This window comes from Silene latifolia, chromosome 4, assembly GCF_048544455.1.
Source record: "Silene latifolia isolate original U9 population chromosome 4, ASM4854445v1, whole genome shotgun sequence".
NCBI classification, from domain to species: domain Eukaryota; kingdom Viridiplantae; phylum Streptophyta; class Magnoliopsida; order Caryophyllales; family Caryophyllaceae; genus Silene; species Silene latifolia.
In genome coordinates this window covers 110,970,431-111,042,519 of record NC_133529.1, presented here as the reverse complement: position 1 = coordinate 111,042,519, position 72,089 = coordinate 110,970,431, and the positions used below count along the sequence as shown (strand labels likewise).

Genomic DNA, 72,089 nt, shown 5'->3' with positions numbered 1-72,089 from the left:
TAAACTCCAAGAGAAGGTTCCTCAAATATTCCACAAGGTTCTCATTTCAAAACAAGGTAGTAACATACCAACCCCAAGATCTGAAAAATCAATAGGATCTTAAGTTTCTCTATCCTTTTACTTATTAAGGATTCCCAAAAGCGGAACTACACTCAGCTACAACATCATCCCATCATCTCAAGTACTCAATGCGACCTCAAGGTCTATAAAACTATAGGGTTAACAGATTCTTCTCAATACTAAGTCTCCCTCAACTCAAGAACTCTCAAGAGCCAACTAACACCAAATCACATCACCAATCCATTATGGTCATCAACATCCCAAGGAGTATTCTTTCAAATTTGACATCCTAAAACTTATTTACCATCAAATTCCCAAGTAACAAGGTCTTAATTGTAACAACACTTTATCACCTCAAAGTTCCTAAAACCATAAATTGAAACTATGTTCTTTAACCTAACAATGGGTGTCAACCATACCTTTACCCTTTATAGTTATTAAAACAAGTGCTAAAACTTCCCAATAATGTAGCTTTCCCTCACTCTCATACCATACCTCAAGTAGTAATCAATATCACTCACTAAAACCAACTAATAATCCCACATTTAACATTTCTCACACGGTAACATATACATTATCAAACTCTCATGTCCAAAGTGATTATGGAAGCCAATCACAACTCGACTTACTTAGTCAATCCCACATCCCCAAATCCACCATTCAATTTCATCCATTCCTAGTCAAGTACTAAGCACTAGTATCCCAGACATAAACAACAAGGCCAAGTTCTATAACTTTAATCACATAGGCAACTCATTCCTAACACAAAGAATCCACCAATCGATTATACTCACTTTGTCAAGGAACTAGGTATAAAAATCCTTAAGTATGTCTCATCACCTTACCTAAGTCTTTCTAACATCACGACTTCTCAAAGCCAGGGTTAAGGGTTAGACATAAACAATCTCCTCAAAAGTCGAACTTTCCAACCAAGGTCAACATTCCTCAAAAGAAAGAGTACTATCAAAAAGGCGTTAAGTAAGGATAAGCAAGGAACAAAGGACAAGTTAGGAAATAGAAGAGTGACTCACAAGGAGAAAGAAAAGAGGATTTAGAAGAAGGAATATGCAATAAGAAGTAAAGAACAGGGCAAGGTACACAGAATGAGAAACATCTTCGAGGAAGTAGAAACATTCTTCAAAGTTGAACAAATCTTCAATTTCTGGCAATATGCATCATGTCTTGATCTTCACGTTGGTAAGTTCACGGTTATTGATCCAAGAACGCAACAAATATTAAATGACAATCAACAAACAGGTTAGTACCTAACAAAGAGCAAACACAAAGAGACTACAACATAAGGTCCTAAGTCTACCCATCTTACCCATCTCTCAAGTTTATTATTTAAAGGTCAAGTGATTTTAAGTGGGGTGCACAAACGTGCGTCGGGAGCAACAAGCTCTGATACCAACTGTGACACCCTCATTTTAGCGTTAAATAAACACGTAAATTCTACAGAAAAACTGACAGGATATGTTTGTAATTGGTTCAACTAGATAAAACCTGTAATTTTAAAAACTTTTCTAAACCATTCACAAACATTCCCAAATGAAGAGTGCCAAAACCTGCAAATACTAACAAACTAATTTACATAACAATACTAAGTCGAGAGAATAAAGTGATACAAACCAAAGTAAAAGAGGGAGACATATGTCCCTCCAAAATATAAACACAACCATATGTTTAAAGGTTTACTACAAAATATAACCAAACTAAGTCCAAGGTTCTTTTGCTCACTAGCTCGTCCGTGTACCCCATCTAATCATCATCAACCTGTCAATCGCATTTTATACAAACACGAAAGCCACAATTCAGTGGGGAGTAACTTCGAGTCCTCCTGTGACACCCTCATTTTAGCGTTAAATAAACACGTAAATTCTACAGAAAAACTGACAGGATATATAAACACAACCATATGTTTAAAGGTTTACTACAAAATATAACCAAACTAAGTCCAAGGTTCTTTTGCTCACTAGCTCGTCCGTGTACCCCATCTAATCATCATCAACCTGTCAATCGCATTTTATACAAACACGAAAGCCACAATTCAGTGGGGAGTCACTTCGAGTCCTCCCAGCCACGAAATGTCATATTTAATGTAACATGTAATGTAACATGTAAACAATATCATAAATCAATTAATTATCGAATTTTCTAACATATGAACACTAAACTGACCAAATTAAACTATTATGTGAAGCATATAACAAGCAGTAATCCAAACTTTATCAATTGTAACCAGCTTGCATCTCACCTATTACAATTCATAAAATCACCATACAAGAAAGGGCAATATATCAAAGACAGGCATAAGTTCTTAGCACCGTCAATAGTCACTCTGTAACTCGAGTCTATACCACGAGGTAGGGAAGGTAATCGAACCGGTATCTTGGCTCAGAGGTTCTATCAAAACATGGCCAAGACACAACACAACCCTAGTACTAAATCTGCGCAGACCTAGACATGCGGATACACACCACCGCACCCAAGACCCACAATTTTTTTTAAAAAACAAAGTGAGTACCCTAAGGAGTCCACCAAAGGGTTGGCTAGTACTTAAGCTGACCACTTACCCTCAAAATAAGTAACGAGGTCATGCCCCAACTTGGATATAAACCCACCAAGTCAGGAACACAAAGGCTATTAAGCAGTGAACATATACTCGTCAAAGACTATAAAGACCTATCTATGACAAACACAACAACCTGCAAGAAGTATTCAATCCCAATTCTATTTCAAGCAATATTAACAATATTAAAGGTTTCAGGGAATCTAAGGCCATTTCTACAATATAAGAAACCATTCAATTCAACCAACATCACATGTGAACTAAAAACATAATAAATGGCCTAAAACAAGAATAAGGCCAATTATCCATTTTCCACAACGATTTTCATCCAACCGAATTTTTACCCGCAACCCCACCCTGCGCGAGTAGTGCGGGTTAAATCGCATGGTGACCAATCACACAATTGATCGACATCGATTCGATCAAAGGGACTAAGGCTCAGTTTTCGGCATAATCATCCAAACATTACAATTATCGCTATAAAATTCATTTTAAGCCTATTCATTACAATTTCATATTATAACCTATCCTAACATGTGCAACTACCAATATAAACATAATTTTACCATCAACCTTATTTTTACTACTAACATGGTTCATTTCAAATGATTACCCATATGTTACTTATACTAAATATAACATTAATAAACCCGAAACGACGAACAACGCATGAAAAACCGCGAAACAAGCAACGGGCCGACCCGGGCCAACCCGTATTCTGCCGGGCCTGGGCCGCCACCCCAACCCTCCATTTCTCCATTTTTGTTCGCTTTAACATCGTCTGAAGCATCAATTAATCATTCTCATTTAATTTCCATACTAATATGTGAACATAAACTTACAAAAGACATGAATTTAACACATATTTTCATGTGAAATAAACCACTCAATTAACATACACAAAATCATACAAAAAGCAAAGAATGTGACATTAATTCGTCGAAGTAACTCAAATATGTTATCTTAAGCTAGAAAAAGGCAAATAACGCTTGAGAAAACCCTAAAAACAGTAGCTACCCATCATCCTCTACTATATAGGAGTCCCCTATATCATCCTCATAATCTTCACCTATTAAAAACAACAAAAACACAACAATAATCACTAAAACCGAAATTATGCCCCAAAATCATCTTAAATCAACATAATGAAAACTGAAATTAAAACATACTAGGATGTAGATCTTGAAGAGAGGATTCCGAAAATATAAATTTTGCGAAAATCGGACTAGAAACGAAGAAGTTATGATGAAATTACGATTGTAAGATGATTTTTTTTTTTTTTTTTTGTGGATTTCGGTCAAGAGGCACAAAAGAAGAACAAAGGAAGTTCTAGGAAGGAATGGGAAGGAGGAAGAGGAGGTGTGCCGAGAAAGGAGAAAGAGGAGCGGAATTTGGCGGAATTTCATTAGTCGGTTTTGGCTCGTTTCGACGATAATTAGAACCGTTTGTCAAACGCAAATTCCGACAACGCCAAAGTTCTTAAACACGAGATTACAAGAAGATTGAGTACTCATACGACCCATTTCCAAAATCGTTTGCCCAATTTTCAAAAGAATTGCCATTTTTCCCGATATGCCCTTATTCCGAAATAAAAGGTTTTTACATGGTTTAAACTATTTTTAAACATTTCGAAACTATCAAATTAAATAATTTACTTCAAAATATAATAGAATTACATTTCGTTGAATTATTATTACTTCAAATACATTAATATTAAATTCAACTTGATTAATAAATTACTTTCGCAAAATAATAACGGTCCGAAATTACGGGGTGTTACAGCAGAGCTTAAGTGAGACGGTGTAGAGGGAGGACAGGTGGGTGGCAGCTCCACGGGATTCGGTTAAGGTGAATGTTGATGCGGGGGTCAAGGAAGGGGATGGTGTGGGAGTGGGTGTGGTGTGTCGAGATGAAACGGGGAAGGTGATGTGGGGCATGGCGCGGGCTTGGAAGGAGGAGTGGGAGCCGTGTGTTGCGGAAGCGGTGGTTGTTCTTGAAGGTCTTGAAGAGGCGAAGCATCGTGGGCACGAAAAGGTGATTATTGAGAGCGATTGCGCACAAGTTATTGAGGCCGTCAACAGGAAGAAGCTTGGACGAAGTATTTTCTTTTTAGTTATTAATGATATATTATCTTTAGCTAGTTTATTTACGTCTGTCTTGTGGATGTATACGCGTCGAGCAAACAATAGTGTAGCTCATGCTTTAGCTCATTTGTTTCCTAGAGTAGTTGGTAAATGTGTGTGGTCGGATGTCTTACCTCCGATTGCGAACGCTGCTGTTTTGGCTGATCGTTTATTAATTTAGTGTACCCTTGGGGTGCTTTTCCAAAAAAAAAAAAAATATGATTTAAAAGTTAAGTGAAATTTAAAATGTGATTTCACCTTGTTTTGATGTTTATTGGTTTTAGTGGTTAAAAACCGATAAATATCGATCTTTTTCTTCATAATTTTTATCCGAAATTTTTGGGAATTGTTTATGACATTTGGTGTTCTTGGGAGTGTCCCAGAATACTCAAAATTTTTTGTTTCAATTTTTGGTAATATTTTCAATTATTTTGGATTTATTACTTAAAAGTTATGATTTTACCAATTAAATTAGCAAATTATCATCAAATCAAACTAATTATTCATCATCAAATTAGTGCAGACTAATTTTTTAGGTTCAAAACAGTTTGGAAAATAAGTTTGGACTTAAATGAGACTTAAGAGTTGATTATTGATTTTTACATGCTAAAAATCGATTAAATCCACAAAACCGAGATGGATACGTACGATTGTTAGATAGGGCAATTTTGGCATCATTTTACAGCATTTTAAGCATATTTATTTAAGTTGAATTAATGATTGTTATTTATTTAAAGTATTTATTTTATTGTACCTAGTATGGCCTAGTTATTTTTAATCGTTATTACCCGAAATGAATGAGAATAGCGATTTGTTTGTAATTTAAATATGATCTCGTATCGTCGGTTTGTAATTAATTAATAGTTTTATTTATTTTATTAATTAATGTATAATAGGAATAGCTATGTAATTTAATTGTAATAGTTAATCTTACCGGCGTTTCCAAAAGACGAATTTACATCGAGACGGAGTCTATTTTTGGAAAGGTGTTCCAAATCCCACTTGATGAAGCCCCTTTTGGAAGATGTTCCTATGAAGAGGCAAGGGACCAAGGAGTTGGTTTCCGAAATGTAATAGACTAGTTTTTACTAACTAGGAGGCCATACTAGGATTTTTAATATGCTTGCTTGCTTTTATTTTTCCGTGCATGCCAAAATCGCCATTCACATGCATTTTATTTTCGCGGTTGTCAATTCACGTCATTTACATTCACCGACTTAGTTCACTTATAGGGAATTTATGACTAAATTGACAAGATCTCTCACATAACTAAAATTGAGATTAGCCTTACCAATTAGTAACACCTATGAATCCCTTGTTCATTAGAGTCACGCTTGCCCAAGCGGGGTGTTTTCTTTTTACCTCGGGTAAGTAGGGTGGTAAACGGTTATCACGCGCCAAAATTGGTTGGACTCAACGGGATCTAAGACGGTCTTGTGTTCCGGGGCTAGTAGATGGATTTAAGAAAATTCGTCAACCAAGAGTTCTAGAGGTAGAATTAGTCAACCGTTGACTCACCGAATTTACACGATTATGGGATGTTTCGCCCAAGCGATGCTCATTTTTGTTTAAAATTTGGGTCTTGGAATCATTTATATAATTTAGTGGGAGATCATTATATAAATGTTAAAACTTGTTAAACATGTTTTCACAAGTAATTTTAAAACAATGAATGTTAATTTTTCCTTATTTTGTTGTAGCATTTTAATTCGCAATGGCAACTTCATCAACTCCATCGACTACTTCACTAGGCAAAGATTCATGGCTAAGGTCCTTAATGGACAAATGTATCCTAAAAGATGACGGTAGTAACTTTCTTGAATGGGAATCCAACATCAAAAGTGCCGCGTTGTCCGACAATGTGCTCACTTACTTGACAGATGCCCCTCCTATCGAGCCCGGTCCAAGGGCCTCATCGGCGGTGCGGATTGCCTATGATGACCATGTGAGGATGTCGAATGATATCAAAAATGTGTTGATATGGTCGATGTCCCCAAAGCTCAAGCTTTCATGCATTTCTTTAAATGCGTACGAGATATTCACTCCTATGACTACTATGTTTTCACAAACACCTAAAGTTCGTCAATACAATGCGGCGGCACGCTTCTTTGAAGCAAAGCTTGAGAGGGGCCAAAAGGTTGGTCCCCATGTGCTAAAAATGGTCGAATATGTTGACATCCTAGAGCATCTAGGGTGTAACATTCCTAAGACTCTTGTGGTGGATCGAATCCTCCACTCACTTCCCACTAAGTTTGCCCACTTTAGGGTAAACTACAACATGAATGGCATGGATAAGAGTTATCATGAAATTCATGCACTCCTCACCCAAGCGGAGAGGGATATGGAAGCTAGTGGGAGTGAAAAAGGGGATGTTCTAACCATGAAGTTAAAGAACATATCCCTTGGAGTTAAGAAGGAAAAGGGGAAGGAAAAGTCCCAATTCAAGAAATCGTCAAAGAAACAAGACAAGGGAAAGGGGAAAGCCATTGAGAATGGCAATCCCAAGGCAAAAAGTGTCAAACTCTCCGAGGCCGAATGTTTCCATTGTAATGGGAAGGGGCATTATAGGAGGAGTTATCCCAAATACTTGGAGGACCTCAAGGAAGGGTGTGTGACGCCTATTGGTATGATTTCATCTCTCTATGTGATAGAAGTTAATTATGCTTGCACTTCCACTTGGGTACTTGATACCGGATGTGGCTCTCACCTTTGTAATTATTTGCAGGGTTTAAGGGACGTGCAAGCACTAGCAAAAGGTGATGTGGATCTATGCATGGGCAATGGAGCTAGAGTAGCGGCCGTTTCCGTGGGGACTTATGTGCTCACTTTAGCTAGTGGTTTAGAGTTGTTTTTAAATAAGTGTTATTTTGTACCAACTTTAACCAAGAACATCATCTCCATTTCCGCGTTAGATGCGGAAGGCTTTTGTTTTATGATCAAGGACAATAGTTGTTCTTTTTCATTGAATGATGTGGTTTATGGTAAGGCCATTTCAATTGGAGGCATTTATGTTTTAAATGATGTTAATGACGTTTATCATGTGGAAACTAAAAAGCTCAAAACGGGTGATCCAAATGAATCCTACCTTTGGCATTGTCGTTTAGGTCACATAAACGAAAGACACATTAAGAGACTTGCTTCGTCAAACGTGGTCAAACCATTTGATTTCGAATCTTATGGTATATACGAGTCTTGCCTTTTAGGCAAGATGACTCGTGCACCTTTTGCGGGAAAAGGGATACGAGCTAGTGAGGTTTTGGCTCTCATACATACGGATGTGTGTGGACCATTAACCATCACCGCTAGAGGAGGTTTTCACTACTTCATTACTTTTACTGATGACTTAATTAGATATGGGTATGTCTACTTAATGAAGAACAAGAGTGAAGCTTTTGACAAGTTCAAAGAGTTTCAAAATGAAGTAGATAACCAATTGGATAAAAGGATTAAAACCCTACGATCCGATCGTGGTGGTGAATACCTAAATTCTGAATTTGATTCACACCTAAAAGATTGTGGTATAATATCACAATGGACTCCTCCTGGCACACCACAATTAAATGGTGTAGCTGAAATAAGAAACCGAACTTTACTAGATATGGTTCGGTCTATGATGAGTTTAACCGAGCTTCCTAGTTCGTTTTGGGGTTTTTCCCTCTTGTCTGCAATATTTTCACTAAATCGAAGCCCGACTAAAGCAGCCGATAAGACTCCATATGAGATATGGACAGGGAAAGTCCCCCATTTGTCATTCATGCGTATTTGGGGTTGCGAAGCGTACGTCAAGATCAAGTCTGACAATAAGCTTGCACCCAGATCTGACAAATGTTTATTTGTAGGATATCCAAGGGAAACACATGGCTATTACTTCTACAATAAAAACGAGAACAAAGTGTTTATGGCTCGTGATGTTGTCTTCCTAGAAAGAGAGTTTATTTCTAGAAGACAGAGTGGGAGAAAATTTGAACTTGAAGAAGTTCGAGAGCCACAAACCGAGAATGAGGTAGAGGAGAACGTGGAGGATAGCATTACCTCTTCCTCTGAAATGGTAATTGTTCCTAGAAAGTCAAGTAGGATTTCTAATCCACCTGACCGCTACCTTGGTAACATCAAAGAGGATGGTGTTTTGTTACTTTTGGAAAGTGATGAACCTACTACCTACAAATCGGCCATGTCTAGTCCCGACTCCTCGCATTGGATAGAAGCCATGCGGTCCGAAATGGATTCCATGTACAAGAACCAAGTATGGGACTTGGTGGATTTACCTGAGGGAGTGCGACCCCTTCAGTGTAAATGGATATATAAAATAAAGCTCGGCGTGGATAAACATATAGATGTTTACAAAGCTAGATTGGTGGCAAAAGGTTTCACCCAAGTTCATGGTTTACACTATGACGAAACCTTCGCTCCAGTCGCTATGCTTCGGTCCATTAGGATAATCTTAGCGGTTGCCGCATTTCATGATTATGAGATTTGGCAAATGGATGTCAAAACCGCATTCTTGAATGGGATTCTAGAAGAGGAAGTGTACATGATACAACCTGAAGGTTTTATGGATACATCTAACCCTAAGAAGGTGTGTAAGCTCAAGAAGTCCATCTATGGTCTTAAGCAAGCATCTCGGAGTTGGAATCATCGCTTTGATCATGTTATTAAACAATACGGTTTCACTCGAAGTGTAGAAGAACCATGTTTATACATGAAGTTTAGTGGGAGTAAGGTTGCATTCCTTGTCCTATATGTGTATGACATATTGCTCATCGGGAATGATATTTCATCGCTCACTTCCGTTAAGGAGTGGCTATGGAAACACTTCCAGATGAAGGACTTGGGAGAGGCACAACGAATGTTGGGTATCCGGATCTATAGGGATAGGTCCAAAAGGATACTAGCATTGAGTCAAGAAGCTTATATTGACAAAGTTCTTAACCGGTTCAATATGAAAGACTCCAAGAGAGAATTTCTACCTATGGGCCAAGGGATTACTTTGAGTAAGTCACAGTCTCCCTCTACCTCTAAGGATATTGAACACATGAAGACCGTCCCTTATGCTTCCGTTGTTGGGTCTATCATGTATGATATATTTGCACTCGTCCCGACGTTGTGTATGCCTTGAGCAGGACAATTCGTTATCAAGCCAAGCCTGGTGAGAGTCACTGGATAGCCGTAAATAACATCCTTAAGTACTTGAGAAGGATTAAGGATTCGTTCTTAGTGTTTGGAGGATAAACTGAGTTGCGTGTAACAGGTTACACGGACGCAAGTTTCTAAACCGATCGGGATGATATGAAATCCCCATACGACTATGTATTTATGCTAAATGGAGGAGCAGTTTGCTGGAAGAGCTTCAAGCAAAGCGTTACCGCGGATTCTACAACATAGGCTGAGTACCTTGCAGCGTCTGAGGCTGCAAAGGAAGCTGTTTGGATTCGGCAATTCATAGAGGGACTAGGAGTAGTCCATTCCGCCAAAGATCCGATCACTCTATATTGTGATAACAGTGGGGCTATTTTTCAAGCCAAAGAGCCGAAGTCTAGTAACAAATCTAGACACATTGAAAGGAAATACCATGTAATTAGAGATTATGTGGAAAGGAAGGAAACTGACATTTGTAAGGTTGGGACAGACGATAGTGTAGCTGATCCTTTAACCAAGCCTTTATCAAAGGGTAAGCATGATGGTCATGTCGTCGCAATGGGATTGAGACGAGTACCAGATTTTCTTTAGATTATGGATATGTACTAATTGGATAGTGTATCTCTTTTTATATATATGATAATCGCATTCATTGTTTAAGCATTCATTTATGAATTCTTTTATTTAGTGTAACTAAATTTTAATACCTTGTTTATCTGAATAAGTTGTGGAGATAATGTTGAACACTACTCAAGTGAATAAGATGAACATTGTATTTTGTCCCTAGTCACTTAATGAGGTGACGTCTCGGAGTGACTAGATTGTAAGTCGATTGATGGTTGTTCAACACCATAAGGTCATACGTGATGACTAGTCGATTAAATAGGCAAAGTGTGTGACACTTTGCCGGACAGTGACCATTTAGAGAGTCCCTAAGTTCTATTATAGACGCCTGGTCATGGCAGGGATCTCTAAGATGTTCCTATGAGTCGATTCTTTTGACTGGAGACTATTATCCAAGTCAATGCAGTTTCTGAGTGACTTTGGTTTTTGTCCTAGGTCGCGCCGGGAAAGAAGGCCAAAGGACATCTTCTGAGTCATGATGATCTGTATTGGGCAAAGATAGATAGGGCATACAGGAATTGTCCACCCACGTTGGGTAACTATATCTCAAGGCCACTCGAGGAGTTGTGACTATAAATGTGTGGCCACGCTCGGAAGTAATCTGTGGGAGATTTTTCCGGTCTGGTAGTCACACTCCCGATCGAGAAACCCACTCGCGATATGTTCATGTGCAAGTGCGACCTGAAAGACACCTTGCATTGAGTGGGAGATTAAAACGGACAAGATAATTGGTAGCGCACACCTTGTGTCGGACAAGTGGGAGATTGTTGGAGTTAGTGTCCTCCACAATAGTGCGTTTACATAATAAATCTCATTAAAGGAATATCATCAGCATATTTCATTTTTTGATCCTCGTCAGTTGATTAACGTAAATCGATAACGGTTGGCTGACTAAAGTTTGACGTTATTGTCGTGAGACGGCGGTGATCAACTGACCCCTTTCGGTCACACCTAAAGGAACGAACTCAACTAATTAATTGTATGAGATACAATTTATTTAGTCCCTTGACTTATAGACTAAAAAGTTAGTCGATTATTTTTAGAGAGATTTCGAGTTGCGAACTCGAGGCGCGATTGTTATTATTTAATTATGCGATAATTGAATAATAAATTTTATGAGACAGGTTTTAGTTAATTAATTGTTAATTCACTAAAATTATACTAATTGATTAATGTGATTAATATTAGTACGCAAATAATATGTGTAGCGGTACACGTATATTTACGGAGTGATTTGGACAAAATTTATTGGGAAGCATTTAAACATAAATCGATGTTTAAAGTTAAATTTATACATATTTGTGCGACAAATATAAGAACCAAAATGGACCCGTAAATGGGACATTGAACCGTGTAAATGGAGTGTAGTGGATGATTATAAACATAATCATTACATTTTGCTTTATATACTCACATAAGTTATCTTATGTTTATTTTGCATGTGATGAAAGATTGGACAAAAATAAAGCAAGTCCACTCCCTCACTCCACCTACTCCAACCGGTTTTCCTCCTCCATATAGACCAATTTTTGTTCAATTTTTCATATGCTTGCTCACTTGTGTTTTTGCATGTGAATAAAATTGTCTCTCTCTCTCTAAAAATAATAACAACACTTACTAAGCTTGTTATTAATCAAAATAAATATTCACTAAGCTTGTTAGTAATATTATAAATATTACCAAGGGTTAAATTTTACAAGTATCTAGTTAATACTTGTAAGATTATTTGGGTGTTGTTCTCGGGTGCTACTTGAAGGAGACTTTCTCTTTGAAGGTTTTACTAGGAGGATCATCCATTATTATTTAGCACAAGAACATATTAGATAGGTGATCTAGTTTGTGCCCATTATACCATCAATATCAATGTAAGGAAATTGTTTTTCCTTATCTTTTTATACATGCTTTTATATTTGCATGCATGTTACATAGATCACTAAAATTACATATTATGAGATAATTTGTTTTTAATTAGAGAGTCTAATTAGGATCTATGATCTTTCAGTATTTCCGTGGACTTTGTGCATAGCATTTCACTAGACACTACTCATTACCTTCTTCGGACCTTTGGTTAAGGTATGTGTGCCATGTTTCCGATTTAGGAACTTTTCTTGGACCTTTGGTTACGGTATGTGTGCCATGTTTCCGAGTTAGGGGTCACTCGACCTTTGGTTACGGTATGTGTGCCATGTTTCGAGTTGACTTATTATGCCGCCCTCCTTACGGACCTTTGGTTACGGTATGTGTGCCATGTTTCCGGATTGAGGATTACTCTTCCGCCTTCTTCGGACCTTTGGTTACGGACTGTGTGTCATGTTTCCGATTAGGGTTACCCGACCTTTGGTTACGGCTATGTGTGGCATGTTTCGAGTCTTGGAGGCGATTGGTATATCGCTTGTCGAATCGGGTGACGTCCATCCCGAGAGTCTGGATCCAGATTTAGACTAGGACCGTATATATTATCATCGTCCTACTAAGAGGAATGAGTCGGGTGTTATCGTGTCTTGTTAGTGAATGTTTTGCATATGTCACACACTTCTTGAATCTAAGAGTAGTAAAGGTCTTGTATAATTTGGATAGTTGTATATCATATGTCACTGGAATTCGTGCTCGCGATTAATTATTTGTGTCTATGCTCTTTCCTTTACTTCACTTATTTCAATATGCCCATGACATGCTCATTTTCTATTCTATCTTGTTTCTCTTATTATTTAAACATGATTGATCCCATGCTTATTAGTCAAGTGAATTATATTCCGTATTTATTATGCTTGCCTTATTTGAGTTTGTTATGTTCATTTTGATATAATGTGGCTGGGAGAACCTTGAGTTACTCCCCACTGACTGTGGCATTCATGTTTATATGAATGACAGGTATTAGTAGGTGCATTTATGGGGTGAAGACATGTGTGAGCTAGCGAGTACCGTGACCCTTGGACTTTATTTATCTCTTTTGCTAAACTCACCTTTTAAGCTTGTTATTCATGGGATATCTTTTCCCCTTATTGGCTAGACTTGGTTTGTAATAACCTAAGTTGCTTATTGTTGCACTCGTTTCATTTTTAATAGTGACTCCCGCATGTTACTTTAACTAGTAATAAAAAGTTTTTAAAATTTCATAACTTCCGCTTAAATTTATTAGTTATATTTTCCGCATTATCGCGGGGTGTCACAACGGGTGGGGTTGGGTGTTTTTCTAATGAAATTATTTAAACTTCCTAACACGTAATCTCACACGAATCTGAAATCTCTAAAATTGATTTCTAAATTCCATTTAAAAATTTAGTGGCGACTCTTTGCAAAATGTAAAAAATGTTTTTTTTTAAAGAAACATTGCATGGATGAATTTCCCTTGTCCACAATTTGGCGACTCCGTTGGGGATTGTGAAACTCGAAAAGGAAAATAATGGCTATTAGGATTATCTAGCACATGTTTTTTTATTTCGTTTGACATGCATAAACCAACAAGACTTTAGGAGGGCCATTTTGTCTCTTGGGTCGATCTTAAGGTAGGAAAATGACGTCCACTATTCCCGACTTAAAGGTTAGGGTGGTTCCGCCGAGGTTAGCAACTGCTTACTTGCCATATTACACAGTGTGTATGGTAGGTTTGTCGTTCCCTAACGGAGTGGGATCATTGGCATAGACCCATTTTAGAAGACCGACCGAGACTTTGAAGAGTCTAGGCTCATGCATAGCATGCATAATATACGAATGACTAATTGTGTTTTCTGAGTCGGTTTTTGCTTTAAACCATTTCGAAAATTTTTAGTCAAAACGGTTGTTTTTTTTTTGAAAAAATCCAAGTAGTTTTTAAACCCGCCTATTTCGAAATTTTGGTCCGATTTTAGCCCATCATTTTCGAAAATTCTATGCAAATATGTATGATATTATTGTCATATATATTTCATAATAACCTAGTGTATATTTCTGATATGTATTTTATCTTGTGTATCGGTAGTTGCCTTGTTTATAGGATCTATTTGACTAGGGTTTTAGAAGAGTAGTTGTGTATATATGTCGATGTGTTGTATACATTTTGATTTATTAAGAAATAATACTATTAATATTCTATCATCTTGATACTCATATTTTATCATGGTATCATCGGAGGAGGTTTGATACTCGCATCCAATATTTTTACTCACATCACAAATTACAAAATTTAATATGACAAAGATCAGAGATGCAGGAAAGGAGGCAGGAGTCGATGGTGGTCACGACAAGATGATTATACCACCGTCATCACCGTTATTCCTTCATCCCTATGATAGTCCGAGTCTCAAATTGACTCAGACGATGTTCAATGGTGAGAACTATGATCTATGGGCTGATGCCGTTCGTAATGGGCTTGACGCAAAGAATAAATTAGGCTTTGTCGATGGCACTGTCACAAAACCCACAGACGCAAATACTTATGAAGCTGTAGCGTGGCGTCAGTATGAAGCCATGGTTAAAGCATGGTTACGTAGAGTGATTGATGAAAAAGTACACCCAGTATCACTTTCTCGGGCGCTACTCTTGTTGAAATCTAGAAGGAGTTGAAGGAGCACTACTCGGCTGGAAACGCGCCTCGCGTCCATCAACTTACGTGTGAATTGACTGAGTGTAAACAAGGGACTCGGTCAGTAGTAGAATACTATACACACCTTAAATCCATTTGGGATGAATTAGCCAAGTATAGCCGCGTTCCTGACTATACTTGCGGTGCCAAGGCTGCTTTCGTAAAGGATAAAGAGGAAGAAAAAGTCCATCAATTCATCATGGGGCTTACCACTGCGTTTTATGATCAATTCCGCTCAAATTTATTGATGGATGACAGTCTTAAATCTCTAAGCCGTGCTTATGCTCTGGTTTTGAGAGAGGAACGTCACAAACAGTGACTAGAATTCGAGAGGAGCAGACAGAAGTTGCCATGGCCGCTCGTGCTGGTAGAGGTTGTGGTTGTGGAGGATCCATGGGTAGCGATCAGAAGGAGTATGAACCACCACGATGCACTCACTGCACTAAGTGGTATTATACGGAAGAGAATTGCTGGGAAAAACTTGGCATCAATGGCAGAGGACGTGGCCGTGGATGGCGAGGTAGCCGTGGTGGTGGTCGAGGCAGTCGAGGAGAAGTAGCTAATGCAGCCACCACAAGTGATGCTGGCGAATCATCAAAGAAATATTTCACAATGGAAGAAATCAAGCAAATTCGATCACTGCTCAGCGCTAAGTCCGAAGGTAACGAAAAAATGACAGGTACGACTTCTCTAAAAATGTGTGATTGGATGCTCGATAGTGGTGCTTCCGGGTTTTAAAATCATATAATCGCCAGCCTTTTTGGTGTTTGGGATAACCTATAAAAATACATCGAGTCCCTCGTTCTTTGAATTTATCCTTTGGTCTCGACTTATTATGGGCATAGGCAAGACACCCGAAAACACTTAAATTTTCAAGACTATGTGGGTGACCGTGTAGGAGTTCATAAGGTGTTCGTCCTTATAAAATTTTCGTAGGGGTTCGGTTTATAAGGTAGGCTTCTGTTAGCACACATTTTCTCCAAAATTGAATAGGTAAATTCGCTTGGAAACGAAGGGCCCTAACTTTTTCCAAAATATGTCTATGCTTCCGTTCCACCCGTGCATTTTGTTGAGGGGTGTCAATCATGTTTATTTGGAGAATCATACCATTTTCACTATAGAAATGTTTCAATGGTCCCGAAAGAAACTCGGTGCCATTGTCACTTTGCACAATTTTTATCTGTTTTCCAAATTGGGTGTGTACCATTTTACAAAAATATTTCATCAAATCTCCTACTTCTCTTCTATCTTTCATTAGATAAACCCAAACACTCCTACTATGGTCGTCAACTATTGTCAAAAAATAATGTGCCCCGGATAAACTGTTGGCCTTGTACGGCCCCCAAATATCGCAATGAATCAAATTAAATAAAATGGCATATCGTTTAACATTAAGTTTAAAACTAGAACGAGTTTATTTGGCTTTACAACAAGGATCACAAACATAATCGGAATTATTGGATAAAGTTTTCCGATTTAAAGTACTTAAAAAAGGTAAAACATTACTAGAGGGATGGCCTAGTCTTCGATGCCATACTCGTCCTTCATCGATTCCCGTCCTTGCCACCACTTCATTCACCCGTGTCATATAGTAAACACCGTCTCGCTGCTCACCCCGTCCAATCTCCGTCTTTGTAGATTGGTCATGTATTATACAACAATTGGAATTAAAAGTCACAATGCAATTGTTTTCGCGAATGAGTTGTTGTATTGAAATAAGGTGGCAAGTTAACGATGGAACAAAAAGAACATCCTTTAATTCAAAATTTTTATTTAAAAGAATTTTTCCATGTTCTCGTGCCACAATTGTCGACCCATCTGGAAGCCCGATAGTAGACGGTTCACCCTGCCAACGGTTATTAAGCAAATCTTGACATCCCGTCATGTGATGCGAAGCACCACCATCGAGCATCCAATCACACATTTTTAGAGAAGTCGTACCTGTCAATTTTTTGTTACCTTCGGACTTAGCGCTGAGCAGTGATCGAATTTGCTCGATTTCTTCCTTTGTGAAATCTTTCTTTGATGATTCGGCAGCATGATTATATGATTTAAAAACCCGGAAGCAATTTGAATCACGCGACGTTACGTTTTATGAGCATGTTTTTCCTTATGCCGATTTGAATCCTTCAAGTGAGGTTGGAGACCATATTGATGCCCATAATTCTGAACCACCTTTGATCATCACTGAATTGGTCAGAGCCAAGTGATGAAGTGTTGAGTGGTAAGCGTGACTAAAACCAAGAAGTAGAAGCCAATGTCGATAGCAATAGCAAATTGGTTGAAGGGGAGAGCGTGTCTATGGAGGACGAGGAAGGCCCTGACCCTCATATCGAGGGGGAGAGAGAGGATGTTGAGGAAGAAGCGAAGCTTGGTAGGGGAGTGTGACAGAAATTTGAGCCCGCATGGAAAAAGGATTACATTTTCAAATCCACCCGTGTCATACCTACAAGCACTGCTCACACATCTTTAGCTCCGTCCTCTGTGAAAGGTACTCGTTATCCAATAATTAATTATGTCACAAGTAGTTGTTTTTCGGTGTGTCACAGGAACTTCATAGCTGCCATTGATGCTATCAAAGAACCAAGGACCTATTTCGAGGTCGTGAAGAAAGAAGAGTGGCGAGAGGCAATGGCAAATGAAATTGAAGCACTCGAAAGAAATGGTAATTGGAGAATTGTCGACTTACCCAATGGAAAGAGGCCAATAGGTTGTAAATGGGTTTATAAGATCAAGCATAAGGCGGATGGGACTATAAAACGGTACAAGGCACGATTAGTGGCTCAAGGTACCCAAGTTGAAGAAGTGGACTATCACGAAACTTTTGCGCCAGTTGCTAAAATGACCAGTGTTCGATGTCTATTGGTCGTCGCGGTAGCAAAAAAATGGAACATAACGCAATTAGACGTGAACAATGCTTTTCTTCACGGAGATTTAAGCGAAGAAGTATACATGAAATTGCCACCAGGGTTCACGGCAACCGGGGAAAACAAGGTATATCGACTACAAAAATCTTTGTATGGGTTGAAACAAGCGTCGAGAAATTGGTTTGCTAACCTAACAAATGCATTAAAAGGGTATGGCTTTACACAATCAATGGCGGACTACTCTTTATTTACAAAGAGTAAGGAGGGTGTTTTTCTTGGCATTCTAGTTTATATTGATGATATGGTGGTGGTTAGTAATAATGTTAAAGCTTGTGACGATTTGAAGCATTTTCTTGACACACGGTTTCGAATAAAAGATCTCGGCCGTCTTAAATACTTCTTGGGTATTGAAGTAGCGCATGGAACAACGAGTCTATTTTTAAGCCAACGTAAATATGCAATGGAAATTATTCGAGAAGCAAAGATGGAAGGAGCAAAACCCGTCAATACTCCCATTCAGCAGAATCACCAATTAGCATTAGCCGAGGGATATTTTTTGGAGGATCCCTTGTTGTATCGACGATTGGTAGGTCGGTTAGTTTATTTAACCATCACTCGGCCCGATTTAGTTTATGTGGTGCACATTTTATCACAATTTGTTCATAAGTCGAGAAAAGGAACATTGGGATGCAACATTACGTGTCATTCGGTACATTAAGGGAAATCCAGGGAAAGGAATCGTGATGAGCAAAGATACGGTCTTCCAACACAATGGGTACTCGGCGACTGGGGACGATGTCCTTTGACAAGAAGATCTTTAACTGGGTACTTTGTTTCTTTGGGAAATACTCCTATTTATTGGAAGGCGAAGAAGCAGCAAACAGTGGCGAAATCATCTGCGAAAGCAGAATATCGAGCTATAGCGGCAGTCATGAGTGAACTACTTTGGCTCAAGAGTATCCTAAATTCACTCGGGATTAGTCATACGGAGCCAATGCGCGTTTTTTGTGATAATGAAGCGGCGATGCATATTGCTAAGAACCCCGTCTTCCATGATCGTACTAAGCACATCGAGATAGATTGTCATTTTATTCGAGAACATTTGGTAAACAAAAACATCTCGACTAGCCATGTTCGGAGTAAGGAGCAAATAGCGGACATTTTTACTAAAGCTCTTGGTGGAGACGCCTTTAGCTATTTACAGCGTAAGTTGGGCATTCGGTTACTCGATGCTCCAACTTAAGGGGGAGTATGGAAATATGTATGATATTATTGTCATATATATTTCATAATATCCTAGTGTATATTTTTGATATGTATTTTATCTTGTGTATCGGTAGTTGCCTTGTTTATAGGATCTGTTTGACTAGGGTTTTTGATAGGCTATCGCACACCTATGCAAAAATAAATACCCTGGACATAAATGAATGTAGTACGTAGGGGTCAAACCCACAGAGAGACGGTAGTTGTAAATTAGTTGTTATGGAGTGAATTTTATCAAGGTCGGTTATCGTATGATTGGTTGGATGGATAATGGAAAAAAACAATAATGATAAAGAAATAGTCTAGGGAGGTCGGTCACACATGCAAATTACGTAAATGCTCAAATTAAACATAGGAGTTGATAAATCGTTAATTGTTTAGGCTTAGAGACATCCATCTCGCGATATTAGAGTCAACCATAGACCGGGTCCTAGAGAAACTCTCGTTTATAACTAGGTCGTCCTACTACACATGCTTAGTCTAATCCGATTCCGTGCCTCTCGACTTATAGAACGAATTAACAAATTTAATCAAAGATTGTGATCAAGAACCAAAGATTAACAATAACGTACAAGCATGTTATAGAAACTATTATGTGATCACTAAGCATCCTATTATCATTTTACAAATACTTTTTATGCATGGCTCCCTTTATCCCTTAGACAAGATATACTACTCTTGCATTATTTAAATTAAGCTAATGATGAACAAAATGATAAACATATTGATAAAGAAATAATACTAGAAATAAATTACCTCAACAATGGAAATGTAATTGGAATTGAATAACAATGCAAAAGGAAATAACTTGGAAATGAAATTGTAATTTGTAATACTTAAAGGAAATGATAACAAACTAGTAAAAACTAAACTACACTAAGCTAATCTAACTACTGAAGTTCAGAGAAAATTCTATTTGGAAAAATGTGTCTGAGAGAGATGTCTAAGAAGTGTTGAAGTCTACACCCTTTATATAGGAAATGAAGGGTGAAACTTAGAGTAAATACAAGGGGTCAACCCCAAATATTTTCTCTTAATTGCTCGATTAATTACCAAAGGAATCCTAAGTGAGCTATTAACTCAACTTCAATCCTCCGGTTAAATGCTTAGTGAGCATCCTAAGAGCATTCAATGAACATCCCAAAGCTTGCTTTAAATATCTTCACTTCTTGATTAAATACCAAGGGGGTCCAATGTGAGTCACTAATTCCATCTTAATTCACCCGGTTAAATGTGATATTAGCATCCAAAGCTTCACTAAGCAACCAAAGTTTCCACCTTAGTTGGGCTTCAAATCTTGGGCTTGACTTTGCATAAGACCTTATTTTGCATTTCTCATTTTAATCCATATCTTTATGCATGCAAATCCATGTAACACTTCAAGGTTGGTCCAATGTTTACTTCTTTACTTAGCCTTAATTCTAGTTACTTGCACAAGTGATGGAATAAGCTTCTAAAAGCTCAACTTCCTACAAAATGTGACAAAACATGCAAAGACAACTAGAATACAATATTAGCTCATAAAATTACTAAGGTTAGTGCAATAATCATATATATTAGAGCCAAAATAAGGAGAAAAAGTCTATATAAAATGGACTTATCAGTTTTAGAAGAGTAGTTGTGTATATATGTCGATGTGTTGTACGCAGTTTGATTTATTAAGAAATAATACTATTAATCTTGTATCATCTTGATACTCATATTTTATCAAATTCCCAACTCCATTTTCAATCTCGAACTTTTGAACTTGCTATCTTTTGAAAAAAGAACATTTTCGAAGCGAGCTCTATCAAAATAAGTTTAGAATTTTGGCCCAAAATGATGTTTTTTTAAGCTGACATGCTTTTAAAATATACATTTTCAAATCAATCCTATTCTATTCCTGAACCATAACAGAGCATGAGATGTATCGAGTCTTGAGTGGTGTCTTGGCCACGTAAGGTCAACCGTTGTCACGCCAAAAGAGTCCAGGACACGATCCATTCGGGTCATCCAAGCTCACGTTTTGGGTTCGAGTCATGTTTGTCAAAGTCAAACCACGAGAAAGGTCTTAGCTAGGCCACTTTATCCCCCCGAACTTTTTTGTCAATTTATGTACTATTGATTATGATTCTGTGTCAATTGCGGCACTCTCCCCTGACCCGCCCGCGTGATGTAACTAAAACTTACTCTCTTTCATTTATGTTACTGTTCATCTTGGCAAAAAAAAAAAGAGTACTTAGGATTTTGGGAAATATAGCAAATCACCCCTATAAGTTTGATACTATGTGCAATCAAGCCCCTTAACTTATAAATGTAGCAAATCAACCCCATAAATTTCTCTTAATGTGCAATTAACCACATATTTTATTTTTAAGAATAAAATTTGCTAATTAAATATTTTACTATTATTGAAAATCAAAATTATTATTCGATTTCAATCCTAAAATTCTTATTTATTAAAAACCATGTTCAAATATTTTTTTTTAAATTTATTTTGGCGAAAATTTTTCCTGATATGAGAATTGTTAATGATGTTACAGTGAAAACTTACATGACCAAATTTTTGTTTATATTAAAATTAGTTCGTTTTTTCGTTGAATACGTAAATACTATATTTATTTATTTAAGAAATATATTTATAATACTCCGTAGTTTTTATAATAGAAAAAATAGGTTTTAGTTAAAAAAAATGGTAAAAAACTTGATTTGTGCTTAATTGCACATTTTTGAAAAGTTATGAGGCTAATTTGCTACAAGTGTAACTTAAGGCGTTGATTTGCACATAGTTCATAAGTTATGGGGTTAATTTGCTACATCCCGGATATATTTCAAGTTGAAAAATGATGATTGATCATGATTATAATGGCAGCTATGAACTCAAATAATGGGAGGGGGTACTCTCCAAACACTACCGAAAACCCACAATAGTAACTTAGAAAACAAAAATGATGATTCATGATTATAATGATGAAAGTGAAACACGTATGTCGTATGAAATCAAGAACTACAATTACAATGGAGAAGGAAAGAACATTGGAGGAGGGTTGTCAAATAAAAAGAAACTGTTAAAATGGACTCGACTCAACCCGAATGACATGTCCGAAGAACCGATCTATAATGACTCGCTCCCGCACAAAAGAGCCGAATTTGATCATTTTAGCCGACCTTATTTGTTCCGGCCGAATGTTTATAATCGCATATTGACCACTGTCTCTAAATAACTTCATAACAACAAATCCGAAATTAACCCGAATCCGAATTCCTGCAAATTTGAAATTAAAGATCCTTATTCGACCTGATTGACTGGTTTGCCATATCTAAATGAAACCGTGAAAATGACAAATTGGGACAGTATCGATAAATTATAGGGCAGAAAAGAGAGGAATGGAATACCAAGTTGCATAAAATTGAGAAAGGACTGTGAAGAGTGAAGTAGGGAGACCATCCTATTGTTGGATGAGACAAACAACCCTGCAATTTTGGGCTTCTTTCCCTCCTTTGTTTTTTCCATCTTTAGCCTATTTCAACTGCCGTGCCTTTAGGGCACTACTGACAATTTGTAGCAAAATATATACGGAAAATACAGCAGAGAATAGGGTAATGACTAATGCATGACCGGACTTTAAAATCGACCAATTTTATAAAAAAAAAATTACTATTTGGAGTAAATAAAGTAATAAATATACGAGTAGATTAAATATGCTTCTCTTATATAAGCAAATTTTATGAAATGGGATACACTAGAGACTAAAAAAAAAAAACAAAAAAAAACTTGGATTTTGGACCACAATAATGTTAAATTCTTTTTCATTGTAGATACCTAAAGTTAACTACAATCTTGTATCATGGTCAAGGACACTCATTAGTCGTAGTTGACTCGGCTACTGTAACGTTGTCCCCTAACCCGCCCCCTAGCTAATGTACTCATCGAACTTGGGTTTTGATTTTTAATTTATCGCTCCCCTTTCGCCAAAAAAAAAGGTATAGGACATAGATTATCATGTTAAAACTCAATCAGTTCTAATCAGCCACCCACAAAGAATAAAAAAAAAAATTAAACAAATAATTAAGACGGATGAAGTACCCATTACTAGACATTTAGAATGCTTGGAAATTGGAAAAAACCAAACATAAGAATTTACCAAAATACCTAATTTTTATGGGGAAAAAAGGTTAGGAGTCACTGAAATAATGCACATTCATAGGCAAAACACAATATTATCTTGAAAATATTAGGGTTTGAATTTCAATTCATAAATGTTTGTATCAACAACTATCCTTATCCCATATTCCCTAGTGAAAGCTTTTAGTACGACTCTTGTCTTTGTTACATGTGAAATATTATCATCTTGCAGAGATTTCAATTTCATGGATTATTGCCACTATCTTCAACCTACTTTTATTACATACTACATACCCCATTTGCAATCCCCTTTATTTATTCCACTACTACAACACAAGCAAGACATACACTACTCATCCACAAAACAAAAAAACCCTAATTTCAGATCTTAACCTAAATAGCATAAATAATATGAAAAATTTTGTTGAGGAAGAAGGTACATGTCAGCTGGTGGAGGCGTTCGCGGAGGACACAAAGGCGGTCGCAACATGGCCACCAAGGTCATATACCTGCTCCTTCTGTAAGAGGGATTTCAGATCAGCTCAAGCCCTTGGTGGTCACATGAATGTGCACCGCCGTGATAGAGCTCACCTTCACCACCAAGCCCAAGCCCAACCCCAAACCCAAGCCCAAACCCTAACCCTAGCTCCCCATCAGCCTAATGTATTGGGTTCGGCATCCTCTGTTGACCCTTTTATTAATTGGGCTAATGATGTTGGTGTTGGAGTGGTTAGTAATAAAGAGATGTCACTCTTTTATCAGTTTGCTAATAATCATAATAATGGTATTGTTAATAATTTTGAATTAATGTCTTCTTTTGTTAATGACGATGAGACGATGCAAGTGAATGAGATGTCAACTGAAGTTATTTGTGATACAATTGAGGTGAATAATGAACCTATTGAAGAGCTTGATTTAGAGCTTAGGTTGGGGCATTTCTATAGTAAAATCAGATAGTTGGAGGGTTTTTTTTGGGCGTGTTGACCAGGAGTATTGCCTACCGTCAATTAGGGCAATCCCCTTTGGGGTATCGCCTATCGGTAGTTGGAGATGAGATTTGATGATGAATGAAGAAGAAGAATTAAGGATTTAATGTTGTTGTTTATTTAATTTCACTTGATTGAAGCTAAGGTGGGATTTTAAATTGAAGAAGAGATTAAATAGTATTTTGTTTTGAGTTGTAAACATTGTTATGTTCTATGGTTGTATACTTATATAGACAATGATTTTGAGTTAAGGTTGATTAATAATGGAGAATATTCAAAGAAGACCACATATCTAAGATCTAAATCAGCTTGTAGTTATATATTAACTTAGTTTAGTTGGTAAAGTTATTACTGAGTATTATTGAATGGTAATTTGAAACTTGTCGACATTATTAGAGATGCCCTTGTACAAGTTTAGTAGTTAAGCAATCTTCTCTATGCAGTATTGTAAGACTTTTATTTGTTAGTGGTATTACTGAAATATGAAAAGCTGGTTTGTAGAAGTCATAAGAGCAACACAAATGTTGACTCCGATCCATATGCACCTAGATAAACGACGTCAACGACTGTTTTTAATCGATGTTATTGAGTGTTTTCTTACTAAAGTTAGCATTAATTGTAATTGAATTCGGTGGTCGTTTAAGTGAAAAGAATGGTTAGGTCATAGGTGTGAAGAAGTCAGTTCAATTTACATTTGAGTGTCTCCCATCGAAAAAGAACAAGAAAATTTACTAGTTTAAAAACCAATGGGTTGCTCCTAGAGGCATAGATAGAGAGGTTGATGAGACTTGATATTATTGCATCTTCTAGGGTTCAGACTTCATACTATTGCAGACACAATTGCACACTTTTTTATTTAGTGAAAACTTTTTGGGAAAATCTTTGACACATTCCTAAATTATGCATTATTGTTCTCTGTTCATTATGTAATCATCGATCTTGCTTCAATCATTAATAATTTAACTATAGTATATTACTCTCTCCGTCTCGGTCATTTGTTGTCCTTTAGTTTTGGCACAAAGACCAAGGAAAGGGAAATATGTCAATTACTAAATGACAAGTGGAATAAATTGAGTGTGAATGATCAAATTACTCATCAAGTTCATTCTTAAAATAGAAAGGACAATAAATGACTGAGACACCCCAAAATGGAAAAGGACAACAAATGATCGGGACAGAGGGAGTAGTATGGTACTAATCCGAGGTGTTGTGCGGAAGCGTGAATATCATTCATGTTGGGCCTCTGCTGCATCGGTGTCCACAACCCATAATAGTACGATATTGTCCGCTTTGGGCCAAGCTCTCACGGATTTACTCTTGGGCTCCTTCCCAAAAGGCCTCTTACTATTATATTTTGTAGACACTTATAAAGATGATCTTCCATCTTTATTCTATCGATGTGGGACAAGGGTTTGACCATCGCCGTGAGACAATGTCGCTTCTCGCAAACATATTAGCTCTCCCTCGAGCTATAGGAGTTCCACGTCTTATAGTGTACGTCCACCTTCAAGTCTTGGCCTGATAAATCTCTGTGTCTAGCCCAAGTCGAACTTTGGGTTCTGATACCACTTGTTGTGCGGAAACGTGAATATCATTCGCGTTGGGCCTCTGCTGCATCGGTGTCCACAACTCATAATAGTACGATATTGTCCGCTTTGGGCCAAGCCCTCACGGATTTACTCTTTGGCTCCTTCCCAAAAGGCCTCTTACTATTATATTTTATAGACACTTATAAAGATGATCTTCCATCTTTATTCTACCGATGTGGGACAAGGGTTTGCACCGTAACACGAGGTTGAGGACTTATTACTTAATTACGTAAATATAAAACAAATATTTATATTTCTTTCATTCCAGTTATCTGTTTACCTTTTTTTTATTCTTTCTGAAGAATATTTTAACTAAAGATCAACAAATGACGATTGGAAGGGAGGGATGAGGAGTAAGAGACTAATAAGACCATGTTCTTTTTGGTTAAAAAGAGTTGTACTGAACTGAACTGAATTGAACTAAACTGAATGAAGCTGAAGTAAGGCCATATTCTTTTGAACTTAATTTCAGCTCATTTCAGTTCAGTTTAACTCTCTTCGGTTCAGTTCAGTTCAGCTATTCTCTTCCCAAATTAACTCTTACTTCAGTTCAGTTCAACTCCATTAAATTCAATTCACTTCAGACAATTTCAGTCCAAAAAAACAGGGTCTAAGAGTTAATTTGTGAAGAAAAAAGCTGAATTGAGCTGAACTAAACTGAATAAAACAAAACTGAACTAAATAGAGTTGAGCTGAACTTAAATAAGCTAAAATTAAAAAAAAAAACGGGTTCTAAAAGTGGAAGAAGGGCAAATTAAAATGGAGGCACATCATAGGTATTAGGTAGTGTATATATGAAGATAGGTGATGACATTAATAACCCACAAAATCCCAACAGTACAGTGCACTGTCATTTTCTGTTTACCTTGGCTGATGAGTGTGGTTTATGTAATGTCACCATTTGCATTTATCTCCCTTTTTACACCCTTCAATTCGCACTATGTCTTATATCCCGTGGGTATCATTTGGTGCATGTATCTTATATATGATCACACATTCACATCTACACTGCCTACCTTTCATTCTTCATAAATATTTCCTTAGAAAATTTAATTTAATTTACTATTTTACTGACTTTGTGCCGCATCTTAAATTTCCTAGTAAAAAAGAAAAAAAAAAACATACTTGTATGTTTACTCTCTCTGTCTAATCATTTGGTTATCTTACATAATTCTGACAAAGACTAAAAAATGTAAGCAAATTATTGGGACGAATTATGTATAAGATGTCTTTTTTATTCACTATTAAAGGTAAGACATACATGTTTTGAACATGCAATGGGGTACAGATATCATCCTCAACTTCACTCTCTGGAATTTGGCTTTAAAGAGTAAAGACTAATCAACAAATCTGCATTGTATTTGATTCTAGATTTGTCAGGAAAATTTAAATACAATTTTGGACCACAAACTAAGAGAGCTTGAATATCAGATATGGACAATTCAAAGAGAACTAGATAGTTGAGAAGTAATGGAAGATAAATATATGAGTTCTATTGTATGTGCTTTTTGGATTTGGATCTTCTCCATTTCCTTTCTCTCCATTTCCTATCACAAGCTATTTTAATAATAATTATTCCTTTCACTCCCATTTTTTCTTTATTTTTATACGTAAATTGAGAACCGTTAGATTTTGCCAAGATGCGATCCGAGCCATTAATAGAAACTTGCTTTTCCATTTCTTTTTAGAAAATGGAGAAGAATTGGGCTCGTGCTCTTTCAGATAATCATTTTAATTTTTTTGCTCACTTACGTACATGCATAGACTACATAGCTGTACATTATGCTTCATTCCCCTTGATTTCACCTATTTTTTAGAAAATAATAATTGAATGAATTGATAGCTTCAATATTATTAATGACAAAGGTTGCTTATATAACAACGAATTTTCTAACATGTGCCCTAAGGGCACATGATAAGAAGTTAAGTATGGAAGTTGAGAATATATCATGAGAAATAAAATGTACTAAATGTGCACATCCCCCTTGGAGTAGGAAGCTCCAAGGGGTGACTCGAGTCCTCTGTCAGACATCGTGTCTCAACCACACGAGTCCCTCCAAAACTCAAGTACTAAATGTGGACATCCCCCTTAGAGTGGGAAGCTCCAAGAGGTGACTCAAGCGGAAGACGGTCTCCCAACCGCCTTCCATCTCCACAACAACAACAAAGTATACTTCACAATCCTCCAGCACCAATTATCACAACAACAATATAATTAATTACCAACAAGAATAATCATTTAACCACACAAGTTATAATATGTCACAAATGCTCAATCCCTCCTTAATTCACCCTTTTCTCATGTAATTGCTCCCTAAACATATTATAATGCATTCTAACCATTTGTATAACATTTAACCATGCTTACTCCCTTCACCACATACATAATTAACACAAGACAATATCATGTCACAAACCCTAATTACCAATAATCATGTTATAATACAACTACCATGAGATAAATGTAATTAATGACAATAAATGCATAATTAAACATCCATATTATTAAACCTAAGTAGGAAAAACCCTACCTCAAGCTTATCTTCACAAAGCCTTAAGTTATGGCTTAGAAATGCTCCTCACTGAAGCTTCCTACACAAATTAATTACTACATTCATTACCATAATTGATGTGAACATTATTTGCGCACATTTAGTCCCCTAATTGAGCCTATTTTGCATACTATTATAACATTCCTTAGCCATTATATCCGTCAAAACCTTCCTATTTGCTTTTCTAGCGCATTTCATATGTTTTGTAGAAAACGAGATAATAAGGCGGAATTTCCCGTCTTTCGTGCATATTTGGAAGGTTATTGATGATATTGGATGGACTAGTATAAAGAGCAGGCAAGAATGATGACCAATGATGTAGGAATAAAGAGTATATAGAAGGGTCATAAGGTTTAAAAGTAAGAATGACGAGAGGGAAGGCATTACAAGAAGAAATTGCTCGGAACTCAAATCAAGAGTTGCTCCTTTGGCTCTGAAAATATGGTAGATGGAACGGCGTCGAAAAATCAAGTGATCTAGGCTTTTGAATCACTCCGATAGGAGTCCGGATGAGAAAATGACGTCCGTTTTACAATCCGAGCTCAAGTGAAGCAGGATACAGCTCAACCCGCTCGGGTCAAATTCAACCCGCTCGGGTTGAATCCCAGGACGCCCATATTTCGCTCGGGACGAGCGTATTCCTGGACAGAAAGTCTTCCCTTGCTACGTGAACCACAAGACGCCCGTCTTCCCTTGAAGACGCCCGGGCAGCAGCTCCTGAAGACGCCGTCTTCACCCCAAGACGCCCGGGCAGAGACCACAGAATCCGCCCGTCCCATGCTGAAGACGCCCGGATTCCAAGGCAGACCAATTTCGTTTCTTCAAGCTTCAAGAAAGATGTCCATCCTTCCAAAAAGACCGGCGTTTCCTTAAGTAGGGACTTAATCGTAAGCCCTTAGTAAACCCTAATTTGTGCACCTAATCCCCACTATATATATATACCCCATTTGTAATAATCAAATTATCAAGTTTCCTTATATTAAATCAAGCTTTATTAGATTAGATTAGGAGTAGATTAGAATAGATTAATCTCAATCTTTCCACAAATCTCACATTAATCTCTCCTTAATTATTGTTCAAGTTTATTATTTCAAGTTCATCACTTTTGGGTAATTGAAGATTATTGGGTTATTATTGGAGGATTGACAACCTTCCATCAATCATCAAGTTTCTTCTATTATTCTTTGCTTTATTATTTGGATCATCTCAAGTTTGGTATAATTCCTTTACTTTTTAATCGTTATTATTCATTTCTTCATTCTATTATCATGTTTATACTTGTTGTGATGATTGACACCATTAATGACATGTTTCTCATGATAATGAGTGAGTAGTTTCTTTAGCTAGGATTAATGGGTAATTAGGGAAAACTAACATGGGATTGATTCATGTTTAATCTAATATGTTTTCATAATCAAATTGCTTGCTTGTTGTGATGTCAACTTTATGCACATGTTATGTTTGATGAAATGCTAAGCCTATGAATCCTTGCATTTTTACCATCTCTTATCTACTCAACTTGACTTGTAAGATATAAACCAACTCGAGTCTTGTTAAACCATGCATAGAAGTTGAATAGGGGGAAAGTAAGTCAACTTGTAGGTGTTGTACAATCTAATCGATTCGGCTCCGGGACCCAACTCTTCCTATGAACCGTAAGACATAAACCAACTCGGTTCCTCCACAACATTAATTGCTTGCAACTTTATAAACATGTTTGTATGATCAACACCATGAATCCCCTATGAACCCATGATATCCTAGCATTTTTAATCATTTGTTTACATCTTTCTTTTATTGCTTGTTTTACTTTATTGCTTTTTTTTAGTCTATAACACAACTACAAACCCCATCAATTGTGACACTAGCATAAATTGAGATAGATAGACTTACAACCCAAAGCACACCGTCCCATGGATCGACCTCGACTTAACCACTAACTAGTTGTTTGTTGAGAATATAAATGTGTTTGATTGGGGGACCCGACGACATCACCCACATCAAAATGGCGCCGTTGCCGGGGATGGTGATATGTGATTAAGTTCTTGCTTGTTTGTCTATTTTGATTTTGCTTTAACCTTGAGGAACTTGTTCCTCAAAGATTGTTTTTACCGTTTTCTTGTAGTTTCCTTGTTTGTAGTTATATCTTTGTCCTAGTTATGATGATGACCGAAGTCTTGGCACATGGAGTATGTGGTGATTCTTTTGAGTATGACTACCATGGGTATGGGGAGTTTGTGGAGCAAGTTAAAACAAACCTACTTTACAACTCATACAATGAAAGTCCTAACCACTACCCCAACTTTTCTTACCAAAGCCCCCACATCCAACATCCACAACAACCACCCTCCCAAAACCCACTTACAATCAATGCCAAATGTCATCCTACAATGAACACCCATACCACCAAATTCCCATGTACCCACAACAAGATAATGAGCATAATCTTGACATGCAAAGTGTGGTTCTCCAAATGTTAAGGGACCAACAAAATATCTTCATGCAAATGCTAGAAGAGAGCCAAGCTAGGGACAATGTTCTCAAAAACATTGTTACTAATGGTGAGAAGTTGGCAAATCAAATTGCCCAAATGGAAGCCACCCAAATGCTAAATGAAGAAGAAGGGGAAGATAATGAGGGTGAAGAAGAATTTGGATGGCATTATGAAGCTACTCTTGTGAATCCCCCACCACCTCCTAAATTTATAAGTATTGACCATCCCATATTCCAACTTGTACCCAACTTTACAAACATTCATGATAGATGTGAATATGAAGATGTTAGTTTTGAGGAAGGGGGAGTGCTTGATTGATTATGGACCAAGAGTGGATGATGAATTGAAGCATGATGAAGTTGGAGAGGAGAGCAATGGTGAATATGAATTGGAGGCCAATTATGAGACAAGCACTTTGTCTAAATTGCCTCATGTATCTAGCTCCCACACTAGCCTTGCTTCTCCAATTTGGGACACCTATGATGATGATGAGGAAGTCCTCCCACCACAATTTCCCTCTATGACCCATGTAGAGGAAGAGTGTTCCCTTAACACTTATGGGAGTGGAGGTAAAACTTTGAAAGAAGAGGTTGATGAATTTGAACTTGCAATCTTTGGGGAATTGAGAGGCCAAGAGGAAAACTATGATGTTGGCATCTTTGATCATAGTTTGGAAGAAATTGAAGCTCTCTTCTTTGGAAATGGTTCAAGTTCTAAGGAGGGTCAAGAAGAAAGTGAAGATAATGAAAGCATGAATGACCTCAATGGTGAGAAGTTGACTCCTCCACATCTTATCCTTCAACTATCCCTTCATCAAAGAAATGAGAACTCTCCTTCTACGATTGAAGGATTGATGAATCAATGCTCTATCATCATAGAATTTGAAAGAGATGGTAAAGAGTGGAAGCCTCCGGATGAATATGGGCAATACTTCATACATTGTATTGACAAGAATCATGTGCTTATTAGTTTGAAGCATTGTAAGAAGCCAAGTGCCAAGGGCAAAACAAATGGGAGAGTGTTTGGCAAGTTCTATTCCAAGCAAAGATGGGTAAACTACGTTTTGAAATCACCAATCTCCTATTTATGATTACATGAAGCCCATTCAAAAGCCTTTGACCGGTTGTTGAGAGCATTAAGCAACATGGACAACATTAATAACCATGGCAACAAGGAATGAGTTTGGTGGAGTCCTCCCTCAAACCACCATTTGTAAGATATCCTTTCCTTTCACTTTGCATTACATTTCCACTTGCATTTAGTTATATACATTTAGCTTGCATTTGTATTATATTTCATATTGCATTTACATTAGTGAGTTCATATAGTATAGTTGCATTTTAATATATCTCACATACTCATATAGATAGTTGCATATAGACTAGAATTCATGCATAGTCACTAATGACCAATCCTATTCTTTTCTACACTAGAGATAGTGTTTAAATCGGTTTGGGGAGGTTTGATCATAAGTGACCATAGTTTAAAACACGCATCATATAATATAGTTTAGATTGCATTCATTTGTTATATATGTCATATAGAATTGCATTTAGTTAGAGCATGCATTCATTCATATCATATCATTGCATTTGTACTTTATTTCAAAAAAAAATCAAAAAAATAAAAAACATGTATTTCCTTTTTATTCCTACTCCTACATGTACATCGAGGACAATGTCCAAAATAAAGTGGGGGATGGGAATTTATATTCCAAAATGCATAAAAATTGAAAAATTTCGAAAAATCACAAAACTATGTCTTTTAATTTCATAAAACAAAAATCCATAAAAATTTGAAAATTTGAAAAATCAAAAACATGTTCTTTAATTTAGTAGTGTAGAATTGTATATACTTATACTTTTGTTCTCTTCTCACATAGATACAACACTATATTTGAGGCATTAGCAAGGGAAAATAAAGACCGTTTGGTATGATCGCTCTAATCTCTATTTCCCTTCCATTTCTTTTTCATTATTCATATGAGGAGGATGGGCTTACATGTCAAGGAGGATGTGGTGTATTTTGTTGTTGCGGTTTGTGTATCTATATGTTGTTAGGAATTGCATTTAGTTTATATGACATATTAGTTGGTAGAATCATATGCATTAGGATGTATACATGATAGTTGCATCATGACATGTAGTTTGCATGTTAGAAAATTTTGTGAAACCGTCTACTTTGGAAACATGACAAGTGTATATAGGCCATAGTAGATGTTTTTTCTTCTTAAGACTTTGCTTGTTAGAATACTTGTAAAACACCCTAGGATGTGTCATGCTAGTATCCTTTGACCCATGGATTAAGGCCTAGTCAAGAGTACCTTGTGGTGTGATAACTCCTTGGCTACCGCTTATTCCAAGGTGACCCTTGAAACCATGCAACCATCATTCATCCATGTTCTACCATACATTTTATCATCAAAGAGAATGGGCACAAAAAGAAATTGTTCAAATTTGAGTTCCAGAAATGAAAAGAAAAGAAAAGAAAAAGTTTGCAATTGCATCAAATGAAAAGAGGAGCAAAAATAGAACTCCTAAAGCTTCAAATATAAGGCACCCTCACCACATATGGGGTGACCTTGAAAATGTTCAAAAGAAATGCAAAGAAAAGTGAAAAGTTGTCAAGTGTTGAAAAGCCAAAAATCAAAAGAAATGGCAAAATAAAGTGTTCTCAAATGTTATATGCCAAAAGAAATTGGGGGGAAAACAAAAACAAAAGCAAACTCCCAAAATGAAACTCAAATATCTATTGATCCCTTTATCCATCGCATCCATTTTTGTGCATGGTAGAGAGGGGACGACCCTTCTTCTTGTCTAGGCAAGAGGGGGAATTCCGCGATCCTCCAGTGTTTCTAACACCATAGGGAGTCTACTCTTGACAAAGGCATTTAACGATTGAGGACAAAAGTACCCTAGCTTGACACAACTTGGAGGTGATTTATTGGTATCCTTCTAGGCTTAGTAGTTTAAAGAAATTGCATCTATGAAAGAGTGTGTACCCTTAAATTGCTTCCCTTGTAGATAATTTCCGTCACTTAGATGAGGAAAGTGGTTATTCTTTTGTAGATGCATCCATTACTTGTTTTGTGTGCTTTAATGCTTGGATGTGTCGCCATTTTGGCAAGACCCACATTACCTTGCAAGAAGTAATTCTACCTCATGGTTGTCTTGTTGTGATTTGAAGGGGCGGAGTGAGACCCGCTAATTGTCTCACATCGGTTATATTAGTAGGATAGTTTAAATAAAGGTCTAGTTTTAGTCACCTCTTTACTCGGGACGAGTAAAGGTTCGGTTTGGGGATGTTTGATTTGAACATTATTTGCGCACATTTAGTCCCCTAATTGAGCCTATTTTGCATACTATTATAACATTCCTAAGCCATTTTATCCGTCAAAACCTTCCTATTTGCTTTTCTAGCGCATTTCATATGTTTTGTAGAAAACGAGATAATAAGGCGGAATTTCCCGTCTTTCGTGCATATTTGGAAGGTTATTGATGATATTGGATGGACTAGTATAAAGAGGAGGCAATAATTATGACCAATGATGTAGGAATAAAGAGTATATAGAAGGGTCATAAGGTTTAAAAGTAAGAATGACGAGAGGGAAGGTATTACAAGAAGAAATTGCTCGGAACCCAAATCAAGAGTTGCTCCTTTGGCTCTGAAAATATGCTAGATGGAACGGCGTCGAAAAATCAAGTGATCTAGGCTTTTGAATCACTCCGATAGGAGTCCGGATGAGAAAATGACGTCCGTTTTACAATCCGAGCTCAAGTGAAGCAGGATACAGCTCAACCAGCTCGGGTCAAATTCAACCCGCTCGGGTTGAAGCCCAGGACGCCCATATTTCGCTCGGGACGAGCGTATTCCTGGACAGAAAGTCTTCCCTTGCTACGTGAACCACAAGACGCCCGTCTTCCCTTGAAGACGCCCGGGCAGCAGCTCCTGAAGACGCCGTCTTCACCCCAAGACGCCCGGGCAGAGACCACAGAATCCGCCCGTCCCGTGCTGAAGACGCCTGGATTCCAAGGCAGACCAATTTCGTTTCTTCAAGCTTCAAGAAAGATGTCCATCCTTCCAAAAAGACCGGCGTTTCCTTAAGTAGGGACTTATTCGTCATTTAAGCCCTTAGTAAACCCTAATTTGTGCACCTAATCCCCACTATATATACCCCATTTGTAATAATCAAACTATCAAATTTCCTTAGATTAAATCAAGCTTTATTAGATTAGATTAGGAGTAGATTAGAATAGATTAATCTCAATCTTTCCACAAATCTCACATTAATCTCTCCTTAATTATTGTTCAAGTTTATTATTTCAAGTTCATCACTTTTGGGTAATTGAAGATTATTGGATTATTATTGGAGGATTGACAACCTTCCATCAATCATCAAGTTTCTTCTATTATTCTTTGCTTTATTATTTGGATCATCTCAAGTTTGGTATAATTCCTTTACTCTTTAATCTTTATTATTCATTTCTTCATTCTATTATCATGTTTATACTTGTTGTGATGATTGACACCATTAATGACATGTTTCCCATGATAATGAGTGAGTAGTTTCTTTAGCTAGGATTAATGGGTAATTAGGGAAAACTAACATGGGATTGATTCATGCTTAATCTAATATGTTTTCATAATCAAATTGCTTGCTTGTTGTGATGTCAACTTTATGCACATGTTATGTTTGATGAAATGCTAAGCCTATGAATCCTTGCATTTTTACCATCTCTTATCTACTCAACTTGATTTGTAAGATATAAACCAACTCGAGTCTTGTTAAACCATGCATAGAAGTTGAATAGGAGGAAAGTAAGTCGACTTGTAGGTGTTGTACAATCTAATCGATTCGGCTCCGGGACCCAACTCTTCCTATGAACCGTAAGACATAAACCAACTCGGTTCCTCCACAACATTAATTGCTTGCAACTTTATAAACATGTTTGTATGATCAACACCATGAATCCCCTATGAACCCATGATATCCTAGCATTTTTAATCATTTGTTTACATCTTTCCTTTTATTGCTTGTTTTACTTTATTGCTTTTTTTTAGTCTAGAACACAACTACAAACCCCATCAATTGTGACACTAGCATAAATTGAGATAGATAGACTTACAACCCAAAGCACACCGTCCCATGGATCGACCTCGACTTAACCACTAACTAGTTTTTTGTTGAGAATATAAATGTGTTTGATTGGGGGACCTAACGACATCACCCACATCAATAATCCACTATAATAAACATACTAATTAATCCCCTTAATTACCCATCTTAATTACTCATAACCCTAATTAATTATGTGATAATCTACTAAGAAGATTAAGGTTTACCAAGATAAGGTTAAGGAAATAAAAATGGAAATCAACTTACAAAAGTGGTGGATGATCTAGAGAAAAAGGTTGGCAAGAACTTCTTCAAATATGGAGACTAGATTTAGAGGATAAGGTTTGTGGTTCTTTGTGAGTGTTTAGATAGTGGTAGAGATTAGGCTGGGAGTGATTTTAGGTGGGAAAATATGAAAAGGATAAGGTTTGAAAGTGATACACCATCTACCATTCTCGCGCAAAAAGATGGACAGCGACAGGGCACTCAATCGAGTGCCCGATTCACTCGATTGAGTGCCCGGTTCACTCGATCAAGTGCCCGGTTCACTCGATCGAGTGAACCTCCACTCGGTCGAGTGAACAGCCACTCGGTCGAGTGTCTCTGTTTCAGAAACTTCCAGCCATAACCCAGGTTCCACTCGGTCCCCCACTCAATCGAGTGAGCTTCACTCGGTCGCGTGGAATCTCTACTAGGTCGACTACGGTCTTATAAAATGCGAGGTATTACAATATTCTCCCCTTAAAAAAAACTTCGAACCCACCCAAAGTTCACACCCGACACTATACTTTACCGAAAATTCTATGCCCCCTATTGCCCCCAAGGGTGCATAAAACACATGAGACTAGTACGGTATGACTGACTAAAATGCTATGAGGTGAGGTGATGACAATCTAAGAAAAAGGAAATCTGTACTTGCGTAATACGCCCTACCCTCTAGAAACACTGTTACGACCTCGTAACCAAACTCATACCTGTGCGAAAAGGTGAGGATACCGTTCTTTCATGGTTTCATCGGCCTCCCATGTGGCCTCCTCCACTAAATGGTTAAACCATAATACTTTTACCAACATCGTCTCACCACGTCTTGTCTTCCTTACCTTCCGGTCTAGGATCTCCTTAGGCATTTCCACATATGTTAAAGTATCATCTAACTCGATCATTTCTGCCTCAAGTACATGTGAAGGGTCACTTATGTATTTACGCAATTGAGACACATGAAAGACGTTGTGAACTCGGTCCAAGGCCGGGGAAACTGATAAACGGTAGGCCATTTCCCCGACTCTACTCAATATCTCAGAAGGCTCTATGAACTTTTGAATCAACTTGCCTCTCTTCCCAAATCTTATCACTCCCTTCATGGGTGATACCTTAAGTAACACCTTATCTCCCACCGCAAATTCAATGTCACTTCCCCTCAAGTCGGCATAAATCTTTTGCCTATCTTATGCCACCCTCATCTTCTGTCGGATTACATGGACTTGGTCAATCACATAATACCCGCCCCGTTAGGGACCCGTTGACCGTTGTTGACTTACCTTAGATACATGTCCAGACCTCTGGGAACCTTAGTAGCTCGACCTTACGTCACCATAGCCTTTGGGGATGAGGAAACTCGATCTAGCGTAAGCTAGTGACTCGATCGAGTAAAGGTCACTCGATCGATTAAGTTCCCTACTCGATCGAGTAAGTCGAATTCAACGGTAAAATATAAATCGTGAAGTCGTGAACACAAAATCAGTTTCATTTCATTTCTCCTAAACCTAATCCTATCTCTCTCCTTCACCAACCTTTATCCTTTGGAACCCTTTGTGAGTTGAGACACCATGGGGATATGAGGCACGAGTCGGGTAGCGGTCTTGTCGTCGGAACGCTGAGCGTAGGTAAGTCATCATCATCATCGTCTTCCTTAGTTTTGGTTATGGTTATGTTTGATAGTAATAGGGTTTATCATACTGTTTGTAATAGGTGGTAATGGTGGTTTCTTGTCGTTATATGGTCGTATGCGGTGTTGTTGATGATTGCTAAAGGTAGGTTTTCCTACTCAGTACTGTTGATTGTTTGGTGTGTCGGTTGTGTTGTTTAGTTGGTTTTGGTATTGTTGATAGTGTAATTGGTTATTGTTGTTTGTCTGTGGTTCGCGAGGTGCGCCCTCGGCTGAATGGGGTCATTTGCAGGAGTGGCTTCACATCCTTGATTTGCCCCTTGTGGAACCCGCCATAAGAAGGGATGTGCACATTAAGGAACATGGGTTTTCGCTCGGTAAAGATGAGCGGGGCTTAGGTGGGAACGGTTGCGGTCCCCTACTGGCGGTGTGGAATATCTGTTGCGAGGGATATTCTGGCAAGACTTAACCTTTGGGTAGTTAGATGAGTAATGGGTTATTGGAAGTAGTGTTGGGTTTGTGTATGTTATACCTTGTGTTTTATGTTGTTCTTCAGTTACTGACCTTGTGTGGTGTTGTCTGTGTTTTTTCTTGTGTTGTGTCTGCCGTGATCCACTATGGTGAGCAGTCAGTCTTAGCAGGTGTTGATATGTGGAGCTTAGCTGGGTGCTTTGGAGGGACGAGTCTATCACGAGTCATGGCATGGATAGTATCACCGTAGTTGATAGTCATTGTCACCAATTGTAACTTTTCGTTTTGAGTTTAACTTGTAATAAATTTAATTGTTCTTTTATTGACGTTATAATATTTACTATTCCTCGGGCAACCGAGATGGTAACGCCCTATCTGCTGGGGAAGGTCTTGTTAAGGCTCCTAGGTAGATGGGGTTGTTACAAATCATGTCTTGGATCATTTGAGGTCCCAACAAGACGACTTCCGTGCTATCATCCCAACATATTGGACTTCAACACTTCCTCCCATACAAGGCTTCAAACGGTGTCATGCCAATGCTAGCATGGTAGCTATTATTGTAAGAAAATTCGATCAAATGTAACCTATCTTCCCAATAGCCCCCAAATTCCAAGATGCAAGCTCTCGACACGTCTTCCAAAGTTTGGATGGTTCTCTCCGTTTGCCCATCCGTTGACGGGTGGAAAGCCGTACTCATTTTCAATTGAGTACCCCAAAGAACTTTGAAACTCATGTTAAAACCTTGAAATGAATCGTGAATCACGGTCCGACACAATATCTTTTGGAAATCCATGAAGCTTGACCACATACTTGCAATATGCATTTGTTAATTCCACCTTGCTCCAAGTGTCTTTCATTGCAATGAAATGAGTCGATTTGGTTAACCTATCTACAATGACTCAAATCATGTTGCTCCCCTTTTGAGTTCTTGCTAATCCCACTATGAAATCCATAGATATCGACTCCCACTTCCATTCCGGCACCTCTAGTGGTTGAACTTTACCTTGTGGTCTCTTATGTTCTCATTTCACCCTTTGGGAAGTCAAGCATTTTGCCACAAATTTCGCCACTTCCCTCTTCATGTTTGACCACCAAAAGGTCTTTTTAAGGTCCTTGTACAACTTATTACCATATGAGCTTTATTCATGATCTTTTTCTTAAGCTCTTCAACATTTGGTATGCACACGTCCCTTTGAATTTAAGACTTCCGTCCCCATGAAACTCACACCTTAAGGGTTCACCCCTCTCTAGCACTCATTTCCACTCTTGGATCTTCACATCACTTGTTTGCTTCTCCCAAAGTTCATCGTACAACTCGGGTTCTAAAGTTAAGTCTATGATTGCCTCCCCTTTTCGTATCATATGAATGTCCATCTTCTTCACTTCTTCCTTTAATCTTAGCATGGACAAGGCGGTACACAAGGAGTGCACCGACTTCCTACTCAAGGCATCGGCCACCACGCTAGCATTCCCTTCATAGTATACTATTTCCATGTCATAATCCCCAATGAGCTCAATCCATCTTCTTTGTCTCTTGTTCAACTCCTTTTGGGTGTAGATGTATTTCAAACTCTTGTGATCGGAAAACACCTTAAAGATCGCTCCATTAAAGTAGTGCCTCCAAATATTCAAGGCAAAGACAACGGCTCCCAACTCTAGATCATGTGTCGGGTAATTCTCCTCATAGGACTTCAATTGTCATGATGCATAAGCAATGGCTCTACCATTTTGCATAAGTATACATCCCAAACCATTTTTTGAAGCGTTGGTGTACACTTTAAAATTTTCGCTCCCTTCCGGCAAGGCTAACATCGGGGTCGTAGTTAGGCGCTCCTTTAAGGTCAAGAAGGCCGTCTCACAACTCTCGTCCCACTTGAAACGGTTTTCTTTTCTCATCAAAGATGTCAAAGGTAGAGAAGTCTTTCACGAATCGTCGATAATACCCGGCTAGACCTAGAAAACTCCGGATTTCCGCCACATTCTTGGATGCTACCCGCTTTGACACTGCCTCAATCTTTATAGGGTCCACGACACTTCTTTCTTTGATATCACATGGCCTAGGAAAGCCACCTTATCCAACCAAAACTCACACTTACTAAGCTTTGCATAAAGTTGATGCTCCCGTAAGGTTTGTAACACGATTCTTAAGTTCTCTTCATGCTCCTCTTTGGTCTTAGAGTAGACCAAGATATCGTTTATGAACACCACTACAAACTTATCCAAGTATGGACTAAACACCCTATTCATGAGATCCATACGCGACTGAGGCATTCATCAACCCAAACGGCATCACTGCGAACTCTTAATGCCCGTATCTTGATCTAAATGCGGTTTTTGGAATGTCCTCATCCTTAATCTTCAATTAATGATAATCCGACCTTAAGTAAATCTTTGAAAATACACCAGCTCCACTAAGTTGGTCAAATAGATCGTCAATTCTTGGTAATGGATACCTGTTCTTGACGGTGACGCTATTCAACTCCCGATAATCGATACATAACCTCATAGTCCCGTCCTTCTTCTTCACAAATAAAACCGGTGCTCCCCATAGTGAAACACTAGGTCTAATGTATCCCTTATCCGCCAATTTCCAAAGTTTCTTCTTCAATTCCTCTAACTCCTTTGGACCCATCCGGTACAGGGCCTTAGAGATTGGTCCTGCTCCCGGTTTCAAGTCCACCCCGAACTCTACTTCCCTTGGTGGAGGTAATCTGGGCAATTCCTCCGGAAATACATCCTCAAATTCCCCCACTAACGGTATTTCTTGAGATCGCGGTCTTTCCATACTAGTGTCCCATACATGACACAAAAGCATAGGACAACCCTTCTTCAAACACGTCTTTAAGGTCATCACCAAAATGAGTTTCACCTTGGGCTTGACCAAATAACCCTTGTACGACACCCTAACACCTTTGGGTCCTTTCAAAGCTATTTTATTTTGATGACAATCTATATTGGCTTTGTGTTTACTTAGTCAGTCCATTCCTAAGATTACTTCAAACCCCTCCAAAATAAATTCAAAAAGGTTTACCGGAAAATTTGTTTCATGTACTAAAACCGACACCTCTTTATGCACCTTTGAACATACAATAGATTCTCCCGAAGGTAAGGACACGTCATCATTTGCTAATTCACCCTCCCCCAAACCTAGGGTTGACACACGACTCTTAGACATGAAAGAATGTGTGGCTCCCGATTCGAATAAAACGAAACAAGGATGAGAATTAATAAGAAATGTACCGGAGACCACATGAGCATCCTCCTCGGCACTTTTATTGTCCATGGCAAAGAGCTTGCCACTAGCCTTGGGCTCTCCTAGCACCGTACTTGCCGAATTGGTTGGTCTAGCCTCCGAAGCGTTGCCTCCAATGTAGCTCGTCGCCCTTGATGGTACTCCCCGATTGAAGTTTCCACGGTTATTTCCACCATTGTAGGTTGAGTTGGCATTCCTTTGGATTCTCCATGCTCCCGAGTTTCGGTTGTGTGCTCCACTTTGGACAGGGGTGTGGTAAGAACTTCCTTGCCCAAACCTCCGGTTGGGGCCCTTTAAAGTGCTAGTACACTCATTCCTCTTGTGGCCAAGGCTATCACAATTATAGCATCTCAAACCACCACCTTCACTAGCGGCCCTTCCTCTATAGTCGCCCGACTTCCCAAAGCCACTCACTTGAGATCCTCCCGAATAATACTTAGCTTGATTGTAGGTAAATTTCTTTTATTGATTTCCCCCGTCTTCACTCTCGGTCTTCCTCTTTTCCCCGAACCTTTCCTTGGCATCCTTAGTCATGTTAAGAAGTCTCTCCGCATTCCCGCTCTAGAATACACCTCCTTTACGCTAGACAACTCACCCGATGGAAATTTCTCCAAGATTTTCACGGTCAACCCCCCTTCAAACTTGAGAGCCAAATGAGATTGGCTAAGATGAAGGTCTTTCACATAGGTGGCAAGCTCGTTGAAGCGGATATAGTAGTCTTGCACCGCCATTGCCTCGATCATCACGGACCGATCAAATAAGCTCCGCCCGGAGCTTACATCTAACGTGCTCGGAATGAACTCATTCCTTATCTCCATCTTGAAGTCAGCCCGCTATGGAATAGCGGCCTCACCCCTTTCATCGTAGTAGTCCCTCATAGCGTCTCTTTCTTTATACCACCACCCCCCCCCCCGCTAGTCCTCCAAGATAGATGACGGCTTGCTCCACCTTGAGCTCGTCGGGGCATCTTACCACCTCGAAAACATTTTTCATTTCCCTCACCCAATCCGTGAAGAGGTTAGGCTCACCCACTCTGAGGTATTTGGTGGGTTGGTGACATGAGATGGCGGTGCTCACGGCCGATGCATCCATTGCCGCATCCCTTTCCCTAGTGACATTCCGAAAGGCTTTGGTGAAGGCTTCGTTTTGGGTAATGATCTGGTCCACCTCCTCCTCGGATCTCCGGAGGTGTGGTGAAGGAGTCCTTGCGCGAGTTCTCGGCATAATGTCTCTTCAATAAGCATAACAAACGTCAATACTGTTGGAGTTAGTGTCCTCCACAATAGTGCGTTTACATAATAAATCTCATTAAAGGAATATCATCAGATATTTAATTATTTGATCCTCGTCGGTTGATTAACGTAAATCGATAACGGTTGGCTGACTAGAGTTTGACGTTATTGTCGTGAGACGGCGGTGATCAACTGACCCCTTTCGGTCACACCTAAAGGAACGAACCCCAATTGACAACTAATTAATTGTATGAGATACAATTTATTTAGTCCCTTGATTTATAGACTAAAAGGTTAGTCAATTATTTTTAGAGAGATTTCGAGTTGCGAACTCGAGGCACGGCAGTTATTATTTAATTATGCGATAATTGAATAATAAATTTTGGGAGACGGGTTTTAGTTAATTAATTGTTAATTCACTAAAGTTGTACTAATTGATTAATGTGATTAATATTAGTACGTAAATAATATGTGTAGCGGTACACGTATATTTACGGAGTGATTTGAACGAATTAATTATGGAAGTATTTAAACATGAAACGATGTTTAAAATAAAATTTACACGTATTTGTGCGACAAATATAAGAACCAATATGGACCCGTAAATGGGCAAGTGGACCGTGTAAAATAGAGTGTTGTGGATGATTAGGAACATAATCATTTCACCTTACTTTATAAATTTCCATAAGTTATCTTATAATAATTTTGCATGTGATGTAAGATTGACAAAAAATAAGAAAATCACTCCCTCACTCAACCTCTCACCTACCCGGCCCCCTTCCCTCCATATAGACCAATTTTGTTCATAATTGTTGCTTGCTTGCTCACTTCATTTTGCATGTGAACAAAATTCATCTATCTTCTCTCTAAAAATAATATTCATCTTTTTACTAAGTTGTTAGTAAACTAAAAATAATAACTAAGATTGTTAGTATTATTTACATATTATCAAGGGTTTATTTTACAAGTATCTAGTTAGTATTTGTAAAATAATTTGTGGGTGTAGTTCTTGGGTGCAACTTGAAGAAGACTTTCTTTTTGAAGGTTTTTCAAGGAGGATCATCCATATCTTTTTAGCTCAAGAACAAACTAGAAAGGTGATCTAGTTTGTGCCCATATTACCATAAAATTAATGTAAGGAAATTGTTTTTCCTTAAACTTTCATTTATATGCTTTTATATTTGCATGCATGTTACATAGATCACCAAAATGATAAATTATGAGATAATTTAATTTTTATTAGAGAGTCTAATATGGATCTATGATCTTTCAAATACATGCCCCACAAATAGAGACAAACGGTATTGACCACTATACAGATCCACTCGATCGAGTGTAGGACTTCACTCGGTCGAGTGATGCTTCACTCGGTCGAGTGGTTCGAGTGCCTCAACTTACAGGAGGTTTCCAGAATTCCTTAAATTGCCCACTCGACCTACCACTCGGTCGAGTGGGTCCTTCACTCGATCGAGTGTTTCAACATAAGGAATTTTCCAGAATCTGGAAAACTGTCCACTTGGTCGAGTGGCATGGGCACTTGGTCGAGTGCCTTCAATTCGGCTGAGTCCCTCTTTCCACTTGACCGAGTAAACCTCCTAAAGGACCATGTACTCATTCGACTCACATAAGTCCATATTTAACCCTATTTTGCAAGTTTCTAAACGCAAGCACGGGAAAAATAGAAGCATGGATGCGACATACGATACACATATGACGATCATTAGCATGCGATTTATATTCCTATTGAGAATTACCAACTTTAACACTTCAACATGCTCACACATAAATATCCAACATGTTCCTCTTTAGCTTGATTACAATCGTCCATGTCACCACATCAAGTGCTACTAAACATGAAACCACTTCACAAATATCAAACAAAGATATGCAACAACCATATGCATCAAGAACGTCCCATTACCCCACGCATTGTGACCGACTCGAGTAAGATTATAACCTTGGGAGGTCTCCCAAGCTTGTCACGAGTTCTCTAAGACTCAGACCGGGTTCATTTTAAATTGACACACCTAAGTTCATTGGTTCATTAGTTTCGGCTCCAAAACCATCGTTCTGATACCACTTTGTAATACCCCCATAAGTCGGGATCCTTCCTCAAGGCAACCCCAACGCATGAGAGTGTCACAAGACTTGGTTTCCTAAGTTTATAGTGCGAACAATGAAGTAGAGTACTTTAAAGCAATAGTTATTTAACGACAATATGACATAGATAAGTGGCTAAGTTAAAAGATAACAAAGGCTACAAGTTTAAGGGAGACACCAAGCTCCCCCAATTAGTACAACCATAAGAATAAAATGAGTCATAGAGTCAAAAATTAGATAAGATAACGTGTCAACAATCTAAAAGCGAGACCGCTCCCCCCAAGGCCTCCAATTGCGTATATGCATGCTACCTATCAGACATTGCTCCTCATATGGGTGGAAATCACCATATGGTTCACCACAGACAATTTGAAAACCCAAGTGTTAGCTTAATAATACAAGTGCTCATTGAATGCTACTAAGAAGGACTAAATGATCATGTAATGAATGTTAAGATAACCAACCATGATTCCAACATAAGTATGAAATGCATAAGATCACCCTCCAAATTCTCACCTCCACATCACCGGTGCCAGGGACACGCCCATGACACCACATACCACCACTAGATACTCAGAACACGTCCGTGGTACCAGGCCCAAGAGCGACTCGAGTCCCCTGCCAGACATCGTGTCTCAACCACACGAGTCCCTCCAAAACTCAAGTACTAAATGTGCACATTCCCCTTGGAGCGGGAAGCTCCAAGAGGTGACTCAAGCGAAAGACGGTCTCCCAACCGCCTTCCGTCACCACAACAACAACCAAGTATACTCCACATTCCTCCAACACCAATTATCACAACAACAATATAATTAATTACCAACAGGAATAATCATTTAACCACACAAGTCATAATATGTCACAAATGCTCAATCTCTCCTTAATTTACCCTTTTCTCATGTAATTGCTCCCAAAAGATATTATAATGCATTCTAACCATTTATATAACATTTAACCATGCTTACTCCCTTCACCACATACATAATTAACACAAGACAATATCATGTCACAAACCCTAATTACCAATAATCATGTTATAATATAACTAACATGAGATAAGTGTAATTAATGACAATAAATGCATAATTAAACATTCATATTATTAAAGCTAAGTAGGGAAAACCCTACCTCAAGCTTATTTTCACAAATCCTCAAGCTATGGCCTAGAAATGCTCCTCAATGAAGCTTCCTACACAAATTAATTATTACATTCATTACCATAATCCACTATAATAAACATACTAATTAATCCTCTTAATTACTCATCTTAATTACTCATAACCCTAATTAATTATGAGATAATCTACTAGGAAGATTAAGGTTTACCAAGACAAGGTTAAGGAAATAAAAATGGAAATCAACTTACAAATGTGGTGGATGATCTTGAGAAAAAGGTTGGCAATAACTTCTTGAAATATGGAGACTAGATTTAGAGGATAAGGTTTGTGGTTCTTTGTGAATGTTTAGAGAGTCGTAGAGATTAGGCTGGGAGTGATTTTAAGTGGAAAAATCTAAAAAGGATAAGGTTTGAAAGTGATACACCACCTACCATTCTCGCGCAAAAAGTTGGACAGCGACATGGCACTCAATCGATTGCCCGGTTCACTCGATTGAGTGAAGCTCCACTCGGTCGAGTGAACAGCCACTTGGTCGAGTGGCTCTATTTCAGAAACTTCCAGCCACAACCCAGGTTCCACTAGGTCCCCCACTCGATCGAGTGGACTGTCTACTAGGTTGAGTACGGTCTTATAGATTGCAAGGTATTACAAAGAGTTAGCTCAGGTGGTAAGAGCTCTCTTACTCTAACCATGAAGTTGAGGGTTCGAATCACTCGCGATATAAGTGCGCTCCATTGAACCAAAAAACATACAAAAAGATAAACCACTAAGATATAGACTTATTAGGCATTAATAATATCCATAACCTCTTGAACATGACCTCCTTTGACATCAGCCCATGAAAAGCTTAACACTAATAGTAAACTTAATCCCACCCAAAATCACCCAGGCAAATGCACATCATTAAATAGTTGAGAATTCCTCTCTATCCAAATTAGATAAACAGCTGTAAAACTAGCCAGATTTCCACTGCTTGCTCTTGGTTTTACAAGACCTTCACTTAAGGTCAGTGGTGTAATCCAAGCTAGATCTATTTACACCAATCGAGCACAGTAGTCTCCTCTAGACTTCCCTTGAAAAGGAGCATCTAAAAAATTAAATACATGTTTGTGGCGTTCAAGAGCACATTTGCACATAGAACACCCATTCATAATTATCATACCTCTCTTGCTAATATTATCGGCAGTCGGTAGATTTTGTTTTTTTTTTGTTTTTTTTTTTGCAGCAGCTAATACTCCAACAAATTCATGCTTGGGGAGACCTTCAAGGAACCAAGAGGAATTAGTCCATAGAAGCTTTGGGTGACCTTGCCTAATGAGATTGCAAGTAGTAGAAATGGAGAACTTGACACCTTTTACGCAGTAGTAGTGTTTTATTCCAAGAAAGGAGCTCCTTAATATTAAAACCCCTTCAATTTCAGGATTACAAATACACTTTCAACTCTTAATCACCATACGGGTATGTCCCTTGTTATACCCTATAGAAAGTCCTTACAAAACTTATTAGTCATCGTAGCGACCCTCTTCAGTAACAAGATACTATTACACCAAAAATTCTCTACTCGCTCCAAAGATAATATAACTAATATGTTGAGCCTTACCCGCGTAGGAAAGCTCATGCATGTAATTGAGAAGACCAATGATGCACTATGCTGTGAATTTTATCAATAAGCTAAGGAAATTAAACATATAAGTAGTGAATTTACCAATGTGAAGGGGTAAACCTGGATACCTGAATAGGAAAGAGCTCTCAACATAATCAGTAGCATACAATATGCCATCTTTTCAGAATTCTTCTAACTCTTCCAAGATACACATTTGTCTTATCAGTATTGGCATGAAGAGCAAAACACATAGCAAAGTTTTCCAAAATACCATTTACAGCACAAACAGAAGGAACATTACCTCAAGTAAAAACTATCAAATTATCTTTTAAAGTGAGCTAAGTTGATTATGGCACACTTTGGATAATGATGATTGTTGAGAGACATTAGGCAACCTACAAAAGACCCCACATAAAGCGAGAGAATCTCCAAACCAAGGACAAAATGGGAGAAATCGGCTCCCCTTGCCTAATCCCACAAAAGAAAACAATAGAATTTTTTTATAGAATACCAAGTATTACTAATACAAGTTACAACCCAAAATCCACCTTGAAAACAGTAGGAAATTTGTAAACAGACAACATATTTAAAATAAATCCCAGTTGCAAGGAATGAAAAACTTCCCTAATGTCAACTTTTATAACACATCAAGGAGAAGTATCACCTTAAGCTTAGCCTAGGAAATAATGCTAAAATGGTTTGTTTTTTTTTATTTATTTTTCTCCCTAAATTCTTTTAGTATGAAGAAATTTAACCCTCCATATTTGTTCTTATAGAGTAAAATGAAAATAAAAATATATAGCATTATTTCATAGAGCTATATGATTGTATGAAATTAGAATCGCATCTCAACATATATATATATATATATATATATATATATATATATATATATATATATATATATATATATATATATATATATATATATATATTGTTTGATTTGGTGATAAGATTATGAGAAAGAGAAGAAGAAATTGGAGAAAGAGTTAATGAGATTCTAGGTGATTGAAGTTAAATTAAAATTCAAGTATTCAATCCTATTTTCAAATCAATCAAACATTAGAATGAACTAATCCACTTTAATATATCCAAAACTCTAAAGCAAAAATTGACATTATTAATATATTAAATACCAAAGATCTTTGTAACAGAGATTACGTAATTGTAGTGGACTTTTGAACATTTTTTTCTCTTAATGTTAAAAAATGACTTGTTATTGTATGTAGTTTGTGTTAAAATAATATGTTAATGAATGGGTCGATATATGTTCTTCAATTCTTTTTACTACCTAAAGCCATTAATAATAATCTGACCTGAATAACCTAACGTGTACTCAGACTTAAATAAAGGGTTTGAAATTAAGTCGCACTCGAATTGACTCGGCCTTAGTTGATTCCCCAATGTTTACGGTCACATTTTGACCATTGTCCTTGAATAGTTTGATTACGGCACAACCGAAATCAACCTCGACATTGATTTTTTTAGGCCCGAGGTAAAATAGTTTGTGCTCTTTTCAAAGAAAAGATATACAATATACTCCATCAATACTATATATTAAATCCAGAAACCAAGGGACTTCAATGTAATTAAAGAAAGTTATACAAATTAATTATACTATATAGTGTTAAATCACTAGCACCGTGTGATGGACCCGATTAAGGGATCTCAATGCAAATATTATATAGTTTGGGTTAAAATTAAATTAGATAGAAGTTTGGTAATTTTTCTAAACATTTGGAAGAGACTAAAACATGGTCAATTTCCTTAAAATAAAATAATTAATTAAGATGGTCAATTTCCTTAAAATAAAATAATTAATTAAGATGGTCAATTTCAAGGAGACTAAAAGAGAGAAGGTGCTCGGTAATTTTCCTAAATATTTATAGAAGACTAGAAGATGATCAATTTCCTTAAAATAAAATAATTAATTAGTATAAACATACACACTTATAGTATTAATTATTATCATCATAAAATTATATATTAAATTTGAAATCTATGCAATTTTATTAAGCTTTATAGTTTATTAGATGTACAGAGATGTTAGTTATTTAACATACAAAAATATAATATAAGTAGGTTATAAATAATTCAAGTTAGATTCCATAATATATAATATTGCATAATTCTTTCGATTTGATTTAACGCATATATGTAATATATTTATATAAATATATAATCCTCTTAAAATTGCATGCCTAAGTAGTAAAAGTAATTTCGTCAGTAAAGAAAAAAATTGTAGTAACATTGGATATAGTTATATGATAGTAATCACTCATTTGAATAGTAAAAGTAACAATATTATCAGCGAGATTAGTGACAATGGTAGAAACAACGGGAGTAGTGAAATAATCAATATTAATACAACAATAGTGAAAGTAACAATAATTACGGCGGGAGTAGTGAAATTATCAATATTAATGCGACAGTAGTGACAGTAACAATAACTACGGCGGGAGTAGTGAAAGTAACAATGATTACGGGAAAGTAGTGAAATGTCATTACTATTGTTTCATTGATAAGAGTAAAATATTAATAACGGGAGTAGTGAATTTGTCTCAAAATTTATTTCATCGTAATTTTAGGATATGTCATAAAAAAATATATTATTGATAAATTTATGAGTTATGCAATTTTAAATATTTTATTTAATGAAAAAAAAAATTAATGGTAAGTAGAGTAGCCCGGGCGAAGCCGGGCACCAATACTAGTATAATAGAAAAAAAAGAACAAAAAACTTAGAAAATTACCGTTCATGGACTATACAACCAGTTGTAATAATAGAATCCGAACTTTATAACAAACTTTACAAGTTTTGTTTTAAAAGAATACGAGATTTATTGTAAAGTTTATGAGTTTATAATTAACCATAGAAAAATTTTGGAAAAGCTCAGAAATTTTTTGGAAAAGTTGTTCAGATAGATGTATGTTGGTTGTATAATGCTATTATACAATTGGATGTATAAAATCTTATTTGTGATCTAAATTGGGTACCTTTCAAGCTTGGACTCTAGGTCATCGGCCCTTGAACAACTCTTAGGATGGGGTTTGCTGAAAATAACCCGAATCTAGAATAATCTAACCTGCCAGTCTCAATCCGAATTCTTGGGAACTCATAATAACTTGACCCGAGTCAAACCCGACCCATTTACCACGTCAACCCCGGCCAACAAGGAAACAAAAAAGAAAAAAAAAATTGTGTGGGCTTTATTGTACACTCACCCCGGCGAAGTCATGGACTGACCTTAAATATCAGAATGACATAGCTTCCGTAAGCAGTCATAGAAGTAAACATCCCAAACCTTAACTTCTGTGTAGTTCTCTACAATCAACAAGAATGGCATCATCAGACCTAAAACAAATACTAGGTGAACTAAACAAAGATTCATTCATAACACTCCTTACTAAACTAATTGGAGAATCTAAGTACTTACAAAACAACCCACCTGATTTAATCCCTGAAGAAGACAGAGTTGTTAATCATTTACTTGAGGTTCTTTCACCTCTTTCCACTTCTTCTGGAGGTGGGCCCCTCGTTATTAATCATGCCACTTATTATCCTAAAAGAGGAAACCTTATTGTTACATACCCCGGTACTGAACCTGGGAAAGTTGTCTCCTTTGTTGGTTGTCATATGGATGTTGTCACTGCTGATCCTTCTGATTGGGTATGTTTTGTTTTCTATAGAAATATTGCTTCTTTTATTGATTATGATTGTTGATAGGGTTTGTAGATTGAGTTTTTGTTTCTGGGTATGTTCAATTGGGTTTTGGTAGATGCTATGTGTCATGTGTGCTATATTGTGGTGATGATTGTGGGTTTAATTTTATAAAGATTGAATCTTAAGAAATGATGCTAAGATTATTAAGCCCGCCGTCCTGATCATTTGTTTACCTTTGGTTTTGGCACAAAGGCCAAGTAAAGAATTGCCAATCAAAGGCATCCTCAAAACAGAAAGGTAAACAATAGACTGAGACACCCAAAAATGGGATAAAGAAACAAATGATCAGGACGGAGGGAGTATTTTTTAGCAAGTTTTGATTTTGTGTTGATTATGATTGTTGGAAGGATATTTAGATTGAGTTTTTGTTTCTGGCTATGTTTAGTTTTGATTGAATTGGGTTTTGGTGGTTTTAGTTGATGCTAAATATGTTTACTTTTGATGACTGGATAGTTAACTCTTATAAAGATTGAATCTTTCTGATGAAATGATGTTAAGATTGCTATTTTGTTTTGAAAAATTATGGGTATTTGTTTGTCATTTGGTTAAGTAGGGTGATGATAGATGTTGGTTTGTGAAATATGATGTTGGATTGCTAATAATGATGTTGTGTGGGTATCTGGACTCTGTAATTTTCTGTTGATTGTATAAAGTTTGAATCTTTGTTTGTGGATTGAAATTTGTGTTTCTGAATTATAGATGTCAATGGAGGTTACTATTTCAGTTCCATACTTAAATTTATTGGTTCCATTGGATAATATTGGAGGATACTATTTCATGCTAGCTTGTAATTTTTGGCACTAGAATCGTCATATATACCGGATTTAGTTAGCTAAAAGGATCTGTTAAGAAGTGAGACTTGTTAAGCCCCGCTTGAATACTCGATTACCATGCACAGTTTATGATTTAAAGTGGGGTTTATGAGAGTTTTACCGGCTGTTCACTCCCCTATGTTACCATATATGTGTGGATGTCCCTAGATTCGATTGTGTGCATTGTGCAAATGCCTGGGGATATAGACCATTAGATCCTGCTATATAAATGAGACTTTGATATGTATTTCTATTTTCATATGTTATTGCGACACAATTTCACTATAGGTGTAGGGATTTTTGGTATGAGTCACTCACACAATAATAAATACAAGAATCAAGAAAATAACAAGGACACAATATTTACGAGGTTCACCAACTTGGCTACATCCTCACTATAGTCCGCACTAGGAATTTTATTGATCACTCAATATGAGGATACAAACTACATAGCATTTCGCTTCTTTTATAGCTACTCACAAGATATAACTTCACACCTAATAAGTACATGAAACTCTCTTATTAATTTCATGTGATCAATGAAAATAAGTTAGTTTAAGTTGAAACTTTATTCTCATATGTTTCTCTTGAAACATATCACTCCATAATGGAGGGAATTAATCCCAACAATCTCCCACCTCCCGACAATTATGGAGGTAACACCAACTTTCCTTTTCCACCTAATGCAACCATGTTCAACTCATGCCTCACGCAGGAGTCCAGCCAAGGTACTATCCAACCTCGACCCTTTAACATTCAAGTTTGTTCCCACCGGCAACCATACTTGTCGGGTTTCACTCATCGTTTGTCCGGGCGTGCACTCCCACCTAAACGAAACACCCTTACTTGCCTGACTAGAACTTCTTGAATTCCTGCACACATTTCAAATGCCGGTTTCATCGTGTGCGTTCTCGGACCACCTTACGCCTTCAAGTCACCGACTTTACTTCCACGGTACTTAGTGTAAGGCCCACTATGCATAGTTTTCGGATCCCACAACAAATCCCTTGAAACAATTTTATTCTTCATCCCTCCAGCAGTTATACTACTCATGTCACTACACCCTACAGTGGTGTACAAAGTTCCACTCCTAGTCCCCCAAGCTACAACAATAGCTTCCTTGACTATTTTTCAGGAACTTTCCTCAAAGACAACCTTGTAGTCTGCTTCATTGAGCTTTCCAACAAATGTCAATTTTTTTTTTCAAGTTCGGGATGAACATGACATCCGTTAGCTCCCACCTACCCCCAGTTGGGGTACGTATCTCAACATCACCTTTTCCCATAATCGGCACCGCTTTACCATTTGCCAAGTAAGCAGTACCACACCTTCCATTAATAAATTTATGAAAGGAATTTTTATCTGGAGAAGCATGAAATGATACACCAGAGTCTAAAATACCCAAGACTCAATCGGATCTTCGACACTCACTGCCAAAAGATCACCTTCATCCTCCACACCTAGCGCTTATCTATCCAATTTTCCTCAACATTCCTTTTCCATGGAATCCGGCTTCGTGCCTTCCAAAGGAACATATAGATTCTTTGAATACAAATAATCCATTATTTGCATTTTCCATAAACAAAATTTTTCCCAACGAATTTATCGAACAAAATTTTGCCTCATTTCATTATTGTGAAATTTTAGTGGATCGCTCTTCCCTCACCCGCCCAACCGGGCTCTGATACCAGTTTGTAGGGATTTTTGGTATGAGTCACTCACACAATAATAAATACAAGAATCAAGAAAATAACAAGGACACAATATTTACGAGGTTCACCAACTTGGCTACATCCTCACTATAGTCCGCACTAGGAATTTTATTGATCACTCAATATGAGGATACAAACTACATAGCATTTCGCTTCTTTTATAGCTACTCACAAGATATAACTTCACACCTAATAAGTACATGAAACTCTCTTATTAATTTCATGTGATCAATGAAAATAAGTTAGTTTAAGTTGAAACTTTATTCTCATATGTTTCTCTTGAAACATATCACTCCATAATGGAGGGAATTAATCCCAACAATAGGTATCATGAAAGGAGTTAGTAAAACCGTCTTAAGCTCACAATACTGTCACTACAGCTAGCATTACTTTAATAACATGTAAAAAAGCATATAAATGAGACTTTGATGTGAATTTTTGTCCAGAAATACACTCTTTGTACTTATTAACACAAGGACAAGGCTATGTTGCTCGAACTCTTTAATATGACCTCGCGTACCCGTGTCGGACACTGGACACTCGGACATGGGTAGGACACTCAGATACTTCATTTTAGACCAAAAACACGATTTTTTTTTATAAAATAGACGAATCCGACACTTGGACACGTACCCGTGTCGGATACTTCTAACCGAGTCCGAGCAACATAGGGACAAGGTTTCGTATGTCCAATCCGCCTTACTTCGCCATGGGCACGAGCCTTTGCAACTCTAGGTTAAAACTGATGATGCCGAGTTGTTGGATCCATTTTGATCTTCTGCCACAAATTTTTTTTCCCTTTTTTCTAAGCCGGAACATTCTTTGAATTTCTTTTTGATGCTCAAGCTTTCTGTTTCCTGTTTATCATGTGCCTGAAAGGTCTGTGCATGAGATAAGTACGTAAATAATTTTGGGTATATTTGTAGGAGTTTGATCCTTTCTCATTGAGCATCGAGGGTGATAAACTTAGAGGAAGAGGTACTACAGACTGTTTGGGACATGTTGCCTTAGTGACTGAACTAATGAAGAAGCTGGCGGAGACAAAACCAAAATTGAAGTCAACTGTGGTTGCGGTTTTCATAGCCAATGAGGAAAATTCAGCAATAACAGGTGTTGGTGTTGATGCACTTGCTAAGGATGGACTGTTAGATTGCTTGAAGGGAGGCCCTTTGTATGCATCTTTGAATCTATTTTCTTCTATGAATTATCGTCATTATTATTGGTGTCATATGAGTGATATGACTATGAGTCATGACTGGCTTTTGTGCAGAACAAAATGATCAAGCTTTTGATTTCTCTGGTCCTGTTTATCTTTAGGTTTTGGATTGACACAGCAGATAAACAACCTTGCATTGGTACGGGCGGTGTGATACCTTGGAAATTGCTAGGTACTGGAAAGCTTTTTCACAGTGGTCTTGCAAATAAGGTATTGTTTCAGAGTTTTTAATGAAAGATATCCATACCGAGCCTTCGACTTTCTTAGTTCTCATCACAATGACTCATTTTTGCTTCTAGTTAGAGAGCCTCTAATACCACTCTTTTTTTGACTGTCCACTGGTTCCCCCTCTCACATGATTAGCCACTTTTCGAGTGGTTTTATGTGTTCCTTAGTTTTATTGCCAAAGTACATTGACACTTTCTAGTACTCCCTCCGTCCCGGTCATTTGTTTACCTATTCCATTTTAGGGCGTCTCAAGTCATTTGTTTACCTTTCTATATTAGGTAGGTTTTTTATGGGTAATTTGATCATACACATTCATTATAGTCCACTTGTCATCCACCAACCACCACCATAAACGGTCCCCTCCCCTTTCCTTGGTCTTTGTGCCAAAACCAAAGGTAAACAAATGACAGGAACGGAGGGAGTAGCTTTTAAGATTGACATGACCTAATCGTTTAACATGAGGTCCTTTTCTATATTATATGCTGTATTAAATAGTGTAGGTTAAGTTTTGCAAGTCTGAACTTAGATCGTTGTTACCTAGTAACTTTGATTGGTTTTGGTGTTTAATATGTTTCTTGAGTAACACCGCCTTTGTTACCTAGTTACATTGACTGGTCGTGGTGGTTAATAAAGTAACAACAACAGTACCCCAAGGTCTCCCGCAAGTAGCGGGGTAAGAGGGCTTAGATGCACGCAACATTATCTCAGTGTTTTCAACACAGAGACTATTTGAGTGACCCATAATGAAAACTGGCATCTGATTTCTACTAATTAATTAACAATTAAATAAGTGCAACTACTTTAGGGGGTTACTTTTACCTTTTTCCATCATAGTCTATTGATAAAGATTTTTGTGTCTTTGGCTCCACTGGAAACAATGGAAAATGTTTCTTGTGTTGTGAAAATTATGCTTGTAACAATGACACCCAAATGCAATCATGTTTTTTCGTCGATGCTAATTTCTCTACTTGAGTATATTTCGGGAGTAGGTTTGCGTCATATGTCAGTTTGAACTTGAATTATATTGTTTGAAGTCATCGTTAGCCATATCACAAATTCTTAACCTCAAAACAATTTTAATAGGGCACGGGAAAAGATAGTATTGTGGTGCAGCATCTGATGTCTGTTTATAGCATAAATACTCCGTCATATACAATAACATGATTACATGCTAATCAGGCAATAAATGCTATGGAGCTGACCATGGATGCACTTAAAGAGATCCAGCTGCGGTTTTATAGAGATTACCCTGCGCACCCGAAGGAAGCAGTGTATGGATTTGCAACCCCATCAACTATGAAACCAACTCAATGGAGTTGTAAGTATTTGCTTTTTGAGCTATCAGACTTGTAAATACTTGATTACTTTTCATTGAATTGATTCGTCTCACTTTTAAGTCCGTCTCATATAAGCTTTTGTGGATTTGTGATGCCTTACGATTTTCTACTCTGCGTTGATTCCATCTATTTCAGATCCTGGAGGTGGTAATAACCAGATCCCTGGTGAGTGTACAATATGCGGTGATGTCAGGTATTTTACCTATCCATATTCCGGTATCATCTTGTGGACTTTTACCTTATTTTCTCTTGAAAAATTTCTGATGATCTCATTATTCTTGCAGGCTGACTCCCTTCTACGAGTAAGCAAGATCCCACTTTTACTACGTTGATGACTTCCATTTTTTTTTTTTTTTTTTTTGCTTCTCTTATGCCGAATGTTTTGTTCATTCTCTTGCAGTGTGGCTGATTGTATGAAAAAACTTCAAGAATATGTGGATGACATAAATTCTAACATTGAGAAGCTGGAAACAAGAGGACCAGTTTCCAAATACGTACTACCCGATGAAAAATTACGTGGGAGGTTGCTACCTCTTCATCCTAGTTTCTTGGAATAGTCCTTTTTTCTCGTTTTTATGTTCACATCTGCTCTTGTTTTCCAGATTAACAATATCTTTTGACGAGCCCAACTCTGGTGTTGCTTGTGATCTCAATTCTCGTGGCTTTCACGTTTTATGCAAGGCTACTGAAGAAGTTGTTGGTCATGTCAAACCCTACTCTATTACCGGAAGCTTGCCACTAATTCGTGATCTACAGGTGAGAACTATATTGTACCACCGTTCTCTTGTCTTCTTGGTTGCTCTAACCAATACTACTCTGTCTTGGCCAATAGTTTACGTATTTCATTTTGGTTTGCCGGTAGTCTATGCTTCAGTATTTAGGCATGTTTAGTGTGGTGGAGTCGTGGAGATTGAGTTTTGCATGTTCTTTTTAAGAAAAAACTGATCCAACATATGATCATTATTTACTCGTTTACTTGTGTTTTAGGATCAAGGGTTCGACGTTCAAACATGTGGCTATGGTAAGTGGTGGTTCCTTTTTCATGTGTTGTTGAGCAAATTCACCAAACATGATGTGGTCTTATGTAATCTTCGTTTGGTTTCAGGTTTAACAGCCACTTACCATGCTAGGAACGAATACTGCTTTCTCTCTGACATGTGTGAAGGCTACCGAGTGTTTGCTAGTGTCATCGCTCAATTAGAAGATTAAACCCAGTAATCGGAGCATCATATTTATAGCGTTAAACTTTCTATATATGCATTACAGATACTAGCATTAGAGAACAGTCTCTCAGATTAAAACTACACCGCTCCATTGTCCATGATACATTTTTAGCTTTAATTAATGTGACTGAAGGTTCACCATAATCTACTTTGTAATGTCATTCTCAATAACGTGATGTTCTAATGCAAAAAATATATTGAAACTACTGTTTTGATTACTTGCCCGACTTTTATCAGTCTTTTACGCCTTTTGCTCTTGAAATTTCATGAATAGCGGAGCTACTGCATTTCGGATGACCGAGTGAATGCACTTTTTGAAGAACTCTTGTATATTTTCATTCTGATTCTTTTGCCTCATGGGAGACGTGGAGGCATTTTATATTCTAACGACACGCTGGATTTCAAATTCAGACCATGAATGCCGCAGCACAAACACTTGCTAAGTTCCCCAACATATACATCCATTGTCGTTCAATCAGGTTCTCAGACTAGTTCCAAAAAACTGACCGTCTTGTCCGAAATATTTCCGAGATGCCCGAGCTCTCGTTAAAACATCTGGAAAATTTCCTCATCATAGAAACACAAAAATAAGTACTCTCCTGTCGAAGTCTATTGGTTACATTAGCTCCAGGAACATACCAGAGGAGCAAAAAGAGTAAAAAGAGTAGTGTTATCAAACAAACTGAAGTTATATCTACTACAAAACCTATTCCGTCACGAAATTCAAGTACAAAATACTGGAGTATCTTATTTTCTGCCCCACATATATACAAAGTTTAAGGTATACACTATTTCAAAGTATATATGTTTACTACTGTGTATATGATATGATATTAATAACTAAACTCCCTGTATACTGTACACTTGAATGCAACTTCCAAGCTCATCACATATTATCAGTCCGATTCTTCTTTTCCGACTTAAGTTGCTGGATTCTTTGCCTTAACTTTCGTCTATGATCATGAATCTTCCACAACCCATGTCCTAAAACGACAGTCGAGTATATACCATGGGTGATAATTGGCGCCAGGAGATTATTTGTCTGTTGAGAACCAACATATATTTGAGTTAACTGTAAAATGCTAACCAGGTAGATGAAGGGGTGGGTATGTTGTCATCTCAAACACTAGAGAGTCAAAACCATACCTGGTTCCACTCAAATCCAAGGTATAGAGCCAAAATGCCTTCGAGAAGGGGCGAGTATATTCTCTTCATTTGCCTCCGCTCATACCAGGCTGTGTAACATTGACACAAGAGTCAAGTCGCAAACACCCCAGATTGATAGTTTAAATAGGAATCACAACGCTAGGTTGGCACATACTCTCATCGACAAAATACATTTCTATCAGGAGAAAGCTTGAAAAAATGATGACACGATATTTTACATACAGCGACAGTTGCTCGAAACTGACCCAATAATAGTATAATACACTCACGAATTATACCGAAAACCAAATGACTACAGCACAAAAGCATATTATATATCTGAACTGACTTCAAAGTTCGAAGGACCTGACCCACAAATAATCCGTTTATCTGTCTACTCAAAGCTCGCCTACACCAAGGTAGGGTACGGGGGTCCTGGATGACACGGAGTAACCCTGATCATGAAAGCACATAGAAGACTACAACGAACTTATTTCCGTATGCCCCATAGTCAGATTTGATAATTTTTCAAGCCCAATGTAAGAGAGTAACACGAGAAAGAGAGTAGACTGTTGAGACTTGAGACTGTCACGTTCAAAGAAAAAAAAAACATACCTGCAAAAAGCTTTTTTAAGTCCTGACGACCAGAACGAGATTGTAAAACAGGTGCAACCACGTATGTAGGATCTGAAATCAAAAGAAACCAATTTAGGACACCCTTCACTCCACGACTTAGCTCTTTAATCCAGTAGATAGAAGTTACCTTTTGGTGAGGCGGCTATATAATACAGAGAACCAGTAAGGGCAGCAGTAAATACAGCTGCAAATGCCTGAGCAAATGGCACAAATGGGGGTAACACACCCGTCTGCACAGCAAGTATCAATGTCAATCAATGTTGAAAATTTTGGATATCACGAGAAAAGGTCAAGTGAAGAGATCATTTACCAGAGCTGCCATTCCTTGAGCATCTGTTACCAAGGAATTTCCTCTGAGGAATATATCAGCCAGAGCACCCTACAAGGAGTCACGATTGAACAATCCGCCCTTCAGATGTTTATATCTAACAATGCTATAGATTTGACTCTTAACCTTCATTCTATGGTGGCTAACAAGTTTAAGTTTAGTCTTAAAAATTGGCTGCTACTCAGTTTCGTAAGACCCAGAGCATCAAAATGTTAACAAACCTGGACAGCAGCTCGGTAGAAGAGCTCCTCTCCAACTGAACTTGCAGCGACAATGAGTATAAACTGCAAAATGGGGAAATGTTGGTCCAACTGTCCCAGTTTTGGCAAAAACATATACCATTTGAGCAATCTTGGACTCTTTAAGGTGAGAAAAAATGTGCACCTGCCATGGTGACATCCCATAGAAGAAGCTCCGGAGCTCCTCATCCTCCACATCTCTTATTGCGCGAGCATGTGGTGATAGCTTCACAACTTCATCCTGCAGTCAGTTATCAGAGGTTGTCTCAGATATGTATACAAAAAAGAGACCACAAACTGAGACAAGGGTCTGAGAGACCATTGTTACTCAAACTGAATTACGAGTATCTGACACAAATGCCTGTCAAAGTTTTGAATCAACTATGTCATATAAGAAGAAGCTTCAGAGTAATTTTATGAGAGAAATACATACATCTAATATAAAAAGGAGAGCCATGATAGGGGGTGTTGCGTATCCAAGTCCTTGTATGACTGCATCAAAGGATAGTTGGAATCCTCCATAGATATCATTCCCAGTAAGGGAACATATGAAGTTTCCAGCAACGGCCATAGCACCATATATACCTAGGTTTAGTTAAACAACCAACCAATCATCAGCATATAGCTAACACCTCCAAAATCAAAACGATAAATTAACAACTCGATAACAAGGCATATTTAACATGTTAGGTTCATATAGCTCCAAATACTATTCACAAAACATTTTCCTCATCAAGAAAAACATCTAACACAAAAGGAAGGAACACTATTTCTTACTAGTTTGTATTTGTTACCCTAAAATTATCATCGATTTAAATATCTAAACCCAACTTCCTAAGGCACTACAAATATCATAATTCCAAAAGCAACCAAGAATAAATCGAATACCTAAATCTTGCCTTATACTTCCTCCATTCAACTCCACTCTACCTATTTCTATTTTCTACACTATTCACAAATACACATTCAATTTCGCTTTTCTCTCAATACATAAGTGAAAATACATTCATGTGGGATCTTGTTTGATTCGTCTTTACGAGTACACTAAAAATATCTATTTTTTATAATTTTTGCAAATATGTAGCTAACGATATTTACCGCGTAAAACACGCGTTGGCAAACGTGAAAAAGTAAAGTGGTAGAGTGGAGTTGAATGGAGGAAGTACCAAATACAATAATTTCATGTTCCCTTATTTTCAACCAACCAAACCCATCTCATAACGTAACTAACTACTCCCTCCGTCTCATTTATTTGTTTACTTTTTCTTATTCATTGTGATGAGTGTTTTAATCAAAGGTAAACAAATGATTTATGAGACAGAGGGAGTAAGAGTTAAAACTATGACATAATTGGCAAATTTAATTTAGTTAAAAGAAAAAACACTTTAATTTTGAAAAAGGTAAACAATCAAATGAAAGGGAAGACGTAAGAAAAAAAGAGTACCAATTCCATAACTAAGGCGAACAACAGCACCAATCTTTTCCCAAACAGGGAAATCAGAAGAAGTAGCAGTAGCATCAGCAACAGCAAAGCTTTGATTAAAACTGGTAACCTCCATAGTTGATCCACTAAACCTTCCACCATCGCCAATTTTTCTTTCTCCATCACTACTTCTCTCTACTGTCGCCCTCACACTAACACCTGCACCTCCACCATACCTGATTCTTCCTCTACTCCTACTCCTCGTTGACTTTTGTTGGAAAATGTCAAAGCTCAAACACCCTGTGTTTGCTGCTTTAAACGACGTCGTTGGTGGGTGTGGGGCCCTTGATATTAGTGGTAGTGACTCCATTAATATACTACTTGCATAGCTTAAATAGAATAGAATAGAATAATATGCTCTCTTGTATTATAGGAGTAATAAAGTTAGCAAAAAAAATGGTGATGTTTTTGTAGAGTTAGAAGAAAAGGGACAAAAGTGGGAGTTTGTGGACGTGTGTTGTTGTTGACGACTACTTGATGTTGTAGTAGTCAAGTGTTAGTGTTTGTCTATCGAAGTTTTTTTAGAGAGAGATATCTATGACAGCCTATCATTGTTCGACATGTGGAGATAATGTTGCATCTTATTGGATTATCTTATTATATGTTGATTAGGAGTAAGGGGAGGTTAATTACTTCATTTTTTAGGATTAGTGAGAAATGGATTTTTGGTATGTGAAATGACCGTTATTAAAAATTATAGAATAGGATAGTGTAAAATGATTTTTTTACGGGTTAATATCTCATTTATATTACTCATAGACAAATAAATGTTTTTATTATATATAAAAGGACATTTTCACACAGGTTACCTTAAGCAATTATTAGTTCATTACAATTATTTTGTTATTCAACTCATGTTAGATTTTCAAATATAAAATTCATCACATCTAATTAGCCTAAAGATATAAATTATTATATCGGTGATTTAAAGCTATTTTACCCGGACTTGATATTTTTTAATTAAGGTGAATCCAATTTTGGTCAATATTAGATTCACCATCTTGTCAATCGGTTGGTTAAGTTTTTAACTTAGATTTTCGGAATTATTTGAATTGCATAAGTTTTGTCGATTCTTATAAAGCAATTATTCCTTCACAAAGAAGAGTAATCCATTTTTTTTCTCAACAAGAGTTTTTTTTTTTTTTGTTGTCCTGCACTCTACTTAAATTTGGTAGTGTCTGAATTGGGTGACAAACTTAGTTCACCAAAATTAAGTACATGTACTTATGTTATGGACCTGCGGCTTACAGATCTACTAAATAAGTATAAAGCGCATAATTCAAATCACGGTCATAACTAGATCTGTTAAAACTAACCTTATTTGATAAGGCTCTCCCGAAATTCGAAAATGACTTAAAAGTGACCCGATAGACCCAAAGTGAATCGACTTGAAGTGACCCCAAAAATCATGACCGAAATGGCCCCAAATTACCCGATTTGAAGTGGCCCGACCCAAAAATAAACCAACCCAAAGTGGCCCGATAATTTGTTGACCCAAAAATAACCCGACCCGAACCCAATCCAAATGACCAATTTGCCATGTCTAGAGCCCATGACTAGAGTTGGGTAAGTGAAGGGAGGCCAAAATAGATGTACAAAAGCATGTTCTAACAGTAGCAGGCCCAAAAAATCTTTCAAATGTTACGGCTCAACTTTGGCCCAGTAGTCTCCTTAATTTGGGCCGGAGCCGATAGGCCAACCCAGGGCATCATTATCGGGGCCTGTGTTCTATTCTATTTTTACGGTTACAAGAAGTGGGTATTACCCAAAACAGAAATCAAACACACCAACAAAAATAAAAAGCGAACGAAAATAAAACACATACAAACGAAAACGCATAAAAGAGTACTAATTTAGGCCAGCCATCCTCCTTATCGTACGAGTTTTGTGCGTGAGTTCTCTAATAATATGGTGGAAAACAGAACTTGTAAAATCTCCAATTGCCACCAACGCACCCCACTCAACAACTAAGCAGAGAACAGACGAGAATCGGACGAGCTCAGAGGCCCCCTAATCGATAATTTATGACTTACCACAAATCCTAAACTAACCAAAAAAATCTAAAAAGAACATAAAAAAACCACTAATTTGATTCATAATTATATAAGTAACAAGTTAATTACATGTTCTATGTCCAAATTATTTTTCATAACTGAAAAAATATGATTAATTTAAGATGTACGAATATATAATTACTAATTGAGAGAATTAGGCTTAGAAGGGAAGGGTAGCAATTGAAAATTATTGCGCAAAAAGTATTAAAATGAGTAAAAAAACGTAGTGCGAAAATTAAGTATAATACGAAGTATAATTAGTAGACTATACAATCAGTTGTATACATCTGGTTGTATAGATTTAGAGTTTTATAATAAAAAGGATTTGAGCTTGTATGTACATTTTACGAGCTTTATTGGAAAAAATTTGAGTGCCGTTATAAAAATTTTAAACTCAATATATTATAATGAAACCCAAAAGTAATACATATAAGCTCAATTAGATTTAATTTTGACACCTAAAAAATTAAGGGTTTTTCTACATAGTACCCTGTATTTTTTGGTTTTCTATATAATACTCCTTCACTTTTAAAAACCTACATGGTATCCCTAACCTTTCTCACTAACAACTAACCGTGACCCTTACTCTTTATTCCGTTAATTCGCTCTGTTATATGTTGACATGGTTGCTTATTTGGCTTATTTAAGCTTACATGGCGATGAGTAGGACTTGACATGGATCTTCATCACACCCTTTTAACTTAACCACATGATACACCCACTCATTAAGTTAGAATTAATTAAGATATACATATCCACAACCCACTACATCTTCCATCACCAACCACCGTAACCTCGAGCATGCCTTATACTGCATCAGCCACTAAAATCTTACCCCACTCCGACGAGATTTCGAATAAATAAAGGCGATTATAATTTTCAGATGGGAGAGAAGAATTATTAAAAGGTTTAATTGCAATAAAATTTGATGGGAATGGTACCATTGTTGGGCACTTGAGGAGCATCAATAGAGAATCATGAGCTTATTACTGATATCTCTTGCATTTCACCCTTATCTGATCCCCAACCATTGACATCCGTCACCGACCTTCTCCATTCTCATATATCCTCGATTTGGTCTCTTACTTCACATGTCTTATTATGAGTTTTTTCTCATTCATCGTCGCCGACCACCGTCAGGCCAGCCATCCTCCTTCCCCTCCATCTCCTACGCTGCTCATTCTAGGTCGTCCTCCACTCATACCACCAACGCACCCCACTCAACAACTAAGCAGAGAGCAAACGAGAATCAGACGAGCTTAGAGGCCCCCTAATCGATAATTTATGACTTACCACAAATCCTAAACTAAACCAAAAAAATCTAAAAAGAACATAAAAAACACTAATTTGATTCATAATTATATAAGTAACAAGTTAATTACATGTTCTATGTCCAAATTATTTTTCATAATTGAAAAAATATGATTAATTTAAGATATACGAATATATAATTACTAATTGAGAGAATTAGGCTTAGAAGGGAAGGGTAGCAATTGAAAATTATTGCGCAAAAGGTACTAAAATGAGTAAAACAAACGTATAAATATAATAAAAAGACAATAAAAAGCATAACATTTCACCATTCAACTATTTAAGAACAACTAGTTTTGAAACCCGTGAAAAATCACGGGTCCTATAAAAATTTTCTTTTTTTTGTTAATACTACTTGTATAAAACAGATATTGTTGGAAACATTGCAGACGATAAGATGGGATGGAAATTATGAGATTGAACATAATAACACGGTAATATAAACAATAATAATAATAGTATGAGATTAGTGGGGAATAGAGGTATTGAATTTGTCGTTAAAATGTGGGTCTTTGTAAAAGATACAAAAAAAAAAATCTAATCATGAATAACTCTTCTTCTCCTATATAAACAACCTAGTAAATTAATGAGATTTAGGCATTTAATATATAGTTTTTTTGAATGTATATGTTGAACGGGTGACGTTGCTCATTGCTCTGATGATTCATGATTTATTCTAACTCGTAAATTAGTAATGATTTGTATTCTCAATTCATCATACTCAAATTAAATAGTCTAATTACATGTATACAGACATCAGTTGTGTGACACCCTCATTCATTGCGGAAAAATAAACGTAATTCTAGAATAAAACTGCATAGATATGTTTATAATAGGTTCATTTGGGTAAAAACCTGTAATTTTTAAAACCTGAACCTGTTATAAAAGTATCCAAATGGGAAGTTGTCAAACATGCAAGGTCTAAAATAAATCTCATAATAAAACATCGCTAAAGTCGCGAAACAAAGTTATACAACCCAAATATGATAAAGGGAGACATATGTCCCTAAAAAGTATATAACATAAAAAGTGTTTAAGGGTCACAATAAAATAAAGTCAATCTAGGTCCCAAGGTTAATTTGCTCGCTAGCTCGTCCATGTACCACATATATGCACCACCTACCTGTCAATCGCATTTTATACAAATACGAAAGCCACAGTCAGTGGGGAGTAACTCCGAGTTCTCCCAGCCACGAAATGTCATAATTAATATAACATGTAAACATAAGAATATAAATATGAATAACACATAGCCTTAGCATATAGATGCTAAACAATTGTACTCATCCTGTGAACAACAATATAACAACACATAGGCCTAGCATATGAATACTAGACCGACTCATACTACACTATCATGTGAATCACATAACATCCAGGAATCCAAACTCTATCAACCATAGCCAGCTTGCATCTCACCTTCTATGATTCATAGAATCATCAACAAGAAAGGACAATATATCTAGAGACAGACATAAGTTCCTACTACAGTCAATAGTCACTTTGTAACTCGAGTCTATACCACGAGGTAAGGTAAACACCCTACTCCTAAACCTGCGCAGACCTAGCGACATGCGGAAAGTACCGCATCCAAGACCCATGATCACACACCTGAGTACCCCTAAGGAGTCCACCAAAGGGTTGGCTAGTACTTAAACTGACCACATACTTCTAAGAGTACGTCAGGAGGTCATGCCCTAACTTGGATATAAGCCCACCAAGCTAAGACACAAAGGCTATTAAGCTGTGAACATACACTCGTCAAAGACTATAAGGGCCTATCTATGACGAAGGCTGAAATACACGCCTAGTCCTAGCTTGAATACTTTAGCCCACACCACACAAGACAGGTAGGGCACCCAATTAACCATAAGAGGGGCAAAGAGTCCAAACTTGCACACACACAAATGATCATACAAACCCTAGCATATGAAAGACTACGCAAGAGCATATTCAGCTGACAATCCAACAATATCTCCAATATCAATAATAATCCAAATTCCAGCTAACCAACAGTACCATAATCCATGAGAACAAGCTAAAATGGCAGAGAGGCAACAAGACTCAAGCATAAGGCATCCAAAGCATCCAACAACCAACATGTGAAATGATAATTACAAATATCAAGGCATAACATAAAACATCCAATAACAACCAATCTCACCTCAAAGACAAACCCTCGACCCGAGTCCCGCGACGGGTCATCGGTCAAATCGAGGCTGACCGGTTTAAACCTAGTTTGACCAAAATCGTTCGGTCAATCTGGCCCAGCTCAGAGTCTTGGCCTACATTGGCCCAAATCACAAAATTCATCACAATATCATTCTCATGCTATTTCCAATTTCTATCATGTGAACACTATCAACATAAAGAAAGACATTCCAACTTACAAAATAACTAATTCCACAAAAATCTCGCATAATAAAATAGCTTAAATAACCGTCTCACACAAGGGTAAACTTTTCTATAAATTTTAATCGATAAAACGACGTCATTTACTCATACGGACTCCGAATTGAGTGATTCAAGTGGCTAAACCACCTAATTTTTTCGATGCCGTTCAATCTGTCATATTTTTGGAAACATTGGAAACCGTCTCGGTCCGGTACTGACGCTTCCAGTCAACACGCGGACTTGTCACAACACATAATTTCTCATCCAAATTTGTTCCAAACAATAATATACAAATGGGTAACATAAATTAAACATAAGCATACTCATCTTACTCCATTCATTCATTTATCAACAAGATCGTCTCAAACAACAACAAACAACAACAACAACAACAACAACAACAACAACAACAACAACAACAACAACAACAACAACAAACAACAACAAACAACAAATACAATTACTAATGTGACATTAATTCGTCGAGTAACTCGGAATAGTTACCTTAAGCTAGCAAAGAGACAAGTAATAACTTGAGAAAGCTTCTAAAACCCAAAATTATGCATCATCTTCTACAATATATGAGTCTTCTAACTCATCTTCATATTCTTCACCTATAAGAACAACAAAAACACAATTATTAAGCTTAAATTCGAAAACCCTAAAAGATGAGCCTTAAACAAAAATTGGGGGAAATGAAAATAAAGCGTACTGGTAGGTGAGGATTGAAGAGAGAATTTCGAATATATAATTTTTATGCGATTTGGTGGAGAAATGAAGAAGTTATGGTGGATTTAGGGATTGTAAGGAGGATTTTTGAGATGAATTTGATGTTTGGAAGAAGGAAGTGATAGAATGAGAATTGAGGAAATGAAAGATGAAGAGGAGACCCATGGAGGATGGAGGGTGCATGGTTTGGGGTAGGGTGTTTGGGTGAGTTTCAATTGTTTACGTTTTGGTTTGTTTCGACAGAAATTAGGAATATTCGTCGAACGCGATTTTCGAGAAAATTAAAGTTCTTAAACACGATTTTACTAAAAGATTAAGTACTCATATGCCCAATATCCAAACTCGTTTACCCAACGACCGTAAGAACAGGGAAAATCCCAATTTTACGACTTTTATCCGAAATCTATTTTATCAAGGGAAAAGGTTTAAATATAGTTTAAATCACTTTTAAACATTTCTAAACTATCAAAAATAATTACATTTCTTCAAAATAAAATAAGATTATATTTTATCAAATAAATTTTATTTCAAATAAATTAATATAAAATTAAAATAGATTAAAATATTACTTTTAAAATATAATAAAGGTCTTCAAATTTACAGGATGTTACAAGTTGTTTATATAGAAATCAATGATTAATACTTATACATGGGTTATGTATTATGTAACTTCAAGATATTGGTGCTCCGGATATTGAGGAGTTTCTTAACCGCCAATTTACCAAAGGCGGTCAAGTTTTTCTCCTTCAATGGGTAAAAAAAAATACCCTAACAAAGTGATTGAAGTAAGACTAATATAGTAATTGAATACATTGAATATGTGTCTCTCCATTTCAAATTTAATTATCATTTGATGGTTTTTTTTCTCTTGTAAGAATTATCCGTCAATTGTTGTGTCGATATCACTATAACTAAAAGGCCAAGAATAACTAATAGGCTAAAAACCTTAGCATAATTATTGGAACAAAAATAGATAGGCTAATATCAATTAAAATGATCAACGGCATAAAAAAACATCCTCAATATGATGATTACCCCATTCAAGAGCTTCAGATTTGATCATCCATATGAACACATCCTCCAACATCAAATATCGTTTGAACTGATATTGAACTAATGTCTGAAATTAAAAAAATTGATAATTCTTAAATTGTGTTCTGTACTCACTGATCATGTATTAATAATTAAAATAGGAAAATCTCCCAAAAAAAAAAGAAATTCGAAGAAAAAAATGAGAAACATCATGCTATCTCTTAAAAAATCCACATACTTGTCGATTGTCATTTGCACGTATTGATCTCCAAGTATGTCATGCTCCTGAAAATTCAATCAATTTTACAAATTAGTATTATGCCAAAATCAATTGTACACGAAATACAAAATTGCATAAGACATACCGGGTATATGTAAAATATTATCAAATGAGTTTGTATTAATAATTAAAATAGATAAATCTCCCAAAAAAAAGAAATTCCAAGAAAAAAATGAGAAACATCATGCTACCTCTTAAAAAATCCACATACTTTTCGATTGTCATTTGCACGTATTGATCTCCAAGTATGTCATGCTCCTGAAAATTCAATCAATTGTAAAAATTAGTATTATGCCAAAATCAATTATACATGAAATACAAAATTGCATAAGATATACCGAATATATTTAAAATATTATCAAATGAGTTTGACCAATATAGTAAAATCTTATAATGGAAAAGAGAATATGAAAAAAAACAAATGAGTTGTAGGCTGATAAAAAATTATAATAAAAATGCATGTCTATTGTTGTGTTCATGGAATAAACATTATCATATCAAGAAAAAAAAGTAGTAATTAAGAAGTCATAATATCATCAAAAGTTTCAAGGTAAACTAAAAATATGAATCATTATAAAGGAACTTGAGAAATGAGTTATGGAGAAAGAAGATGAAAAGTATGGTTAAATGCTTGTGGTGAATTGAATAAAGTATTGAAGTGGAAGAACATAAAAAGTTTATTGTCTTCTTTAATTTTTTCTAATATTGTAATTGTAAGAATAAATATTAGGGGACATAAAAGAGAATAATTATGATATGATGAGACTTGTAATATGGCTTCTTGAAATCATGTGGTTATATCACATGTCATTTAAAAATGTACTCAATATTAGCCTTTTTATACTATTTATTATATAGATTTTAAAGAAATAAATAAATGTATACTTTAATCTTATGAGCTGTGTTAATATGAAACAATTTAACCGATTCACTAACATCTATGTTCTCTTCCAAAATTTCAATTAAAATATGAAATATAATTGTAAATTATGAAACTTTTATGTGAATTTTGGTAAGTTACATCTTTTTTTGGTTTTTTTAGCTCATCAAATCTTTAATATATACATTTAATTTTAGAATATTAATGATGTCTTTTGATTTTCTTTATTTGTATGTTACACAATATGTAATGACATTTTTGTAAGGGCTTTTAGTAATCATTCATTTTTTTTAAGAATTATATCAACTAACCAATAATCTAATAATAATTAATAAATAATCATTAAATAATCAATAAAAATTAATAGAAATTAATGGGGTATAAAATATTAAATGCTAATGTCATGTCGAATTAAATTAAATGCTTTAATCTGACCTTTTAGCTATATTGTATAGATTTACTTAAGTATTTACATAATTTGTTTGTAAATTACTTAAATTAAATAAATATTTTCTTTTCCATATATTTTATATTTTCCAAAACCTTATCCTTTACGTGAAATAATTTCATGAACTAAATACACGGTATTACTACCCTTTTAAAATTCTATTATTAGTGTTTAATTTCACTTAAGTATTTACGGAATTTATTTGTAAATTACTTAAATTAAATAAATATTTTCTTTTCCATATATTTTATATTTTCCTAAGAAAATATTTTATATGATCTTTAATACTTATTTGTCGATTAATTAGTTCTGTAAAACATCTTCTATATACAACAAAGTTATAGTAACAATAATAGTGAATTAATGAATTTAAAAAAAAAAGTAGTGAATTAGTGACAATACAATTTTTTTTTTGTTTTCAACTTCATTTAATCTTCTTCGGTTCTTAATTTCTTATGTATTCAGTTTTTTTTTATATTTTGAATACATATAATACTACTCCATATGAAATGTCTTGAAATTATTAACTTATAGTTAATGCGTATTTTTTTTTGTATTTTTTTTTGAGTTAATTAAATTTAAAGCTAATGGAATATGGATGGATTTTTAAAAGAAATAAGTGAATTAAATTAATGTAATATAATAATAAATTGGATAATCCATGTCATATTAGTTTGTCAAGTCACAATGTTATTGTGTACGTGACTTTTTTTTTATCTCATGTGGCATTGTCTACGTGACATTTTTAGGCTGACCTTTTAATAATATTTTATAGATTTATCAAGCAACATCATCATTTCTTATTTTGAAAAGAAAAAAGAAAACAAAAATGAATTTGTACATATTAAATGCAAATAAATAACATAATAAACATTAAACTTTAGCCTATTTAATTTTAAAATAAATTAAACAATAATCAAAAATTAAAATACATATTAAATTTTATAGTTCAACGTTTATTGTTGTAATAAGATAAAGACAAATAAAGGCAAAGAGAGAAAAATGACTGAAAAAAATAACAAACAAAAAAACATTGTAGTGCAAGAAGAAAAATAATAAACAAAGAAAATAAAAGATCAAACACATCATGTGTCCCATAAAAAAAAGTAGAAAAACAATGTAAAATGTAAAAAATTAAAGAAAAAACACATGACGTGCCAAAAAAAAGTA

The 72,089-nt window shown here is 36.6% G+C and overlaps 5 protein-coding genes across 6 annotated transcripts; 3 read left to right on the top strand and 2 right to left on the bottom strand.

Moving 5' to 3' along the window:
• The first annotated feature begins 14,679 nt into the window (after nucleotides 1–14,679).
• LOC141651932 (uncharacterized) lies at nucleotides 14,680–15,392 on the top strand. The gene is made up of 2 exons (XM_074459622.1): nucleotides 14,680–14,997; nucleotides 15,045–15,392. The coding sequence occupies exons 1-2, from the start codon at nucleotides 14,680–14,682 to the stop codon at nucleotides 15,390–15,392; spliced, it is 666 nt and encodes a 221-aa protein (XP_074315723.1).
• Nucleotides 15,393–23,719: 8,327 nt separating this feature from the next.
• Nucleotides 23,720–24,265, top strand: LOC141651931 (uncharacterized). Its single transcript, XM_074459621.1, has one exon. The coding sequence runs from the start codon at nucleotides 23,720–23,722 to the stop codon at nucleotides 24,263–24,265; it is 546 nt and encodes a 181-aa protein (XP_074315722.1).
• Nucleotides 24,266–39,655: 15,390 nt separating this feature from the next.
• On the bottom strand, nucleotides 39,656–41,186 carry LOC141651930 (uncharacterized). The gene is made up of 2 exons (XM_074459620.1): nucleotides 40,803–41,186; nucleotides 39,656–40,090 (listed from the first exon to the last, which is right to left on the bottom strand). The coding sequence occupies exons 1-2, from the start codon at nucleotides 41,184–41,186 to the stop codon at nucleotides 39,656–39,658; spliced, it is 819 nt and encodes a 272-aa protein (XP_074315721.1).
• A 9,780-nt stretch (nucleotides 41,187–50,966) lies between these two features.
• On the top strand, nucleotides 50,967–58,221 carry LOC141653832 (acetylornithine deacetylase-like). Of its 2 annotated transcripts, XM_074461697.1 has the most exons (11): nucleotides 50,967–51,377; nucleotides 54,882–55,126; nucleotides 55,273–55,381; nucleotides 56,579–56,717; nucleotides 56,872–56,929; nucleotides 57,021–57,038; nucleotides 57,137–57,259; nucleotides 57,339–57,492; nucleotides 57,724–57,757; nucleotides 57,842–57,959; nucleotides 58,031–58,221. In XM_074461697.1, exons 1-10 carry the CDS (start codon nucleotides 51,048–51,050, stop codon nucleotides 57,943–57,945), a joined length of 1,314 nt encoding a protein of 437 aa, XP_074317798.1. In that variant the 5' UTR covers nucleotides 50,967–51,047; the 3' UTR covers nucleotides 57,946–57,959; nucleotides 58,031–58,221. The 2 variants fall into 2 exon arrangements, with proteins under 2 accessions (XP_074317798.1, XP_074317797.1); XM_074461696.1 differs by having other exon boundaries at nucleotides 57,842–58,221.
• Nucleotides 58,222–58,629: 408 nt separating this feature from the next.
• On the bottom strand, nucleotides 58,630–62,361 carry LOC141653831 (uncharacterized). The gene is made up of 9 exons (XM_074461694.1): nucleotides 61,753–62,361; nucleotides 60,742–60,893; nucleotides 60,454–60,549; nucleotides 60,291–60,353; nucleotides 60,052–60,120; nucleotides 59,869–59,971; nucleotides 59,721–59,792; nucleotides 59,106–59,194; nucleotides 58,630–59,001 (listed from the first exon to the last, which is right to left on the bottom strand). Exons 1-9 carry the CDS (start codon nucleotides 62,099–62,101, stop codon nucleotides 58,846–58,848), a joined length of 1,149 nt encoding a protein of 382 aa, XP_074317795.1. The 5' UTR covers nucleotides 62,102–62,361; the 3' UTR covers nucleotides 58,630–58,845.
• Between the last annotated feature and the right edge of the window lie 9,728 nt (nucleotides 62,362–72,089).

Bases quoted from the DNA above. Each gene is read 5' to 3' on its own strand.
- LOC141651932 (XM_074459622.1), top strand. From the start codon at position 14,680: ATGACAAAGATCAGAGATGCAGGAAAGGAGGCAGGAGTCGATGGTGGT. The intron at 14,998-15,044 runs GTACACCCAGTA...GTTGAAATCTAG, and splicing joins GTAGAGTGATTGATGAAAAA to AAGGAGTTGAAGGAGCACTA.
- LOC141651931 (XM_074459621.1), top strand. From the start codon at position 23,720: ATGAAAAATTTTGTTGAGGAAGAAGGTACATGTCAGCTGGTGGAGGCG.
- LOC141651930 (XM_074459620.1), bottom strand. From the start codon at position 41,186: ATGGAAAGACCGCGATCTCAAGAAATACCGTTAGTGGGGGAATTTGAG. The intron at 40,091-40,802 runs GTATTTTCAAAG...TGACAATTGAAG, and splicing joins ACCAACTTAGTGGAGCTGGT to TCCTATGAGGAGAATTACCC.
- LOC141653832 (XM_074461697.1), top strand. From the start codon at position 51,048: ATGGCATCATCAGACCTAAAACAAATACTAGGTGAACTAAACAAAGAT. The intron at 55,127-55,272 runs GTATGCATCTTT...GTTTATCTTTAG, and splicing joins TGCTTGAAGGGAGGCCCTTT to GTTTTGGATTGACACAGCAG. The intron at 56,718-56,871 runs GTAAGTATTTGC...CATCTATTTCAG, and splicing joins GAAACCAACTCAATGGAGTT to ATCCTGGAGGTGGTAATAAC.
- LOC141653831 (XM_074461694.1), bottom strand. From the start codon at position 62,101: ATGGAGTCACTACCACTAATATCAAGGGCCCCACACCCACCAACGACG. The intron at 60,354-60,453 runs GTGCACATTTTT...CCCATTTTGCAG, and splicing joins ATGGGATGTCACCATGGCAG to TTTATACTCATTGTCGCTGC. The intron at 59,002-59,105 runs GTATGGTTTTGA...GGTTCTCAACAG, and splicing joins TTGGATTTGAGTGGAACCAG to ACAAATAATCTCCTGGCGCC.